We start from the raw sequence: 72,089 nt of genomic DNA on the forward strand, positions 1-72,089 counted from the left end.
TACACAAAATAAAAACAATGGAACCCATTAAAAAAAAATGTTTTAACTACTGAAAAGTCTTTATGACATTATTTGCTCAAGAGGAGAATGATGTGTTCCAACTATGCTCTCTGATCTGATGGGCACGAGACTCCAAACCCTGCCAAAACTGAACAAAGGTGCAAAAAAACCCGGAGTTAGCCTGCTAAAATTACTAATCAATAGCTTTACAGCTTAATAAACACAGTATAGAAAAATGTGCCTGGTGACATCCCCTGCAATGCCAGGTGAGATGTAACGACACATAAGGAAGTAGTTTGGCAGCTGGCACACAGGGCTGCGGAGGAGCAGGCTGTTACTTGCTCATTAGACAGGACATCTGTGCACAAATTAAATGAATAGACTCCATCAAATTCCTCAGGAACAACAAAGCCTGAGAGGGAGGGAAACTGATTTCATTTGAGATTCTAATCACAGGAGAAGCTGTTTGATTTCATTACTGCTTGAAGATGTGCCTTTTGTGCATGTTTTGGTCTGCTGTTTTTATTACTAGTCATAGTGGATGTTTTCTTCTTCCATTCATTCTAGTTCCATTGATCTGAAGTGCATATGTGTGACATTTAGAGTAAAAGTTTGTTGACCAAGCATTTTGGAATAAAGTGTCACCCAGTGGAGCATGTTGATACATTGAGCAGAGCCACGTTAATTTAGAGTCAAATATGACTCTAAATTGGCCAATGCACAGAAAAGCAGCCACTGGTGTGTAGCCATATCTCACATTACAGCATGAAGAGCTGTCACTGTCCTTTCAGTTTATTAGGCACACCAAGCTAAACCAAGTGCAGTCGAATCTATCCGTGCTTTAATAAATCCTCCTTCATGAAGGCGATAATGCTCTTTCAGAGAATTGTCGATTCTGGCCGATTATTCCGGAGGATGAGCTTGTGTAGTTTGTGGTTCTGTTGTTCTGCAATGCAATATACTGCTGACCATGAGGTTATGCTAAATAACAAATAAGTCTGATTATACAGTTTTACTACAGGGCTGCATTAGTTTGACCTAATCAGTGATCAACTAATTGCATATCAGAAGAAGAAAGGTGTTTGAACAGAGGCGAGTAAATGACTGGTGGTTTGTGTAATTTCCCTTTGGTGAGACCTGTAATCACTCGACAAACAGGCAGCGAGATCTGAGCCTCAGGTGCTGATGCAGACAGATGATACATCCTGTAAGAGCACCTGAGAAAGTTTGAAGAGGTCACATTAGGCAACAAGCTCAAAGAAAATAATTCCATCCAGTATAAGTATAGTCAGATTTCCTCAGGGCTGTTTCTGTTCTTTATATATTCAGCACACAGCTAATTCACTTCCATAAAATCTGTGTTGTGGTAAAAGGAGGAGATGAAATCATCTTCAACATTAAGTTAAAGGAATTCATAAAACTAAACGTGAATACATTTAGGTAAAATCTCTGCTAGTCATGAGATTTTTTGTTTTTTCCAGCAAACTATGAGAGTGGAAACTGAACTTCCAGCTGTGAAGCGTCTGTGTAGCTGATTTAAATATCTTTTAACTTCAAACATGAACACAGTTTCCTGCCATCATCCTCAAGTCTGTCACATAATCTGTCTTCCTAACAGTACCACAGGTTTATCCAAAGATGAACTTAATGCAACAATAAACAATCAATTTGACTGAATGTAAAAATGCATCAAATCTTCTGTTACTGTTTACTCTCCCTATTCCCAATGAAGGCGCTGTGATATTTAACTGGATTTCTTTATCATTATAAGGTATTGCAACTGAGTTGAGATACTGTACATTGAAAGCAGGTCACCTAAGACATGTAAGCATGTTAATATTTAAAGTTAGGGGAAGCTCTAGTGGTGTGATCCCATATTGCACATTGGGCATATTGGCCCTTTGTTTCAGTGTGTTCAATAAATACATATGTTCATATTGTTTGCAAACATGAGAAATCGGAGAGAAGAAAAATCTGTGCGTATGTATCTACCAAAGCCTAAAAAAGACCAAACTCCAACCCATTAGAGCTGCTTTAGTAATTGTATTCAGACCTTTTTTCCTCATGTTACATTTTGATTCTGTATTTGGAGCCATCTCTGTAACTTAACATTTCCATCAATAGTTATATTAAACAGCTCTTTTTGGAGTCCATGTTTCATCTCACTGTAAATTATATTTTAACTCATTCTGTTAGACTGCATTTGTGGCAACTTTACACCAGCTGAGAGCCAACGGGTCAAGTCTGGCAGTGCCCATATGAACACTCAAAGAGGTTTTATGTACTTGCTGGCCTTCAATAGATCGCTCAAAAGATCACACAAAAAAAACAATCCCTTTAAGTAGATCTCTTCAAACGTTCATAATTCATTCATAATGTATACATATTTAATCATCTGGCAGCAGCTTTTATCCAAGTTGACTTAAAAGAAAGTGACACTCTACAAAGGTAACTTAGAATTGAAACCAGCCCTGTGATTTGTAGACAACCAGTTTTACCTCTTCAGCTTTGAGTTGCCACTTCTCATTTATGTTTTAATGAATTCAACCTTCTGAGTGTTTTTGTGGCTACTTCAAGCATACAAAAACTGAACTGAGTCTTGTTTTCGTTTGTCAGTTTAATAATGCCTTAATAAATGGCTAGGCATTGCACAATTGATTAAAGTATTTTCAGCCGATGTTAAATTATAAATTGGCATAAGTGGTAATTCACTATTACATTTTACATGGTGAAGCCAGGCAAACAGTTTATAGCATATTTACATAACTATCTATCTAGTTGTTGATTTAAGAATAATGTGTTTTATTGATATTTGTGACATGAGATCAGATCACATTTCTTCACCAATTTATACAGAAAAAAAAGGAAAATGCAAACAATCCCATTACTTTTTCTTGTGACTATACAGGTGACACTAACATTAATAGTAAAACTAAGATTTATATGAAATCACAAATACATTCAAAAACAGACAACTAATACAAAGTCAAGCTTAAAATATTTTGTAAAAAGTAGTAAAAGTATAATTTGAGAGAGGGTTGATTAGGGTCTTATTTCATTGAATGAAGCTTGACATCCTTCTGCAGGCTATTCGTAAGGGCAGAAAAACAAAAGGCCTTTTCCCCCTTGACTCAGTCATCAAGTGATCATAATTAAGTAGCTAGAATCAATCTTTTGATTGAAATGTATGTCTATAGGAAAAGCCCATTCCCAGCACATTTTATGAAAACAATTGCCACTTTTTATCCCATGATATTTACAAACAAAATATAAATTTGCTCCCTGGTGAATCATAACTGACACTGTCGAAGTCAATGTGTGACATGTTAGTTTAACAAATGATGCTTCTCACCACAGGGAGACTCTGGGTTGGGGAGGTGCATACAAGGACAGACAGATACTGTAGTAGTGCCCTCTAAGGTGCCCTCACAGTACAGCAAATGAGATAAAGTGCCCCTGCTGTAGAGTGAAGGTGATGAAGTGCCTTTTAAGGTGCCTCACCAGTCGAGCAAACATGGATAAATTGCCCTCTAAGTTGACTCCCCCAAATGAAGAGGATGCTATCCCCACTTTTAAGCCATTCGTGTTCTCAGCACACCTGATCCTCAGACAGCTCAAGTCCACCGCTGCATCTCCTGGACTGCTGAACAATGTTCTACAACTTCTGACTGTTACATTTAAAATGTTATGTTTTCTCCTTTGCGCTACATGGTGTTGTAAATATGTGTTACACTTAAAGTGTAAAAGTGAATATCGTCCCATTAGTTGCACTCAGTCATACAATAATGTGAAACTGTGCTCTTGATAGTGTGCAGAAAAAGTGCAGCCTTCTGAATAATCATCATCAAAACTTTCACCACAGTTAACATCAGAAAATACTTGAAGAATAAACTCCTCTGTTGACACCATGACTCAGCATTTTGACTACGATAAAAAGCCTTATTATTATGATTGCACTGACATATTCACAGTCGACTGATAACCAAAGACTCTCAATGAATTGCTGGCTTTTGCAGCCAATCCATTGTGTGGTGCTGTTGTACAAGTCTTATAAACCAAAGCAACTGAGATACAGTTCAGACAGTAATATGTGCAAAAACGCATGGTTCACCGTCATCCTTCATAGCAGGACCTCTGGGACATTTGTTTCCTTATGCATGAGCTAGCTTTTGCCTGAGAAAGGACGACCTCTTTGGGCAGCATGTTATTGTTGTCTATCCGTCAGTGACTTCAGCTGCTTTTTGGGTGTCCTCCAGAGTCACGTCACGTGGCCAGGCTGAGCATCCTTCGCGGATCCAGCAGGCTGCGTGGCGCGTCTTCACTAGGTTACGGTTTGGACCAGCTCCACTGCTGCTGTCCGTAGTCGCAACATTACTTGCTTACAGTTTCTCTTCGGCTTGACTGCTCTCTGGAATCGCAGGTAAGTCGTGCGTAATGCGGTGATTCTTAATTAAAGACATTGTCAAAGCATTGAGTTGTAAGTGGGCAATTACGCACTGGCATCAAAAATGACGCCGAGGCGCAGTGTGGGTACATAGATGCGCTGCATGTGCCTGAGCAAAGTAAATGACACTCAGATGATGTATGCAAACATGGAAATCAGTGCAAAAGAGACTGGCGTTGCCTGTGGGTGCAGGGGAGGACTGGGAGGCACAGACGTCTTCATTGTACGCAGGTGGAGCTGTGCTGTACTGTGCAGGCGGTGGCTCTCAGACTGTTGTACGCTGACGGTCGTTGTTGTGCTGCAGTGTTGCGCTTCCCCATTAAAAAGTGCATCATTGCCTCGTCGCTTAGAGGGATCTGACTCTCTATGGGTCATCTCTGAGCCGTGCGAAACGCTCCCGTGATTCAAGTTCAAACTGATCACAGGAAGGTGGATAAGGTCACATAGTAATGACTCAGCAACCGTCGTCTGCTCGGGAGAGTAAACTAATGGTGCTTTACACGATCTCCAAAAAATGAGGCAGCTGACTGTTTCATTCTTGTGGGAACCAGATGAACAAAGGTAATCCGGCATTTTGCAGCTGCAGAGTTTTCAAATAAGGAATTTTAGAATTGAGTGCAAGTATTGATTGCTGCACCACTTATGGCCGAGCAGCTTTAAGCAGAGTGGGATTTCAAAGGCTGCGAAAATGACAGTCCTCCAGCAGGGCAGTCTATATAAACTGAAGAGTGAAGGGAAGCGATGGCATTTCACACTATTCATTACTTCACCTTGATCAAAGAATCAGTTACTGTAAAATGATGAATTTTTTCTACATAGCCTATGATACAAAGAACATACAGCAGTTTTACAGTAACTTCAGGTTACATGTTTCTGAGATTTCACTTTGTTTATGGGGCTCCCAGCACCAGAATGAAATAGAATTTCCATGAATTTGCAATTGAAAACAGAACCAAAGCAGCCCAGTTTGGAGTTAAATGGAGAGAGGTGGTAGAAGTACACAACTCAGTGTGCAAGTAAAGGTACAAGTCCTTGTCTGAGAAAAAATCCAATATATAAGTACGTAGAAGTACCACTTCAAGTTCTACACTGAAGTTAAAATGCTACAAATGTTCAAGTACTCTGTTAGAAAACAATGTAGCCTACTTTGATTTATTTTTTACACATCCTCGCAGCTTTTTTTGTAGTTTGGTATTGTATCATCCACAAGGGAAGAACTGAGGTTGGTAGTGATTTGTGTTCAGCTATAGCTGGATTTGTATGTATTGTTTTAAGTTATTCAACAAATATTCTAATGAACAAATTAGGAAAATAGAGATATAGAGAATAGAGATTTTTTAGACCATTTAGATAATTAAAACATGACGGTCAAAGATGTGAGAAACAAAAACAGCAGAAAATAGAAAATAGTGTCTAAAGCTGTCAAATAAATGTAGTAGAGTAAACATATATTCCTAATGTTTCCACAAAGAGAACCTAATCTTTACAGTACAAGGTTTTTAATTATTCATGTTTTTGAATCAATGTTGAGCAAAATGAAACTTGACAAATGAGCTCCTCACTGAAAAAATAATTACACTATTTCGGATAATGTGTTTATGTCTGGCTTTCATGTTCGGGTGAGATATACAGCAGCTATACTATTTTCCATTTGCTAAATAGCACCAAACACGAAGTAAAACTCTGGTAAACTTTGCTTCCTTGGTCATAAAGGTTTCATAGTACTACAACAAGGCATCAGAAAGTTATTACAGTTCAACCTGAGGGTAAAATGAATGGCTGCTGCCCTCTGATAAGATTAAGTTAAATTAAATTTTGAGGCAAAATATTACCTAATATATGATGTAACTGCAATAAAACAAATAAAGGTTTAAACTAGATATAAAAAAAAACATGGACTATGACTATTTATTTTATTACGATGTTAGAATGTGATGTTATGAGACAGAATAGGAATAGTTAGGATTTCTAAAACATAATATTTATATAATATTTTTAATATTTGTAAAGATGTGAGGCAACAAGGGTAGTTATTCAGTCAGGGGGCATGTGACTGGCTGTTAAAGTTAGTTTGCAAATTTTTTTACATTTTTCAAAATAAAATATATTTTTATTAGCCTATTATAATGTGGAATTCACTTAAAAAAACGTTTTTAGTAAGGCTCACAAAAGCAATGACTTCTGCTTGATTACTAAGTTTAGAAAAAATATTTATTGCTATGTAATAACTACAATTACCTGAAGGACTGTGCAGAGTGTAAAGAGTCTAAGCTACATCTCAGCAAAGCTACATCACAGCAGGGACAGGGAGGACTGGGCAGTGCAGGAAGAAGTATAAATCTAAAGGGGCTGGACAAAACAATTGCACGGGTACATATCACCATAGGAAGGGATGCTTTTTGTTAGGAGTAAACTGACCCTACAATATTTTATTTGCATTGTTTGCTCGGACAAAAGATAGGACTAAGATATTTTTTCGTAAGCGGTGTGATGAAAGAGGACTGGAGCTATTCCAGCAGTCGGAACTGGCAAAATCTACTAAATAGACGGGGCAGCAGCAGAAACCAACACCTGGTAACTCAGTACAGGTCAGACCAGGTTCAACAGAGCAGGAATCCAGTGTTTGAACACAATCTTAATCAATGCAGACAGACCGAGAAGTGACGTTGCAGGGTTTGGATAGGCAAACATGATGTCCAAAACAGGCAAATTCAGGTTTTCAGTTTCAGTGACAAACAGATGGCTGCAAAACTAAACAGTGTGGGAAAAGACAAACTGGCACTAAGTGACCTGTGGCTGAGGCTTCAATAGAGCGGAAACACAGATTAATTGGCAACAGGTGAGACTCATAACAAGGACAGACAGGTGAACGAAACCAACTGCTGAGGGGGGGTGGGGGTTGGGGGATTTGCATTAATCACTAATCAATGGTTATACAGAGATATTGGTTTACTGCCTCTACTTTGACTTATTTTGGAAAAGCACTGTCTGACTCAAAAACATCATAGTGTGGAAGTTATAAGATTTATAGGACTATGAGACACAGCCCACTTAGCAGCCCACTTGTTTCTAAATACAGATATTGTCCAAATAGCTCACTGCTGTTTGATTGGGCCTGGAGTGGAAGAGGTTTATCACAAATACCTTAGAATTCCCTCTGTTGGTGGTCATTGTTCAGACCTTCTCACCAACGCGAGTGTGTTGGCATAGGTGTTTTCACATGACAGCGATTGCTCGCACTGTGATCTTTTAGCTGTGCTGTGTTAGTTAGGCCTATTATTAGTGATCTAATTTAACAGGTTAGCTGTGGTCTGCACTAACTCATGATCTTACACTCTCCCTCCTCACTGTCAGTGAAGTTGTGTCCATGTTTGTCAGTATGTACTGTGAAACCCTGCAAGATGTCTCTGCACTGATGCCAAGACTAATTCATCTTCAGTATTTTATAAGAGTTTAGACTATTTGGATTTTTTTTAATGCAATAGTTTACAGATATCATTTATTAATCACCTGTATTTTCAAGCAATTTCTAATTATGCGCCTGAAAAAAAAAAACATAAAAATGTATATTTAAAGCAACACTGTCAGAAAAACAGTCTACTGAGCTGAAGAATAATAGTGATGTAACCTTTAATGCTGTTGCTACTCAACAGTATAAAAACTTACTTTAGTTGATTAAATTCCTACAGTGGTCTGGAGACCACAGTGCAAATATGAATTTGGCAAATGTAGTCTAATTTGTCAAGTGCCTCAACAAATCACAGTGTCATTAAGCACTAATGATCGACTATGATTACCTCAATTAAAGGGTGTACTTTAAATCACCAAGCTGCTGCAGACAAATGTCTCTGCTTCTGTATATCCAAACACACAGTTCAGTTCTAACTGACTACAACATAAGGAAACATAGAAATAAAACACAAGCGATTTAAGAAAGCACAGGCCCAGGCTTTACAAAAACCTCTGCAAATACAGAAAACTGAATCAAATACAAAATGCACTACAGCTAGAGAAATGCACTGCAGATTCAGAGAACGCAACACATGTAAAAACACGGTGCAAATAAATGTATTTGCAGCACTTTACTCTGCAGCACACTTTGTATTTGGTTGTCTTGTCTCTATTTGCATGTTTTTTCTTATGTAGCAGTGATTTGAGCACTCCACACACTGCAACCACACAACTATTTAAATCTTTCTATACTGGCCACATGATTAATGTTTTATTCAGGAAAACGATGATACTAATAACATAATAATAATAAAGATGGTTGTAGCCCCTAAAATAAATGCAACCAGCAAAACAATTTTTTTTTTATCTTTAAACACACAATGTGTAAGAGTTGAATATACCCCTTACTTTCAAACTATGAGCCACATATGTATTTACAAATTTAATTTAGTTTAACTATTGAGAATGGTTCACGCCTCCCTGACCACATGTCGAACTGTCGCTGGGCGCAGTGCCGTTCCCAAGCCCGGCAGAAATTAGGGAGAGTTGCCTCAGGAAGGACATCTGGAGCAAAAACTATGCCAAATCAACATGTGGACTAATGATCCGCTGTGGTGACCCTGAACTTACGGGTCAAAGAAGACATGCTAGTTTTTATTTTCAGAATACACAATTTTAAACTTACACACTGCATCTTTAAAGGTAAAATACTGCAAAACAGAACTAATTGTGTACAGATACTTTGTATTTAACTATAGCCTAATAATTACTTAATCATAGGTCAATCTGAACAAAGCTGCCACCTTTAGATTCTAGATGTTGGTAAAAACTTGAATGCAGCAACTTACAAGGTCAGCTTTTAAAGTAAATGTCACTCTGTAAAGCCATCTTTTTGGCTCTCGTGCGTTCCAGACTCAATGCATTCAAGCGTGAATATCACAATAATTAAAACCACATTCTTAAGCAATTAGTTATGTAATCACTGGGGTTATATTCAATGTTAATGTTCCCATGTTATTGCTTACTAAGTCTTTTTTAATCCATTTCACATGTTTATGATTTCATTATTCCTCCATCTGTGGTATCTTCAGTGTTAAATTATTTTTGGCACTTTGAATTTAAGGATCAGGTGTTGGATCAGGAGTTTGCCCGGCCGAGCATTTGGGTCAGTGTTTCTTTTCTGCACTGAAATATCTGGTTCATTAGCTTAGGGCGTCCTGTCCAGAATCACTCTCATCCTCATTTGTATTGTAGCCCCAGTCACGTCTGTCCCCCCCCACCACAACATTATTAAAGTTTACACAGCTTCATCCCTGGCAGTCACACAAATTTTGAGCCATTAAGAGCTCTCTGATTACACCGCTACTATAAAGGTGTGTCGAGCATTTGATATTACTGCACACATGAGGTAACTGATATTGAGCTGGGTCAGCTTTACACAAGGTGACCATACACTCTACTGAGTTCACAATCAGGACAATATCCTGGTCCTTCAGGTACATCAGAATGCAAAAAGGCACATGCAGGGGGCATATTTCCCCTAGCACGTTTAACAAATACTAATCATTTAAAGGAAGGAGTTGCTGTTTATTGACCTGTCAATGAAGGCAAAATTTCCCTTCTAGTAAAATACATAATAGTAAAGTGGTAAGAACTCATGGCTCACATTTTTGTTCTCACCTGCCAGCTGTCCTGTTTAGGGCCGTGTTTACATTGCAAAAAAAACGAAAACAAAGAGTTATCAACATTATATTTAATGCACATTCAGCATAAATGATTTTTCATCATCAGAAGTAACAAAAATGATCAAAAAGAGTAAAAAAAAATAAATGATTGTAAAACAATGAAATGGGCAAAGAATTTCCATGCCACTCTTGCATGCTTGATGAGTGGCACCAGGTGTGTTAAATTGGGCTTTAAATTTGAAAGTGGTAATCATTTTGTAAGAGCAATAAAAAAATTGAAAAAAATCGCAGACCAGACCTAACTATGAAGACCAATTGTGTAACTGTGGACACACTAAACCTCTTCTCACAGGGGAAAGACTAAGAATAAATGAAAGACGTGCTAGGAAACTTGCTTGAGAGCTACAAAAGTGTCCATCACTAACAACATGGGCCCTGACAAACTATGGCAGAAGTCTACATCTCCACATTCAAGTGTAGCAACATTCCTCAACAATTTTCTTACTTCTGATGATAAGGAAATATTGGTGCTAGCTGAACATTATTAGATTTAATTGCACTAAGTGAATCGATCTTAATCATTTGTCAGAAATTGATGACCCCTAAAGACAGTTGAAAACTAATATGTTTTACCATCTACACGCTAACAACTGCAGAGAATACGAGGAAGCACTGCAAATCCAGAAAACACATGCAAACAGGTAAAACACACAGCTTAATCACTTTGACAACACAGGTGCAGCATTGAGAAAAAAGCTATGACACAAGTGAAATCCGTGAGCAAATAATGTACATAGAAATGTCCATCAGTTTTTAGTGGCCCCTGGAGACATTGCTATGACCTTCGCTACAAAGGTTCCGAGGGAAACTAAAAAGTGACGGACACAACTGGAACACACTTGTTGCCATAGTTTCCAATAAATGTACTTGACCTAACTCTACCTCAGTGAGTTAGCAAATGATTAACATGTAAGTTTAAGTTTTTTTTTAATTAGTTTTTTTCACTATATTGCTGGGGACAACTCTTAACTTAGTGTTGGCGTTTAGAAAATTATTATGTAATTAATCTGATGAAATTTATGTCCGCAGAGTTGAGTTGCTTTTTACTTGCCTCAAGAAGCAAGTAGTACATTACTGTTGCCCTCTGTGCTCCTTGCAGCACATTTCACATTTTTTTAACAAGCTTGTGTTTTGTCTATTTGCATTGCTATGAGCTCTCAGGGCCACCATCCTAGTAAGGCTACATGACACATGACAAGATTTAGATACTGGTTCATTGCTCATCAAAACCTTCATAAAACGCCAATGTGTAACTACTCACTTTCTTCGATAAACATCTAACTGATAAACAAAAAGTGTTGTTTTTTTTTTTAGTCCATTATCACTTAACCACAAGCGATATAACTGACCGAACAGTTACAGACTGTTAAATTTACACTGACAAAGTACTGCCTGCACATCAGAGACTGGAGCAGCATATTCTGGTATTTCCTGTTCCCTGACTGGTTCGGAACAAAAGGACTGTAGAATCAACAGAATTTGGGAGAATTTAAGTCCACCAGACGTGCTGTGCTCTTTGGTTGCGGCTTTTTCTTGTGACTTGCAGTCTCGACTACACTGCCTTGAAAAATTGCAGACCAGGAAACCTTGGCATGCATACATGAATGAGAGGCACTTGTTTTGCACTACATTAAAACCAAAAATTATTATGAGGTTTCAAGGGTCTTTCTCTTGTGTACGTATGTGTCTCGGTGTGTGTACTATAGTGAGTCTCAAATTGGACTGATTGGCTGTGATTAGGCCTCTGCCATATTATACTGTCTGGTCGTGAGACTCTGTGCTGATGTTGTGGCCAAAAAAAGATATAATAGATTAGGATATAATATTGTGATTGGAAAAATGTTGAAGTTTAGCTGTAATATACATAACAGAAGCCTGTGAAAGTGACAGAATGGGTTCTTAGTCTTCTCCCTCACCATTCTGGTGAACTGGTGTTTCTAATGTAAGGCACCATGCTGCAGCATGCCCTCACATTTCACGTTCTGGCTTTTGTCCCAACATGCAGTGTGAGATGAGGGACATGCCCCTTTGTAAACTATGTCCAATCCATTCAATTGCCCATTGGTGGACAATTAAGTTCGTCCTCTCAGAGAAAATTAACAAAATGCAACTTGACAATCTGTGCCACAGCAAAGGATCTAAAAATGTGCGAACGTTACATTTCGGCCTTCATTTGATTACAATTTGCAAAATGAATCTAAACACTTCACTTTATCATTAAGTGTTATTGAGTATAGATAAATAGCAAAATAATAATTGCATCAATTTAAAAATAACCAACACCACATATGTGCAAAGGTGTTAATAACATTCCGCATTCTAGCTACATGTTAAATAATGTGTTGTGTTGAGGAGAAAATCCAGAAATGTGTTTTTTCCTAACAACCTTTATTGTGTTCTTTTATGTTGGATACCCAATCGTTACTAAAAGCCAGACTCAGTCGTAATGCCTAAAATATAAAAAAGAATAAAAAGAGCAGAGGTGATAAGGGTGTAACCATAACCTCCTTTCTCGGATTCATGCAGAGACTTTTAACCTCAATCGCCATGGCAACCAATAATAACACTACACAGTATGTGTCTCATAAGACATGAAATTGTTCATAAAAACAAATATGTGGATGCAGTTATAAAATGCTGTGATATAACACATACTTAATTTTAAAATGTACATACAGTAGAATATATTTGCATAAGTAACACATTAATTCACTGTGTAACTTGCCAAGATGTCATTTTGAAAATAATTTGAAACCTCAACACTGGTTTTATATTTATTTAATTTACTCCAACCTGTGAGTGAGTAGGTGGACATTTTTCAGCATATAGTGATATCCTTTACAGTGTTAGCAGCATGTGTGCTTAGTTACTGTCCAACAATGTACTTTTTTTTCCATATTAGACATATTAGGTAAATGTGTGTCTGCTGTTCATTCTCCTGCAGGTTATGTCACTGCAAAGGCTTCCTGGATCCCCACCTGTGAAAGAGAAGGGCTGATCTCTGTTCCCACAGGTTCCTGCTGCTTTGGACCTCGTCATTCCCCTTTCGCCTCTTCTCAATAGTCCCCAGTCCCAACCTCACTAGCCCTAATCATTTCCACCCCTGACTCATCCTGTTCTCCATCCTCCACCTGTAGGGCTTTTGTGCAGTCACCTCCCCAACACCAACTCTATACCTAGTACTTTCTGCCATTTTAGCCAGACACCGAGACTTCCCTACAGTCTCCTGGCATTCTGCTATCTTTGCCTCCTCGCTGCACACCAGGCCTCATGGCTACAGGAGGTCATGGCTCTGAGAGAGATGTGTTGAACAATATACAAGAGGTAAGAATTTATTGAAGTTTATTAGCATGATGTAATACATTAACATTCACCAAACAGTTCTACATCATATATAATTATGGTTTCGTTTCCCACCTGACCTGAGACAATAGGAAGGGTGCGAGTAAGGTTGGTTCATTAGAATATAACAATTATGATTCCTACAGCCCCTGGTATCCCTTAAATGGGTCACAACCTTTGGGTTCCCTTGTGGATGTGTGATGTGGGCTTTATCTTTCTGGGGATGGTTGAAAAGGCAGCACGACCAATGGAAGACGTCTGTTGAGGAAAGGAATTTCCACTTGAACACACAGTAGACTGCTCTTTTCACTGTGTGTGTGCGATTTAAGAAACCATCTCTGTTTATGTGGGAAATCATTCTTTTCTAATGTGCGGTTCAAGAGTAAAATGTTTCAAATCTTTTTAAAGTGAAGAGAAAGTTTAGTAGGTTTACTACTTGGCCCAGTGCTTTGTAAAATAAAGGAAACTTCTTTCAGATTGATTTGAACTGGCTCCATTTGACCTGAGAACCCTTGAAGGCAACTGAGGGCCTCGGAACTGAGGTAGAGTCCCCAGTAACACAGACAAACAGCTTTTTTTTCTTTTCTTTTTTTTTGGCTAATATATATTGCACAGAGAGACCCCAAAAAGAATGTTCATAACAGATTTAATAGGGGATTTGCTGCCTGCTGATTTGAGTATTTCACCAACTCGATACGGCATCAAAAGACCTACTAAAGGCTACCTGGCTCCATAATACTTCCCAGCACCTCCACTGGTAAAAGAGGCACTTAACACTAAGTTACATTTGTGTACTTTACACATAATTAGATAAATGTTTAGGCATATAATATCCATTCTCATTTTTTCATGAATATCAGAAACAGTATATACAATATATTCATTTCATTCATTCTCCCAGTTACAGTACGTACTGTCCATACCAATAATATAAGCTTTTAAATCTAACAGTTTGAAGTAGGACATCCAGCATTTAGCAGCATATTAACTTCAGCTTTACTCTTAACAGGATTAGCATTTAGATTAGTGATGGGTGAGTTCCGTGTTTAAATAACGTAGCTCTTAAAAAGTAAAGGCTGCCAGATGGTTGAGGCACTGAGAGCAAAATTAGCACTACAGTATACAGCTATAGAGTCATCATGTACTCACTTTAGAGGGTATACAACCAGTGCAAAAACACCAAAGCCAACTTTAAAAGGACTTGTCCAAAAAATGTAATCCCTTACTTATTAATGGTATTGAATAAATATAAATAATTATTGATAGTGATCAATATGAAAACAAAAGGTCCTACTTTTAATGGGCAGCTGTAGCTGATCTGGTAAGGCAGTCCACCAAAGACCCCAGGGTTCACCTCAGGTTTGCATCCTGGTCCCTTTTGGTTCTACGTTGAAGTGTCCTTGGTCAACTTCAACTGGAGCCTTGTGTGAGGTGCCCGTAAGCCAAAACAAGGTCACAGAATTACATAATAAAAATTATGACTTGACAAATTTGTATTGTGGAGAAGATTGATTGCTTTTTGATACAATATGGAACAGACCTACATCAAAATGAATCCTTGTACCTCTTAAAATCATCTAAAGAAGCTTCCACTCAATGTAGTAGGGTGGCAAACTTGTTTCAAGTTGGTGTGCAACCACTAACCAGCCAGACAGACACATGCAAGCACTAGTCAGTCTCATATTTCTTTCCCAGGTCACGCTGTAACTTAAAGTTAGTCAGCTTGGTTGCTGAAAAGACACGTTCACACAGTTTACTCAAGAAACACTTTTGTGTGATACCATCTGTTCTTATCATCATGTCTGTTTAATTAAGTGGATTGTGCAGCACTGCTAATACGATCTGATTTACCTAAACTCAGCTCCTAATTACTTAACTTTGAGTGAATGCACTAATAGATGAGAATACATTTAAATTTGTTGCTGTTGTTTTGCTGTTAATTAAACACTGGTGTGACCCCATCTTTATTCCTGCAAAGATTTGGAAAGACAGAATTCCTCGGATAAAGACACAATGATTATCTGGAATGAAAAAAGCAATGACATGTCTTTGAGACAAAATTGTTCCCTCCAAAGTCACACCAGGGCCCGTGGAAAATTCTCATGTCCTGTGTAGCAGAGCACTTTCTATGGTTATTCAAGTGAAACAGATTAGCCTGTGTTCTCCGGGAGAAACAGCTTTGCCAAATATGTAGGTGATGTGTCATTATGCGCAGTGGGGACTGCAAAATTAATCCACCGAATGCATAGCATATTGTGCTGGTTTGAACGAAATAACAGGGCAAATCCTTGACTATATAGATGGAGCCATCAATGTCCTTCCCTCAGTGACTGCATTCTGTACTTAAAGTACACACACGTACACTGCATTCAGAGACAGAACAGCTTCTTTGCACATTGCTGCTGAACAGTGCCCCTCCAAACAGAAACACAATCAATTTGTTTCAGGTAGTTTGGTTTCAGGGTATGATTTTATGGAAGACAAGAGGTGAACTAATGTTTGTTCTGGTTTTATTTATTGTGTGTTTTGATTAAATTAAGGTGTTCTTTGATTGACCTGCTGTGCAGTCATACAGTCTAGTTCTTGGGTTTTGACTGTAAACTACAACAGTTAATGGAGCAGGGTGACACATTGCCGCCCATGGTTCGACATTTTTCTATTGACCCATTAAAGGTAGTGCTAATGCACCAAGAGACAGGGGGCAATGTGTCCCCGCAGTGGTGAAGATCATTACTTCATTTAGCTGTGTGTTATCAGCTAGTTTGGGATTTAATGACTCATTCTGCACATTGTCTTCAGTTTATTATCGCCACTTTGGCTCCTATCATTGGTCTAAATCTGCTGATAAGCACCAATTAGTCGTTCACCAAACAGATGTGATGACGTTTGGTGAGCACTTTACTAATGAAAATGAAAGAAGAGAATATTCTACATGTTTCATTCTGAGTTTTCACTTGCTTGTGTTTATCATAATAACATGACTGCTACACAACAGATTTACAGTGTCATACTTTATTTTTACAGCTTGATGATGACAGTGCAACAGACAATATGTAATTGCACTTGATTGGATGTAATGATTGGACAAAATTTAAGGAAGTACAAAATAACCCAGTTTCTGTAATATGGCAAAATTTTAAAAGAACTGCTCACAAATATCAGCAGATAACTAATGGTGATATTTTTATTAGTTGGTTTGTTTGTCTGGGAAGGGTGCCAGCTCCTTTAATCAAAGAAACCAGCATGAAGGTAATGGGAAGCAGTTTTATTGCCCTGCTGCATTACAAAAGAGCAGATAGCAACAGAAAGCTGCTAAGGCAAACAAACTGATCCCACATTTTTTACTTCATTATAGCCCTTTTGACCATTGACACTGGCCCACTGACACACCAAGTGCACTGGCCCTAACATTGTATTCAGGTATCCCAGAACTTTCAGGCAAACTTGCAAACTCCTGGCTTTTTTTTTTACCTGGACTAAGACACTTAACATCCTATAACCCTCTATGATGGCTTGAATTCCATTATCACAATTCATCATCCTAACCACGTATCCTGTTAAGCATCATGGGGAAGTAGGAGTCGTTCCCAGCTGTCGTTGGGTGAGATGAGGGGTATACTGTCAACAGGTCTCCAGTCTATCACATCGAGACAGACAACCATTCACACTCACATTCAAACCTATGAGCAAATTAAAGTCACCACTTCACCAGGGTTCATGTCTTTGGACTGTAAGAGGAAACAAGATGTAAAGAAAGTCCAAACAGAAACACCACAGCTGGTACATAGATTTGAACCGGAGACCTTTGCAGTGCTAACCACCAGGGGCCGTGCCAGAGATACCACCTGCAGACTGATAAGGGGGTAAAGTACAACCTTCAGCACAAAGAGAACAGGCAAAATCTGAAGCTGAAGTAAATCACTCTCATTATGAATAGACTTTAGATGGATAGATGGTTAGATAAAAAATTTGTAATGTACATTCAAGGTGGTTTCATATATTTTGTCAAAAAAAGAATTTTGTAGCAGTTGCAACCAGGCAGACTATCCAAGCAAATGATGGGTTATCACCTCTCCTCAAGTGTTTAGTATTATTTGAAAAATATGCTGCATACGTTACATTGACATTTCCGACAGTGAACAAACACTTTAACACAATAATAGCCAACTAATTCACAGTTTATTATTTTCATACAGGTTTTTTAATTATTTTCCAAATGCGCTGTCCTATTTTGTATGTCCACCTCAGTAAATTAGTTCTTAATCTGCCCACACTAACCACTCCGAGTTGGTGCTGCCCTATCACCAATCACCAGTACACTAAGCACCTACCTGTCAAGCTAAAGAGCATGTTGTTGCAAGGAAACTTACTGTTTCCAGGAGTCAAACCTCTAAGGCTTAAAAGTTGCCAGCATTTCAGAATTTTAGCTACATCCTACATGTTTTATGTTGCACATACATATACGGTATAATGTGGTTGCAGACAAAGAAAAACTTAATTCAATTTAATTCTACTTTTATTATAGCAGCAATTTATGACAAAGTTCTCTGAAGGGACTTTACATAATAAGGTCAAGACTATACAAATCCGAAGAGAATGCAGTTGACCCCTGATTAGACAAATTAGTGTTTTTTTTAGCTGAGATGGACCAGGGAAGAAATACAAGATTTTTTAAGATTCGAAGAAGGTTCTGTGGTTCTTGAGGTCAGGAGGAGGGTAACATACAGCTTTTATCATATGCCTCCACTTGAAAATCAGTATGGTGTTTTATACAACGGTGTTCAACAGGCAAGATGTAAATACAAAATTAAAAAGATATCCTACAGTTTAGAGGACACCACAAATAAGAAGGTGCAGGTATGAATGAGAATGATTTGTCATGATGGATCTTATGCATTGTAGAGTGGAGGACAGTAATTACCTTTGGTCTGAGTTGCTCTGTAGATTTATATTTGTACTATATGTTCGTCTGGGCTTTATGCAACCCCTAGCGTTAATATTAGATCCTAAGAGCACGACAAAAACCCAAACCTAAAGTGTGTTTTCCTGCTCACTAGTTTGAGGGCTTTACCTCTTGACTAACATGACATAGACACTGTTTCATATAAGTCAGTATTTGATTAATATTTTAAGGCTCAGCATTCCATTAAATATGAAATATTAATGCTGTAATACAAAGTCAGGCAGTTCATGAGAAAAGGTTAGACACCGTGTTTCAGCATGGCTCAGACTTTATTAGAAGTGGCCAAAGTATCCACAGAGGGTTTGAATTTTCATGCATGTGTTTGATGCAGATAGTAATGTGCAGTGCTAATACACACAAAAGAAAACTGACTGGAATCAGATGAGTGCTCATTTGAACAGATTAGTATTAGTATGGATTGTAATCTCACTGCTGCTGACACATCTGGCTGAAAATGAATTATTTAAGTGCTTTGTGCTCTTTAGTGGGTTATTACAATATGTCAGTGGTTAAACCACTGACACTGATTCCTCACGAGTCAGTGTTTGTTTATATGTGATCGCTGTCAAAGAGGTAGTAGTAGACTTTGCATCTTTTACTTAGTACTTTGGCTACTAAATCAATGTTGAAGCCCATAGCTACAGCAAACCGACTTCCAAGCAGTTGTTTTACACAAAAAAGAAAAGTAAACGCTTATTAAATCATTATAATCTTATTGATAGAATAGAGCGGTTTCCATGGATCTTAAAAATAACTTTTGGGAGTACTGTGGTGTTTCTGACTACTAGGGGACTCTGTGTGAGCAGGTCACTGTTTTCTTTGTGTCTTATACTGTATTCTGCTGGGTGATGCACAAGATAACTCAGGCCAGTGCAAGTTCAAAAGCCCCTCTTTGAATTTTTGTTCTGTAGAGTTTGCATGTTTCCTCTCACAGTAGAATATGCTCAAGGTTCTGTGTACCTAAATATAGGGTTCAATGCGTAAAATGTCTGCGTCTTTGTCTGCATTAAAGAAACACATATATATACCATATATTTCTCATGTATTGCTAAAGCATATTACGCATTTTATCTACAGTATGCCATAATTATAAGCTGTAATATAAACCACTGTACTCCATTGTATGTGATGTTTTTCTCATTCATATAGTTCCTCCACTACTCTTGCCCTACTCCTGTGTCCCTACGCCCCAACTGACTTCAAAGCTGACATGAAAGAGTTTAGAGTCATTTGTAGCAGTAGAGCTTGAGCAAAGCAAAACCCGGTTTAAAGAAGCCATTTTACTGTAATATCTTCCACAGCTGAGAGCCTCGTTTCAGTACATCACGACACACTGATGAACAATGCTCACCAGAGCAATGAGAAGAGATGAGCATGAAATTCCCCTGATAATTGGTTTGGTTTGTAGCAACATAGACCACCTTGAATAATGAGCATAATTGAGCTGGCTGGCCAGCAAAAACAAAGCTTTTACTGCTCAATCTGAAATGCTCCCTTTTGAACCATGTCTGGCTTTAGATAGGTAGCTTAGATCATTAAACATACCCTGTCCCTTTATCCCACTGGTAATTAGGAAGTAATGGAGCCCTGGCACAGAGAAATCTGAGACCAAAGAGATATAGCCAGAGTGCTCACTGTGCCAGCACCAATCTAAACCCGGGGAGGTGGCCTGTCCCAGTGATTGGTCCTATCAGAGGCACCAGATGGCTCTGGCAGGACACTCCCTTCAGCCTCCACTGTCTCCAGGGGCCATCTACTGCATTAGTTCTTAGCTCCTTAGCACTTTGTTGTATTGATTTGATGTCCTTTCTACATGAGGTGGAGAATATACACCGTGTGCCTATTCTAGTGATACAGCATCATCTTAAAATACATATTTCACCGGTGTCTTAATTGTCATACAAAGCTAAATTGGCATTTAACTTCTGTATGGGTGGAAACATCTTTTGTTAGGAACAGATTTCCTTGCTATCCACATTTCACTGCTTTACATAGCTAGTTGCATCCTAGTGTGTTGAGACAGTCTCTCTGCACACATCATGAAGAATTGTTAATGGAATTCCCACACATTTATTTGTTCTATGTTCATCCTGGATTAGTATTTCAATTTCCTGTAGCATGAATCTAATTCCTGTGTAGCTACTATTTCTGATGCCAGAGCAGAGCTGTTTTGCAATAAAGTGTCTGATTGCATTAGTTACTTAAAAGCAATAATTAGAGGATCAGTTCATGTAATCATTAGGTTTCAAATTCATGTCACAGGTGTTTACTTTTTGCATGAAGAGATGCAATTGTGGCCGTTCGTTGATCATATCTTATCTCACCACTGTGTTTGCATCAGCTGTCACAGACTCTTTCTCCCTGTTTTCTGTCAAGCTCAAAAACTTCCACCTCTTTTGCATCAGGTGAAGGTGGAGGAGGAAGATGAGGGAGACTCTGTGGAAGAGCAGGAGGGTGAAGAGGAGGAAGAGAGCTGGGAGAGAGCGCTGTCTGTGGAGCGTTTCGGAGACATCATCGGTGACTCTGCTTCCATGGTTGGAGACAGAATGGGCCGACACTACACTGAGAAAGACTTTGAGTGTAAGCAAAGCTGCCAGCTACCGTGTTATATAATATATACCTACAATTACAAAACAACTATTACCAAAGGAAAATGCATCAATTACTATTAAATAGAATATTTCACTTTTCTGTTTCCAACATCAGGTGCTATTTTCTTTTGCAAATTAGTAAATGTAACTCTTACCCTCTCAGAGCTGCATAATCTTATCTTATACCTACTCGGTATGTTTTTATTATTCATACTGTGAGTACATGTTCATACGGGGAATTAAAAGATACTATACATGATTAAACACTTACATTTCTTGTAAATATGCACATAAAAAAACAATCCCATTACTGTCCCAATGTCCCTGGATGTACCTTTGACTTTATTATTGATGTTTTAAACACAGATCACAGACACACCTTTCATCATACACACCACCCGCTGTCCACCCACCTGCCCATGCCCCAGCGTTTACGCAAGAGGGTGCACAGCACAGAGAGAAGGTGCAAAAAGAAGCGGAAGAAAAAAAAGACCTCTCTCCCCCCCTCAAACGTTACACCCACGATCCATGAGGTAGACGAGGAGGAAGCGGATTCTGAGACTGATGGATTAGGGGTGACTGCCAAGTCGACAGATGTACGTGATATCAAACCACTGGTAAAAAAAAAGGACGGCAGAAAAGCCATAGAACCCCTAGTGTGAAGAAGTGACACAGACTGTTTGGTGCTTAACTACGTTAACTACGTATTGGTGCAGGAGTGCTTCGCTTACTGTTAGCACAGAAAAACACGTAGTAGTTTTGACAGCCCGGGTACAGTATAACTACATGTAAGCTTATTTCACTGCTCTCACTGATCTTCCTCTTCCTATCAGTTTAGCTTGGGGAGCCAAGAGGACTTGGAGGAACCTCTTCCACTCACAAGCTTCCACACAGAAACTGAAGATCATCTATCAAAGAAAGCTGCAGTCATTCTTACAAAGGAGGCTGCTCACAATGAGGGAGTTGCTGTTGTTAAAGAGAAAGAAGAGGTAGTTGGAGACGAGGAGGACTGCCACAGGTATGCTAACAGCTGCTGTCCGCTTAGTTTTGAACACACGATACATGCATCAGTTACAAGAGGATGACACACATTGTTATAGTTCTGTAATAGTATTAACTATGTGTAATGTGAAAGTAGTTTCTCATAGTAATGGTTCATTCATCTTTACAAAGCATTTAACACCGCTCTTAGTGATCAGTAGAGATACAGTAAATGCTAATGTTGCTATGTGTCTGCTGGATAACACTTCTCCATTCCGCAATATTCAGCTTTTCTTACAATAAGCTCTTCAGCTGTGGCCGTAGACATTATGGTTTTCTGTGTCTGTGAATCTGTCGGTCCCATTTTCTTGCATGCAATATGTTAAGAAATGGTTTGAGGAAATATCTTTAAAACAGGCACATACAGTGCAGCTTGGAGCCATCGATGAACTGATTAGATTTTGGTGTTCAAAAATAAAAAAGGTTAATGTCACTGTGAGGCATAAAACTATGAGGTGGATACTTTTGTTTGTCTTTATAAGGTGATATAAAAAAAAGTTAATTTACTGATTGTAACATTTGCAACATTTTAATGTACAATACACAGTGTTTAGGCAGCTGTAATTGAACATTTTTCCACTTAGGTCAACAGAACAAAGTGTGAACACACTGCTGAGGTATTGTTGTCTTATAAAGTTGATATGGCAACAATTTTAACAAACAATTGCCTATTGACACATTCAGCTGATACGGAGCAACATTAGCTTTTATCCGAAAACTTTTCTGACCAACTGATAAAAAGAAGTAAAATGTTTATTTTTCTCTCACAACTGCTGAGAAATACATTTGCATCTTTAGCTGTTATATGCTATAAGTTGTTCCCCTGTTAGTGCTGACAGTGTCTGTCTGGTGGCACACGATGGGTTTATTGGAGCATTTTTAGCTGGAAACAGCTGCCTGCTGTGGCAGGAAACACGGCCAATTAGAGCTAGGAGAGTGAAGTCAATTTCTGGGCCGTAAAACAATATGCTGGAAAATGCTAAACCTTTCTGTAGAACTGAGGGGAATTGCAGAGGTGAAGGCTACTTTCACATAGGTTCATCACTACAACTGTATAGCTTGAAAGTTTTTTTTTTTTTCAATTTATTTTTATTATCCTCGGCCTACTTCATCAGAGAGTGTTAACTTGTAATGTAGCTTGAAATAGAAGTACGTTGCTATGGTTACCTGCAGTTTAATAAATGCGTCATGGACTTGCAAAACAATGTTTAGTGTGCACTATTTTTCTTATTCACTGAGAACCTGTAAGAAATGAGTATTTTGCTGGTTGTGGTATACAAGTAGAAAACTGATGCAGTAAACAGTGTTAAAGGTGATTTAATTAATATTCCAAGGCTTATTTTGCTTTCTAAATTTGGAACGCAGCATGTGCAAATGTATGTTAAACACTTTTTAACACGAGAGGTGTTTCTATCAGCAGCTGGGGATGCAAGCAGCAAAATAACAGAATTGAACAGACACAAGCTCAAAGCTGTTTCTGCAATCACTGCATGAATATGATGTATCTTTTAGACATACACATGTCAGCCTTACATTAGCAACTCAAATGTTTTAATACAAACACAGGAAAAACATCAAATATCTGTCTAAAGTTCTTAAGGTATTTATAATCCACTAATGGCTCCAGCTGAATCCCAGAGACTAGACAAACCCATCTGGCCAGCAAACATGCATAACCATTAGAATATGAATTATTTGGTGGTGCTTTGAATTATGCATGCGGGTTTTTGCTGAGGGGTCAGGGGCTCCATCATGATTCAGGTATTTGTCTCTGTGAATGTGTGGACAGCTTGAAGTGCACTATGGCCGAGCCATGCAATACTGTGTTGCTGCATCTGAGTGATCACAGGCTGAGGATGACTCAGAGGCTCAGATCCATGCCTGTTGCTGTGTTGTGAATCCCTCTGCTGGTGAAGTAATGGCAGTGCAGTTAAGAAACACTGAGCATTTTAGACCCCAACATTTCAATTTATCTACTGTTATATATCAGCACGTTGTACTGCAAAACCGTCTGTTGTCAAATTATTTAGGGCTTATTTAAAATTCCTTTTTGCAATTAATTTTACTGATATCTATCTTTGTTCCCTGACAGCGTCCCCACTGGGTCTGATTCCTCAAATTCAACCATGACCCGCTGGTTCTGCAGAAAGCCTATTCACCATCGCCTACTGGGTGCCCAACGGAGCAACTATGACCTGCGTGACAGGATCTGCATTGGCAGTATGACCGCTTTGGAAATCATCGGTTACCAGCAGATTCCAACTGATGAGGCTGAGGCCCAGATGTTGGCCAGTGCTGATCTGGATGACATGAAAAGTAAGAATTATGTTCTTTATCACTGGGGTTTGGATAATCAATATTTAGTCTGACACTATGTTCATATTCATCTTCTGTTTGTGAGGCAGGAGCTAGTTTGCCTTAACTATTTAAATGTAAGTGACATATATCTTTTGCAGTTTAGAAGGAAACTATCGAAACTATTGATAAGAGCAATTTACATGCCAACCTCTGACACAGGAATGCAATGTGCCCATTCTTTGTAAGACCAGACGCCTGTTACTCAGGAGTCTGTCATTAAACAAGCACTGAATAATTAGGTATATTACCTCCTAACAGACCTTTTTGAGTCCTTCAATTTTAATGGATCAGGCTAAAAAACTCCTTTGTGCATGAGTCCATATTGCTGCTTAATTAACATCAGGGTGGGGCTACATGACAAATGAACCTGAGATATGTGTGTCAGTGTGGTTGTATTTCTTTTTGATTGTTAAGCGCTGTTTGCCTTATACAGCTTTTGATGGAGCAACCCTGTGATGGTGAACAGGGTTTAGTGAAATGTTTTGGTCAGAGAAAGAGACCAAAAGAAACAGAGGGAAGGGGACAGAACAATATGTAGATTTTAAATATTTGATGTGAGAAAACAATAGTGTGAAGAAAAGACATTTTCTGCACACTGTATAAACAGCTTGGTTGTCAGGCTGTTGTTGTTAACTTGATTGATGTGAAAGACAGAAAGACAGCTGCTGTGTTTAAATGTGGTTACAAGCCTATTTTAGTTCTAAAACAGTAGCACATGAAGATCACATTTACAGTAATACTTACAACAAATATATTTTAAATAGGTAAATAAATGTAAAAAAAAAGAACTTTTTGATCACATGGTGTTTGACTTGGGTATTGGTCCGTTTTATTTTCAGTATTTTTTTATTGACCAAATCCATAAATAGTATAAATACAATACAATACAATACACCTAGAACATGTTTGCCAGACAATAGAGTACACAGTAAGTAGCATAATAAACACAATCATAACCATCACAAGGGAGATTAAATAAAAGAAATGAAAAAGAATGAAAAAATGAAGAACAGAATTAAAATCTTAAAAAATATATAACTAACTATTTAGATTGGCGTTGTCAACAGCACAGAAGGAGGTAGGAGAGTGAATTATAAATCAAGTAGCTCTGCTTCAATAAGTAAGTTATGAAAGGTTACAAAATGCTTAAGAATGTTTTAGTGGATCACTTTTACACTGTATCTAATCTTTTCTAAATACATGTAATCGATGATTTCTTTAATCCAAAGGCTAGACTCTGGTAGCAATGCTTCTTTCCATTCAAGCAGAATCATCCACCTGGCAAGGAGGGAACAGAAGACAATCAGATTGGCCTGAGAATGAACAATTTTAAATTGAACGATGAAAAATTTTAAATTGAATTACTTTGTGTTTATATGTCCTCTTGTAAATCTTCCTCCCATTTACTTTGGAGCATCGTCAGTGTCGAATTGCATCCATTTACCATCTCATATATTATACTTATGCCTTTCTTTATATCTGGCTTACATTTATAAATGGCATCCAAAAAAGATGAAGAGGGTGATACAGGTAAAGAGTAAGGAGAAGCTGCAGGTACCTGTAGAAGTGACAGTTAGGGATGTTAAACTTTTGCACCAACTGTTCAAATGAACTGAAATAATTTTCCGTACTTACTTCCACTTTTCCTGATCCATGCCTGTCTTTTATTCAAGATAAAGGAAGAAATTTGGGTATTTAAATTGTTAAAGAAGGATTTAGTCAGAAAAACTGGGACACACTAGAATAAACACAGACATTTCTGAAGTATATTGATTTTGATTACATTTATCTTTCTACCCAAAGAGGCAACAATTCCCATCGTTCAAAATCAAAGTTTTCTACACAGTAGAAGTTGCTAATTTGCCTTGTAGGAGCAGCATAATTACTTGTAATCCATATTTCCAGATATTAAAATTTTGGGGGGACTAAACTTCAATGGAACTGATTTAGAGACTTTTTCTGTGTAATTTGTCATTGGCATTAATTTGCTTATTTGTAAGTTGACTTTGTAGTCAGATATCTCACCCAAGTCAAAATGCATAAAGTGAGACCTTATGTTCTGATCCCCCAAGATAGACCCCTTTAATATCAGATTTATGCCTTAGACCAATGGTAGTAGGGTAAATGGTGATAGATTATATTTGTCTGAATTGCAGCTAGTGAAAACGAGTACATTATTTTAATCCACGATATGAATGCAGGACCAAATCCAAACGTTTTAAATGTATAAAACAGAAAATCCCATTTTACCCTGTCAAATACTTTTTCAGCATCAAGGGAGACAATTACGTCTGGAATATCAGACAATGATGAATTATACAGAATATTTAAAAAGCTATTCTGGTGGTTAGCTCGGTGGTTCAGTGGTAGAGCATTGGGTCAGGATGTCAATTGTAGATTGATTTTAAAAAATAAAAAAGTATTGCTTAATCATAATAAGTTATCAGTACACTTCATGCCTGATCATTTTTTATTTCTGAAATTGTTTGGTTAGCTGTTCGCTGACACAGCTGATTAGATAGGAGTTTCCCTGTTTTTTCACTGAGATCAAATGTTAAGAAGCGTGACTTTCGGATTAAGCACTCGTCTTGCTTAGTTGTGATCAAGTTATATTCCATTTGTAGTAAGAGATGCTGTTTCAACCTCTCTGGAATAGGGCATATTATACATATTAAATCTAATGTTCATATTTCGTCTTCTAGGTTATTAAGTCTTTCAGTGATCTCCTTTTTTTGCTTTGCAGTATCTGAGATGGTTTGTCCTGTAAGGTATGCACTTAAAGGTTCCCAGACTAATGAGGGTGAGATCCCTGGTGTTTGATTGACACTTAGAAAGAACTCAGTCTCAGATTTCACAAATCTTACAAACTCCTGGTCCGTGAGGAGTAGTGAGTTGAACTTCCTGGGACGATATTTAGATCTTTTGTTAGGAACCGGAATATACAGTGTCACAGTGGAATGGTCGGATATAACAATAGCTTTATAGTCCGAGTCCATTACAAGGGGAGGGATTTTTTTGTCAAGCAGAAGTAGTCTATACGCGAGAAGCTACTATGGGCCGAGGAAAAGAATGAGTATGTCCGTGATTTAGAGTTACGAAAACGCCAAACGTCCAGAACTCCGTAGGTTTCCAGATTTCCTGATTTGGATATAGGTACTCCTTTTAATGAACTACAATCTTGGACAGTGGACAATGCGCAATTTAAGTCACCCACCAGGACAAGATCATGTGTTGCCATGTTTGGCATCTTAGACAAAAAAGTGATAAAGAAAACTCTCATCATCCCAGTTAGGTGGATAAACATTGGCCAATCTATCCACCATTGACCTCAATAAATAGTTGGTCGACTAAATTGTTAGGTGATATTTTAACGGATGAGTTTCTCTAACAGATGTAGAAAAAGTACTTTTTAAAAGTAGTTCAGCAGTAGCCCAACTAAATATGTCCTACTCCATTTTAGCTCTCTAGTTCTCTAAATAGTTTTATCTCATATACCCATACAAAGTAATATTTGGAAGATTTATTCACCTGAAGTATGACAAGAAGTGCTCTGTTTTTAAAGGCAATATATTTGGATTAACTAAATGTATAAGAAATAAGCGAAGTGTTTACCATGAAGCCTAATTTAATGCCATCGGTATTGGAACAGCATTTTTTTCATTAAATCAATTTTTGCAACGTTCACTCTTTTGCCATCACTGATTTTGCAGGTTTTGCTCGCTGCTGCCTATGGCTTCATTCCACCACAGGCAACCCACACATTTTGTCTGATGAAGCCAATCCCAAATCTTTACTGGCTCCCACCAACACAGCTAAAAATATTTTTCCAACAAAATGATACAAAGTATGGAGGACAGAGAAATTACTCTCCCCTCGCAATGTCTGGAAGTGATTAACACGTGCACTTTTAAGAATAAATTCGATTTTTATCATGTTTTCTTTTACCTTAATTGTCACATTCAGACTCTGGATAAATTAAAAACATTTCAGTTATTAAATAAAGTAGCTTAAATCCACCTCTCCTTGTCAAATAACACTGATAAATACAGAGTTCAGTGTTTAGACTGAACATAAAGGAAAAAAGTTACGGAAGGAGCAGAGGAGAGAGACTGGGAGGCAAAACTTTGCGTAACCACTTTGTATCCCAGCATCCAGGGGCATTAATAAGCAGAGGCGGCAGTCGATTCCCCTTCAGCAGCGACCCTGCCTCTGGCCTTTCCTGCTTTACCAGAGCAGTGTAATCATTAACTGTTTAGGATTAATCTAGAACAGGGCACCCAGACTCACTCCAAACAATTAGATTTGTAAATACCACTGTGATACCACTTCCACCCTATTTGCACCTTCCATTCAGGCTAATTTGTACATTATCTGTGTTTTTATTAAAAAAGTATTGTTTTTAGGTGTGAGGTCTTAAAGTGAATCAAGGCCACTGCCTTTAGCAGTAACTATGAACGAAGTCCTCATAGACAGTTTCAAACACAGTGATGGCAGAACAGTTCACACACAGCATTGGCATTGATTGTAACAGGTTTGAGAGCTCTGAAAAATGTGGATGTCTTTATAGGTCCAAATATAATCCTGAACCTCCTTTTACCATTTCATGGAAAATATTAGCTTATTTTGAATTTGATGGCAGCAGCACATCTCAAAAAAGTTGGAAGAGGGGCAATAAAAGGCTGTAAAAGTAATTGCCACAAATCAAAAACAAATGGAATAACATTTGACAACTAATTAGATTAATTGGCAACAAGTCAGTAACATGACTGAGTATAAAAGGAGCATTTCAAAGAGGCAAAGGCCTGCCTCTCAACTGTTCACAGTTGAGAGGCAGAGGTTGCAGAGGTCGCAGAGGTTCACCAATCTGCAACAAACTGCATCAAAAAATTGTCGAACAAATTGTGAAAACTTTGAAGATCCCACTATCTACAGTATATAATATAATCAAAAGATACTGCATCCATTACAACAGCATGGTTTTGCAGGAGAAGAGTCCGGGTGCTGAACTGGCCCACCTGCAGTCCAGACCTTTCAGCAATAGAAAACATTTGGTACATCATAAAACGTACATTTTGGCAACAATAGCTCAGGACTGTTGAGCAGCTACAATGCTGCATCAGACAAGAATGGGATAGCATTCCTCTCTTAAAACTTAAGCAACTGGTCTCCTCACTTCCCAGATGTTTGCAGACAGCTGTTAGAAGAAGAGTATGGGTTGATGACATTTGCAAATCATTGCATTCAGTTTTTTGTTTTGTTTTTTTGACATTTTACACATTGTCCCAACTTTTTTGAATTGGGGTCGTATGTGTTTTAGAAGTAATATTTTAAGGATGAAAAGATTTTCAGTTTTGAAAAATCTGAATTATCCCTTGCTGTCCCTGTTCCATTTGTGTAGTACAGGACTGTACTTCTCTATAGTTGTGACTATTCACTCATTGATATAATGGATTCACTGGCCCAAAACTGCTCCCCACCTCATTTAAAGCCCCTTATCCTAAAGAAGACCCAAATACACGTCTAACCTGAACCCTAAAACGAAGTTATGAGACCGAACCAAATGTCTAAACAATGCAGAATTGTCCTCATAACAACATTGAACAAACATGTAGTAAAGACTTGTACACACATGCATGCAATCAAATAAAACTAGTGAGCTATGCACTAATAAATCATGCATATGATTTTATGAGGGGTTTGGTTTAGTTGGTGCACCTGCTGTAAACCAGTCAGACCACAGGACCTCAAGGGACACATGGTTTCTATGGAGATGCAGGAAGAGGACTGGTGCAGCTCGCTCTGGTAATTAGCACCATGGTATCTCACTAAGCAGAGTGCTGGAGCTGATTTCTACAGTTTATTCTATTATTCTCTCTACGCGTCACTTTGGTTCAGTTCTCGGTTTACAATTCTGCATGTTTCTGTGTGACATATACTGGAGATTTGCTTTTTCAGTGTAAATTGTTTCAAGTAGAGACACCAACCTTTACCCTATAATGGTAAGGAACCATCACATGGCTGCAAAGTGATGGAGAAACTATGGAAACAAAAGCCATCAGCTCTTGTGCTGGTTTCCCAACAGCCACAAGGATCAATTTGCAGTGGACGTCACTAAAAAGGGTGGCACTACCACTCAGCTGACAAAGCAGACCATCCCTTATCAATATTTGATTTTTGGAGTTGGAGCTAAAGTGGGATGTTTATACCATCTACCCATATTTCTGATTGTGGATTCAGCAGGGCACTTCTGGTGGGGTTCAAATTCTACATTTTGTTTGGAAAAAAAGGGTTTTATAAGATTGAAGATTTTCCTTCTGTACTTGTGACTTATATTTTTGGACTAGACGGTTAAAATAAACGTTACAGTGTTCTAAAACTTGATTTTTTTGGGGGGGGTTTCTGGGTGCTACCGTGCTTAAGAGCTCAGTTTTGACATACATCTTTTTCACAGCCAATGCGAAGAGGCAAGCACGTGGAGACAGGCTTCTTAAAACAGTGAGCAAGGAAAAACAACGGCATTTAAGTGTTCAAGGAAGCCCTGGATGAGCAGTGTGTCCACTAGGAGACAGGGGGATAGAAGGAGGCACCGACCGCAGAGATGACAGACGTTGAGGGACAGGATAACCAGGGACATGGGACCTCTGATAAGAAGCTTGGCATGGACCACCATGGACCAGACCGTCGGCGCAGTGTGCAGAAAGGCTTTGGCACTCCAATGCAGCACCAACTTGAACACCACAGCTCTTTATCCATTGTGGATGGGTTTGAAGACTTTGAAGAATTTGTTTTAGATTTTGATGATTATGACTTGCTTGAGTCAATCCACACTCAGCTTGGGTCACCAGTGGAGCCTATCCGTAAGTTGTGGATGGTTGTCTTTTCTGTGTGGAGTCACCTTTTGATGAGTAGCGTTACATTTCTGCAGTTTCAATGAATGGCTTTAAATCAAGAACATTTGACAGTGTTAAAAATCAAGCTTTTGGTGGTTTGATGCCATCACCAGGGAAAGGATGAGTATTTTATTCTGTTTTTACACAGATGACCAATGGATGGGCATTCACTCGGTTCCACTGATCGTTTAGCCCACTGCTTAATTAATGGCAATATGAGGTTGATTCATACCCACAAACAAAGTAGTGTCCATGGTATTGAGCGAATTGACTGCTGCCGTGTCCTGCTTTCCAATTGATTCAGTGTCACCCATTTGGCTTCATGCTCCACCACAGCTAGAACGGAAAAACACATTTCATTGACTAACATTGTGTGGTTCTGCTATTTTTAACCTTATTTGGAGTTAGAAACATTTGCACTGTGCAATAGAAAACATATTGAGGTGATCTTCCTGCACTACCTAGCAGCACGGGTTGCTAAATCCTGTATTTATAAAAGCTACAACTAGGAATTGATCCTGATTTCCTTATTTAAAAGCTACAAACACACAGCTAATGTTTTAGTACAGTAAGCTTCACTGTTTCATGCTAATAATGCAAAGTAACTGATTGATACTATTATACAATACTATAATGAGTTGTACTAGTTTCTGCCAACTAATACAAATAATACAGGGCACATGAGAGTGTGTGTTTCTATTATATTTCAGTCATTTTAGGATCGGAAATGTTGATCGGAATATAGAAATTTCTTCACAGGTATTGAATGTTCCCAGGTTAATAATTGTCATGGTTTGGTGGCACTACAGAAAATGACAACATTTTATTGAACTGCCCTGAAAATTCTGGGATGTCTAATTCTGGGACGTCCCCTAACTTTTGCAGATTTGCAATCTTACTTACAAATATTACTTACAAATATTAGCCCATTATCATGCAAAACTAAGAAGGTGGCAACTGTTACAAATAAAGCCCAAAGTTGTATATATTATTATATATTTTTATATTAAGTTATTGTTTTATTAAGTATTTATTGAGAATATATATACATAAAGTATATAGCTCAAATTTCAGCTTGGCCTTGGTGCTGCCTCACAGAACTCTACACTGTCTACAAGGTGTTTAGCTGCATTGTTCTATCCTCTGTCTCATGCTCCTCTCACAGAATCAATGCACTTATTTGAATTACTCTTTTTAAAAGCAGCTCAGTGTTGTGAAAGGTTTTTTTCATCAGCAGATTGATAATTCTTCTGTTCCCACCATTGTCTTTTGGTGGTCTTCTGGGCCATTTGGCATTCTTAAGCTCAGCAGTTTGCTCACTCTCACAATAATTGGAAAGTTCTGCATTGCTCTGTCCTGAGCTTAAATGGGTATGTAGAGTATTTCACATTCTGAAGACAAAACCACCTGGGGGTTGTCAGCTGCCATGACTGCAAATGAAACTTGAAAAGTCTCTAAAATAGACATAGACAATATACATAGACCTATCAATTGAAAGATAGATATACTCTACATAGTTGTAATTTCTACATGCAAAGTGGTTCATTTTGTATCAGTCACTATTGATAAGTATTCAACGGTTTTTGGCTCGTCCCCTCTGGGTTCACCACAGCAGAATGTGTTCTGCACATTGATTTGGCACTAGTTTTTTACACCGGATGCCCTTCCTGCCACAACCCTCCCATTTTGTCCGGGCTCAGGACCAGCACAAAGGTGGCCGTTGATGGTTGTGTGGGGTCACGTCTGATGGGGTGGGATTTTATCTCATGACTTTCTGCGTCCCACCCGATGCTCTACCCATTGAGCCAATAGGCCCCCAGTATTGATAGCTATTATGATATGCTAATTCAAATTCTTATTCCTTTCCTTTCTTAAAAGTCCCTTTGGATTGGATTGTATTATACAGTATTTCCAATTCTTGTTTGTGCAACAACACCAGTCACCCCTGTTGCATTTTGGAAATTACACCAGTGTCTTCTTACCCTATTTATCTGCTTTTTAAAGCTGTTGTGGCTGCTTCATTTCTATTTTCTTCTTATGGAGCATTCGTCTCCATGACTCATGTGTTCTATCAAAACAATAACTTAACCAGCTTTGCTGAGTTTGCTGTAGATTGTCTGATGTTAAAAACTGCATTGCAAAAGGTCAGAATTGCATTTGTTCTTCTAGTATGATTTGGATTATCAATTCTCAAGTTTCTCGTTTTCTTATCATGAATATTATACCTCAGTAAGTGTACACAACGTTTATATTGCCCAGCCAAGTACAGAACCACAATGGTACTTATGGACCATCAACTATTTTCAAAGTAAGGAAACACAAACATATTATGCTCTTTGGACTCTTGTATATTGCAGTTACAGAATACATCAAATGATTTTCACTTGATGATAAAAGGAGTTGTTTTAATCAAATTGAAGCTTGATATGAAAAGATGGAACATTAATATGTTGCAAATCAGATTTTGCAGTTGGAGACCAAAACCACAAAGAATTACGAAATGAAATCAGATGAATATGAAATATGAATAAACATAAAATGCTCAGCAAGCAAATACGATGATGATATTTGATAGTAAACTCATTTTTAATAACTCCAGCCATTTATCTGATTTCTGGAATGAAGACTAGATGAGTATTTGGCTGATTACACGGGAATAGTTTAGCAGACCTCCTCAGATCATCGACTCAAGTGAACAATCAGAAGTGATCCTGAGGCTGCTCAAATCCCATCCAAGAGAAAAACTAAGAGGTTTGGCTTTTGCCTCACTACAAATAAATCAATGGAAGGTCACACTTTCACATTTGTGCACATCATCCCTTGAAACTGTTTGAAATTATTGATACTCAGAGATTCACTCGGTTTTGTCCATTCTCAAATACATTAAAGATTTTATACAAAGTCAGACACCAGCTAAAAAAGAGGAGAAGGGTCAAAATAAATCCTTTTCACTTCTAATTGCTTGCTCATCAATGCCCTGCCCAGTTTTAAGAAAAATCAGCTGGAGCAATTCAGACAAGTCAGTTTGTTCTCTTTGGAGTCTCTGCATAAAAAAATACAACCTACCTTTATCTTCCCCTTTTTCCCTGAGGAAGACACACTTACATACATTCGTTGCACTTTATGCACAAGGATACACACGTCCTCTCTCGACCTCCCAGTTGCTTACATCTGACTGCTTGTGCGAAACTATTAAAAAAGCCCCTGGCCAGTCTGACTGGTTGGCAGCAATTTCACGCTGAATGCTAATGCTAATTAACTTTTCCCTAGGTCTGACCTAAAATAAACCAAACTCTGTGCCATAACTTAAGCATGAGTTGTGGAGAATTTGCTTGTCAAAGTGTAGTAATGAAAAACCATGTTCTGCCATCAAAAAGGAGAAATGTCAGATAAGGCTCATCTGCATTTGCAACTTTGAGAAAGATAATTGTTAAATTAATACCAACAAAATTATTTATTGCATAAATCATGTGAGTCGACTTTTTGGATGTAGCAAAATCAGCATAAAATAATTTATCTTCATGGAAATTAAAGGAAATTAAATGTATTTTTTTTTAAAACTGATGTTCTGGGAAACATACATTACCACTAGCAAGCTACATGTTTACCTTTTGTTTCTGGCTTGAAACTAGAAAGGATGATTTTACATGATGTGTTCACTGTCCAAAATAGAGAATTTTTAGGAACTGTTTAGGAACTAGGACAACTTAGTAATATTGACCTTTTACTTTTGGACTTGTGGCTGTGCTTGTGGCTGTTTAGGTCACAGATTTGAGGACAACCCCGGGGTAAGACGTCATCTTGTTAAGAAGTCGTCAAGATGTCAGATGACGCGGACCAACAGTTCCACACCACTATCCAGCCTGAAGAAGAAGAAAAGAGCTGCAGTAAAGAAAACTCATGAGGTTGGCAACACACATCTCTTTTTTTCCCCCAATAACTTCTATATATTTTAATTTAAAGGCAACAAATAATCTCCACCCCCATTTCCAGATAACTTAGGGTGATGTGCACAAATGTAAATAAAAGTCTGTGATTGTGAATATTACTAAACCAGCATATAAAATGATAAAACTGATCATTGCGATTGCTTACAAAAAAACGTCCCTTCGTTAATTTTAAACTTGAGGTCAAGAACAGATTGGAAAAAAAAAAAATTGGAACAGGGTCATGTTCCCCACTGTTACATCACGTCTTCACTTACAGCTCTCTTAGGGGGTCAGATGATCAATTAGTTTTCAGTTTAGGTTTTGAGCTTAGCTTTAGTATTAAATTTTTTTTTTTTTCATTCTTCCTTTATGATTTTAGCTGCTCAACACTATGGGGCTTCCTTAAAATGTATTTTTCCTCATAATATTCCAACAGTTTTTAGTAGGTGACAGGTCTGGTCAGCCTGCCGGACTCTTAGCACCTGGACTCTTACTACTGACCCGTGTAATAAATAAATAATATGTTCTATGGATGGATATGTTGCGTCAAAACCTGTTTATATTTATTGTTCGGTGTTAATGGAGCCTTTACAGACGCACTCACCAAAGCATCTCAAATACTTTTTAACTGTGTGCTGATAACAAGTCAGGATGGTCCCTCCTTTTTTAGCAGGAAGGATGCAGCATCTCTAAAGACTTCATCTCCAAAAAAAGTTTACATTTTAACTTTTTAGATCATACAACAGTTTTCCGACTTAACTCACTCCATTCTAAATGATCTGAATGATATATTATCTTCGGAATATAAAAAGCAGAGAAAAGTTGGGCACATTGGACCATGTCAATGAGGCTAAAGGAGTCGGTGGTAAAAAAAGGACCCCTCACAATTCACCATCGCTGATCCAGTGTTAACATAGAAAGATTGAGCTGTAATCATAGCTTTAAAGCTCTTGGCGTGCAACCTAAGCACATTCGTCTTCATCAACTTTGTGGCTAGTCACCAGACTTGACTGAACTATAAAATGATTTCACCTCAGTTTGACTGTGGAAATGGCACAAAACACAAATTAAAGTTGTTTGGTTGTTCTGAGAACATTTCATCAAATATCATCTCTGTGTGGACTGTAACAGGATGTCCCTCCAAACTATTCGGTTACTCTTTGTTTAGTCCAAACCACTGCTATTAGTTGGCCCACACAAATGTGTGTGTCACTGGATTAACTGTCTTTGACTATTAGCATTAATTCTTTCTCTAAGTAAATGTAAAGTAACATCTTCAACAAATTTCATTCAGGGGAGATTTTAAGGAGAATGTCTACTTTGAATCTGGTGAAAGAAGCTCGATTGAGCTATTTTAGCAACTTGTTTGACGGTTGCATATGAAATTGTCTGTTTAAGTATCCACCCTCATTCATCTTCAGCTGTTCGTGGAGCTGAATGAGCTGATTGTGGAGAAGGACCATGAGATGCGTTGGAAAGAGCGGGCTCGCTGGATCAAGTTTGAAGAGGACGTGGAAGAGGAGACGGACCGCTGGGGCAAACCTCATGTGGCCTCACTCTCCTTCCGCAGCTTGCTGGAGCTTCGTCGCACCATCACCAATGGTAGAAAGCTTCAGCAGATGCTCACTGTACTTTCTTATGGGTCATTAGTTAACATGTGCAGATAAAATCAAATCCACACAGGATAAAGCAGGACAAGTGGGACAAATCTGACTCTTTTTCAATTGAAATAGAAATAAAAATCAAATCTTAAAAACAATTTCTCCTTATCAACTTACAGACTACTAGCCACTCTTACCTTTCTTCCTCAGGTGCCATCCTTCTGGACCTCGAGCAGAACTCTCTGCCTGGCATCGCTCATCTGGTGGTAGAGACGATGATTATCTCTGACCAGATCAGAGCCGAGGACAGACCCAGCGTTTTACGGGCTCTGCTTCTTAAACACAGGTCAGGATCCAATTTTGACACTAATGTCAATATTTAGAGCAATTTTAAAACAACGTTCTTAACATTTTATTCTGGCACTGCAAAAGTAAATCTAAAGACCAAAATCTATAGTAGTTTTTTACTAAATACTTTGAGTATAGGAACAGGTGGAAAGTATTTTGTGGCCTTCTTAGATGGTCAGAAATGAAAACACACGCTCTTTACAAACATTTTTACAGAAAATCATGACATCTTATAATAGAGCTCAGTAAAGGGCTTTTTTTTCAGTAGATGGAAATTTGTTTTTGAATTTAGAGGTCCCATAATTTACTCCATTTTAGCATTGAGATTAGTTCCCTGGGCTCCTAAGAAGAGTGTGTGACAAACTTGAAAATTAAAAATAGAGTGAATTAATTGGAAAGGTCATAAGAAAATCTCGTGAGCAAGAATACAGAGCCGAATTTTGTTTGATTTCTTGCTTAATATGATTAGCCAACGTCACAAAAGTGAAGTTACAAGTATTAATGTTGCGGTGGACAAAGCTCACCATGGGAAGACAGTTAATCCTGACCATGTTTGCAGCTTGCTGTGTGAGCAAGCCAGTCAATCCCCACATTGACACCACTTTGGTTCAACTACGGGATCCTTATCCATTTACTACAAGTCTCTTTTATAACCAAAGTGGAGATGCATTGTTTAATTCAAATTATAGTAATGAATTTTAAACTAAACTAAGTTCTAAAGTTTTGGTTGTGGTATTTTTTACCATGGCAACATCAACTATTTGGATGTAAGGTTGACTATCCTGTCACATTTGTTTCATAATACAGGCCCTGAAAACTGAATTATTCCAGATTCAGTTTTTTTTCTTTATCTAAGAATTACCACACCTATTACCGTCTGGGAGTGTAGATGCAGCTTTGTTGACATTGTAAGCATGGATTGTGAGTATGTCCACATGAGGAACCGAATCCTAACCTCCTTCTCCTCACTAATCATTATTCTGTAGTGGAAGTTGTTAGGAATCCGTAGCTTAGGAGACCTGAGCAAGGGAATTTCCAAAAGTGACATTTTACAAGACTTGGCTCAACCTCTTGTGCACTTTGCTATGGTTTACTTGCAACTTTCAAGACTGTACTATATCTGCACGGGGTCTTAAAACCTTCAGATTTTAATATAAAACATAAACAAGTAGTGGGTGTTTTAATCTGATTCTGATTACATAAGACTGGGGTTGAAAAGGAGAATGTTAGAGGCTTTGTGAAAACTTGTGAACGTTGTTAATACCAGATGTAAAAAATAAATAAAACAATTAGACATGTCTAATATATTTGGTTTGAGCTTTGAATATGAGATCTGAAAGGAAGGAAAACATCATGCTGTCTGGGTATCTTCATTCTAATCATTTTCTTCTTGTTAACATGGTCAAGCCCTGTTGGTGTGTTGTTGTTTCTGCATGAGCAGGTTCTTTCCGGCCAGCCCAGTCAGCCACTCCTAGTATCAGGGTCGATGGTGTTGTTGGAAACTATTGGGTGTGATGTTGTTAAACTGGTGCTAATGATTTAGGGCATTAGTGACCAGAACTGGACAGAAATCTTCTCAGCTGATCACCTTTTTTCTGTGTGTTCACAAAACACCAGTTACCCCAGTTAATCAGATTCTGGGCTCTGCTACATATACAGTCAAATGAATACCATGTGATGCCAACTCGTCATTCCCATTTATTGATTTGCACTTAAATTGACAGCTAAACTGATGTAACACACATGGTGTGCTCTTCACACAGAGCATTATAGATTGTTTTAGAGTTGCGTAATGGTGGGAAAAACCGCTAAAAACAACTAAATGTCAGCTGTCAGACGGAATAACCAGGGATGATGAGCAATGCCAACAACACCATGTATGTTGCCATCATGATTCATTTTACCATTATAAAGAGAGCTTTTTGTAGTTCCACATCTAATGATAAAAAAGCTAGAGTCATGTTCCCTCAATTTTGTTTAAAATTCCTTCAATTGAAGTAAACTGTCACAAACTGGCTCACGGACTTTGCCAAGGAGGAGTCCAAGGAAAGGTTATCATAAAGTATATCATACAATAGGTGGAATTTGTTAAAAGTAAAACCAACAAAAAGGAAAGAGCAAATCAAAGGTGAATTTCATCTTTGGAAATAAGGGACCAAATGGCATCACACGCTAGTATTCATGGCCAGGAAGCCCCAGGTGAATGGTGTCTGCCAATACTGCCCAATACGACAAGGAAGCCTTACACTGTAGTAGGAGGTGCATCACAGACTCAGCTTGTGACAAAATGTAAAGGAGCTGGTAGAGTGGAGGTATTTATTTATTTTTTTCTATAATCCATCAAGTTACAAATTCAAGGTTACACACACAAGGAAACATAATTGTAATGCCAGGTCTCATTCATAATGAATAACAGCTGTGTGACTTTTCCTCTGGTACCACCAGCAAGATTGACATGAAGGGGAACATGACTCATCAGATGAGTTGTACTAATGGATAATCCTCTGGCCTCTAGGTTTTTCGTCTAGTGTAGCCACCAGGTCAAAATTTAAAATTGTCCAATAGAACATTTTATAGCCAAATACATGCAAAACAAATGACGTTTACATCAGCCTCACCTTTCTCAGAAACCAGGTGGGATGCAAATGCAATACACTGAGAGGCAAAGTATGGTTTAAAACAGTCTATAGTTTACGGCATTAACAGGTAGATGGAGCCAATAAGAATCATTTGATATTACTAGCAGTGTGCTCACCAAAGTTTCTGTTTACCTTAAGCCCAATGTAAAAAAGAGGGATTTTGCACACACACTCATAAAGCAGCACAGCAGATGCGCAAAAAAAATAAGCTGGCCAGTGGACATTCTTCAAAGCAGGCCCATCATGCTTTCATTCCATCTTTTACAGCCTTTCCACATAAATTCCCAGCATGTCACTGGCTCCTTCCACAGGGGAAAATAACTCTGTATCATTAGAGTCATCACCAGTCTGAGATATCAGATTTATGATGTGGAAAGAAACACATGCAGCTACAGTTTAGCTCATCGCTTATTCACAGCTCTTTTAAGTTTGTCTGGAAACATCTCAAGCACAATTCACTTCATTGTCACACCTCGTTCTTTTGTCTCAGGGTGCTGCTGCTTCCAATTTGGATATTATTGATCCATGTAGGCCCTAATGAGTGAGATGATGTAATCAGTGGCAATGATGTAATGAAAATAAAACTGGCTGCTATGATATGAAATTATTGGGAGAGAATCGTGTTTACCCACATGTGCACATAAGTGCAGATAACAACCCAGCAGAGATAAGTCTCCGGCTAGTTTTAGTGACGTTCTAATGCAGCTATTAGGTTTGGAAAAGAGACAGTGTCCGCTCAGATTTCCTCATTACAGCCTTCTAATTAGCTTTTCAAGGCTTTTTTGATTTATACACAGCATTTCTCATGTATGAATTAAAGCTCTGTGTGACGAACAAAAGATGGATTAGGCGAGCAAAAATCCCAGCTGTGCAGGTCATTTCTAGAATCTAAATTATTCTGCAGTTTTCTTTTTTTTATCTTTTTTTTTTTTGTAAGTTTAAACTGGACTTCTATCAGTGAAAGCAATATCTTCCAGTTTCAGATATTTGAACACGGCAATATTTTAACTGTTCATTCTTGACCTGGAAAATAGCTGACAAAATAATGGCCTTCATGAAAACTGAGCAGATGTGAGCTAAACCTTTTTCATCCAAAACTATCAATAGATCAACATTGTCAATAATTCAGAAAAGAAAAACAAAGTAAATGGGCACCAAATTTGGTTCAAAAATTTTCATTAGCACCACTATGATGGATTTAATGTCTTAAATGGTTAAGCAACTATGGGCGGCAAATTTGGTGCAAACATGGATGGGATTACAGGTATAACTCTGGTGGCCCTGTCCTGTTAGCGCTGTTGCCTTGCATCTAGAAAGTCATGCATTGAAATCCGATCCATCTTCTTCCTGTGCTTGTGTGGGGTTTTGTCTGGGCCCTCCAGTTTTTGTCGAAAGACATCCATGTATTAACGGAATGGTTAATTGGTAAATTGCCCAAATTTAGGTGTAAATGTGAGTGTGGATGCTTGTCTTTCTCTATATGTAGACCCTGAGAAAGTCTTAGGAGCAGAGAAACTACAGATTATTTTGCTTCCTGAGACTAATACCCATCAACTTCATTCTTAACATAATCATCAGCTCAAAGCACATTGTTACAAATTTTCTAGCAAGGCTGAACTTTCTTATCATTTTTCTTCCCTCTCACAGCCACCCGAGTGATTTCAAACACCGTTTTCACCGCCACCACTCATCCAGCAGTCTTCACGGCAGCTTTAATCATAACCATGTCCCGGACACGAATTCATCAATAGTGGATGAAGAGCACGACGAACACCAGGATAACAAGGGACCACTGTATGACCCCAAACAAGACGTGTTTGTCACCCTGTTTGTAAGTTTCAGTGCCTTTTCTTTATTTTTACTCTTCACACTTCCCTTACACTTTGTGTAAGGGAAGTCTGAGAAGTCTGAGAAGCTGAGACATGACATATGGGTGATGATAGACTGGGACATGGCTGAAAAACTACACGCAGACAATATGATTTCCCTAAGCCCGAGTTAGTGATGAACTAGTTTTGACAAGAATCCACTTGGTTAATTGAACTCAGCTATCTAAATGGACAGAGATAAAAGCAATGCTAAGTTGTCTTTTGCAAGTGTATGGTTTGTGTAAAGTTCTAAGAATCATTGTGAGAATTGCATCAAACATACGTAGATTTCAGCATGATTACACTAAAGTCCCAATTTTAGGGTGGTGGCCCTGCTATTGTTCTTTGAAACACCCCTCCATGAGGTCAGAAATCATCGGGATAGTCCAACAAAGCAAGCCTCTGTGGGCCACATGTGTTGAATTATGCTCTTAGTCAGCTTACAGGTGCTTCTAGTTAAAGCTTCTTGATTCATTAACTGTGAAAACTTCATGTTCCTCATGGCTTTAAAAGTTGGCAAATTTCAAGCAGCCTGTTAAAAAAAAAATTCTCCTAAAACATTAGGAACTAGTTATGTGGTTTAAAGTGAATTGCATTAGAATATGTTTGTTCATACATACATTTTTGTGATCTTTGCACTTTTTTTTTTTTTTACAAGAAATCGCTCCACCCTCTGCCCCCAGAGAGCTATCCAGCTACAGCCAGATCGTTGAAACTGCTCACAAAAATTCCAAAAGATGCTGAAGCTGTCATCGTTTTAGTTGGTAAGCTTGGGGAAGTTTTGTGTGTAAATTGCAGGGATTTCTTCTTTGTTTTAACAGACAACTGCTAAGAGATAAATCTACTTGTTGTTCAGTAGCCTGGGCCTCCAAAATAAAGTAACTGAATTACACAAGAGTAACTTTAGTGTAACTTTGTTCGTGTTCTGTTGACCTTTTTTGTAAAGTCCTACTTCTGCAGCTCCTATGTTGTGGCCCTGTGTCTTGATTTGGCATTAACAGCAAATAACCAGTGATAAAATATTTTAAAGAGCAGCAGATTTCTTTTTTTCTGATATGGGAGAATAAACTCATGATGACTGTAACATTAAGCCAAAGTGCACCCATGGTGTAAAAGTAATTTTTTTTTTTTTTGTCAGGTTGTGTTGACTTCCTGGAGCAGCCAGCCATGGCCTTCGTTAGGCTGAGTGAGGCTGTACTTTTGGAGTCAGTGCTGGAGGTTCCTGTCCCTGTCCGCTTTATTTTTGTCCTGCTGGGTCCCATTCAGTCCAATGTGGACTATCATGAGATTGGACGGTCCTTCTCAACTCTTATGTCCGACAAGGTGCTGTAGATGTTCTTCACCCCCTAAAAATTGAATATGTTGCTATTTATTACAATTAAAATTAGTGGCTCCCAGCTGACCATAGGACTGGAGGTTTGCACCCAGCTCTCCGCGATCACATGTTGAAGTGTCCCTAGGCAAGACACTGAACTCCAAACCACCCATCCCCATCCCTAGCTGTGCAGTGCCAGTTCCAAGCCCCATAAAATTAGGAAGGATTGCATCGGGAAAGCTCACGGCAAAAGACAAAAAAAAAAAAAGTTAGTCATTTAGCAGACACTAGAGACAATTTTTATTTACCCATTGTTGTTAGCTGGCCAACACTCACCAGGAGCAGGGGTTCAGTGTCTTGCTCAAGGACACTTTGACATGTGACCAGAGGAGCCAGGGATTGAACCAAAAACTGTGAGATTAGTGGACAACCCCTCCACCTTCCTGCGCCACAGTCGCCCACATTTTGGGGGTTCAGTTTCTTGTCTAGGGTCAGTTCTACTTGTAGCCAGGAGGACCTGGTTCATGGACGACTGCTCCACCAACTGAACTACTGCCATACTTATTCAAAAGACAACTATATTGATAGTTTTGGTGTGTTGTAGATTTAGTTATCCTTATAAAGTAATACTCATTTATGTATTTTCACAAGTTTTCACTAAAGATTTCTTGGATTTTTGTTTAGAAAACGATTCCAATAATTAACAATGATGATAAAACTGCAGAGGATATTCTAATCATCCTCATCAAAGTAACTAAAAAAATGGCTAACTATATATTGTAACGCTGGGGGGGCGGTAGTGACAGGGTCAGTGGTTAAATCCCCAGTCCCGGCTATATGTCAGAGTGTCTCTGGGCGAGACACTGAAACCCCAACAGCCCTTTCCCATCCCCAGCTGCGCAGTACCGGTCCAAGCCTGGTAGAAATTGGGGAGCGTTGCATGAGGAAGTGCATCCAGCGTAAAAACTACCAAATCAACATGCAGACAATGATCCACTGTGGCAACCCTGAACTCACAGGATAAGCCAAAAGGACAATAGTAGATAAATAAATACATTTTTAGTTTCAGGAAGTTGTGGGCCAACTTTCATCTTGAATGACCTTTCTGCAGCATTCTAGCACTGACATCCTGCTGCGTTTTATTGTAGAGTTTCCACGAGGTGGCCTACTTTGCTGATGACAGACAGGACCTACTCAATGGTATCAATGAGTTCCTGGACTGTAGCATCGTCATTCCACCCTCAGATGTGGAGGGCAAAGACCTCCTGAAGACGGTGGCTGACTTCCAAAAGCAGATGCTGCAAAAGAGGAAGGAAAGAGAACTGAAGAGGCAGTATTCTTTATCTGGAATAACGCAGGACAACAAAGGTGCACAGCTGACCATTTACAGATCCTTTATTCCAAACCACGTCTTATTACAGTACCAGGTTTAAGGGACGCACTTGGGATTCTGCAAAACAACACACATTCTTCAATTATTTGGGAAGTGTTTGTCATAAGTCAATACATTGTTGTGAATTTCAATAGATTATAAAAACATAATTCAATTTACTTTGCACTTTTTCTAACATACTGTATATGGAAAGTCAATGCTTTCATAAATTAGCTTTTCACATTTCTATCCAAAATACGATGAGATTTAGTGAAACAGTAGAAATTAGTACATTTGTTTTGTACTATTTTCAGGTGTGGATTACACGCTTGGAGCTCCTTTGGGTATTCAGGGTAGCAAAGATGGTGCTTTGTGTCACAGAGGAATAGGTTATTACAGGCTTTAATTACACAGACAGAACAGGTTATGTGGTTTTTGTCCACTGCATAGAATTTGTTAAAAAATAAATAACCTGTAAGATACTGTATGCAATACTTTTTTTTTTTTTGTTCAGAATAAGGCACAACTTGCAATATTGTTGAAACTGTGCCTTTAATTTTTATTGTTGATGTGAATGTGAATGCTGTAGTATATTTATAGTATGGTAGTTTTTTTCATGTCAACTCCCCCAGAGGTAATTCAAGAAGAAGAGGAGGAGGGGGACCAGGAGGTGGACCCATTAAAGCGCTCAGGAATCCCATTCGGAGGTCTGATCCACGACATCCGTCGGCGCTACCCACACTATGTCAGCGACCTAAAAGATGCCCTGGACATGCAATGCATCGCTGCTGTCATCTTCATCTATTTCGCAGCACTGTCACCTACTATAACCTTTGGAGGCCTGCTGGGTAAACTGAACCTACGAGTAGTGTAAAGACTACATGATGTTAGATTTCCTTGTTCTGAAGTTGTTGTTCATGAGTTTTTGTGTACAGGAGAGAAAACAGAGGGCATGATGGGGGTGACTGAGCTCATTGTTTCGACTGCAGCTCTTGGAATTATATTCTCGCTGCTTGCTGGTCAGCCCCTCCTCATCATTGGCTTCTCAGGACCGTTACTGGTGTTTGAAGAAGCCTTCTACAAGGTACTGAATATCATTTGTGTATTTTCTATACAGTATCACCCCCCAACTATATCAAACACTGCAGTTTTCCAGTTTCACTTTCTGTGTTTTTTTACTCAGTTCTGTCAGACTCACAACTTTGAGTACCTAACTGGTCGGGTATGGATCGGGTTATGGCTCATTGTCATCGTAGTGGTGATCGTGGCAGCAGAAGGAAGCTTTCTCGTTCGCTACATTTCACCCTTTACTCAAGAGATTTTTGCTTTCCTTATTTCACTCATCTTTATCTATGAGACCTTCTCCAAGCTCATCAAGGTAATTACATCAGCTACCACACAGCACATATTTATAAAAGCTACTATAACCAAACCAAAGCAGGATAAAGATGAGATTCTTCCCTTTTTCCAGGTATTTCAGGAACATCCGCTAATGGCAATATACCCCAGTGACACGTCTCCGGCTCCTGGCTTTTACGGCATTGATGACCCCGTCTTCAACCAGCCCAACACTGCTCTTCTGTCCCTGGTTCTTATGATGGGCACTTTCTTTGTTGCGTTCTTTCTCAGGAAGTTCCGAAACAGTCGATTTTTAGGAGGCAAGGTATTCTCCAAAAACCTGTAACTTAAACTATGTGCACACAGTACAGTACAGTGACAGACAGGGTCAGTGTTTTTCACCAAGATGTATGTGAATCATTGAGTTTATCGGATAAATTTCATTCTCATTATTGCCGCTGGAATAGCCTCTGCATGCAACGCTAACAGTGGTCCAGAATCTCCACATGGTGCCTATAAAACTACTTACATTATAAGTCAACACAGCTACAAATGTGTATTGCTAATACATATTTTATCTAAAGCTCTTTTTTGTGTGCTTTTAGTTTCCTTTGGTGCCAATACAATGTTCTATTCCAGCAGTATCATGTGTACACTCTACAGACACAGCCACCTATCAAAATACGATGTTTTTTACGAAGCATTTTTATTCATGTTGAGTGTGTCAAATCTGTCAAAAACAATCCCTGAAGTATGAATAGCCAAGGCAGTTTGAGGTACAGTGGCCACTTAAATAATGGGAGTCACATTTTCCAGAAAAAAACATCCAACACTGGATGTTTCCCTTTTGATTAAACTTGACAATGAACTGTTTTTACTTGTTTCTGGTTTAGTTTGGCTTGTGGAGAGGGAAACGCTTTTATTTTTCTCTGTGATAAAATGTGTCACACATTTGCACTTGATGTTCATTCATGTTTTTTAATGTCTCCAGGCCAGACGAATCATTGGTGACTTTGGCATCCCCATCTCAATTTTAGTTTCAGTATTGGTGGATTACTCCATTACTGACACTTATACACAGGTAACTGTGCTGTCAGCCACTTCTGACACAGCTGAGCTGCATTGTATTACGGTAATAAATGATTGCAGTTTTTTAGTACTTACAGATTACTTGTGTCTTCTGTTAGAAACTTAATGTGCCGTCGGGATTTTCAGTCACGTCTCCCGAGAAGAGAGGTTGGTTCATCAGTCCCTTTGGTGACAAACACCCCTTTCCCACCTGGATGATGGGAGCATCTATCATCCCTGCCCTTCTTGTCTTCATCCTAATTTTCATGGAAACTCAGATCACCTCGTATGTACAGTATCATTACTTACACTGGTAATGCTCTCGTTGTTCCAGCTTTTAATCTCCTCCTCATTTGTTGCCCAATCTCTTAGACTGATAGTCAGTAAGAAGGAGCGTCGCCTGGTTAAGGGCTCAGGCTTCCACTTGGATCTACTGCTCATTGTGATCCTGGGTGCCATCTGCCCACTTTTTGGCCTGCCGTGGCTCACTGCGGCCACTGTGCGCTCCGTCACTCATGTCAACGCGCTCACGGTCATGAACAAGGCCACGGCACCAGGTGAAAAACCTATGATCCAGGAGGTGAAGGAGCAGAGACTGACCGGGCTTCTTGTGGCTGTGCTTGTTGGTAAGATTCAAGGGGGTGTGATTATAGACTGTAGCATCAAACTGCCAAAAATAGAGAAAAATATTTAAATGGAAAAGATAAGGGAAGCAAATTATGTTTTAGAAATTCAACAACCCTCAGATCATTAGGTTCTTGAATTGTGGTGCCCTGACTGCCAAAGTCCAGTCACTTTTAGTCTGAAGCTGGGACTGTGGGGCCCTTCCTGAAAACATGAGGCCACTCTGATGCATAGCTTTGCAGCAGTTCTGCAATTCACTGTAGTTAGGAACCAGCCAATAAAGTGTGATTTATAAAATAATAATAAAATGAAAAAAAAAGTGACTAAAACTAATTGCTTAGCGTAGCGTAGCAGCTGCACTTAATAGACTGTAGACTGAGCCTGGAAAAAACCCACCAGAAACAGTGGTCTATCTGTTTTTCATAGGGTTAACATGCATGTAGGCATTTCCAAAATCCAAAGGCATGTCATAAGAAAGCACATGCTTTTGGGGTAACAGTTAATAAAATACTGAGCCAATTACGTCCCAGAGTTTGGATTAATGACGCAAACTAAGTTTATCTCTTTCTTTCGTTTGGATAAGATAAATGAACACACTGTTTAAGTCGTGTTCACAATTTGCCAAGTTTCTATTCGATGCATATTTTCTTGTAAAACTAAAGCATATTGTTTTACTAATATGAAGTAATGTGCTGTTTATGTTTTCTGTCATTAATATGAATTATTGTAATGAATAAGATTTTAATTGTAATTAAATTATAATGCGGTATTTTATCCTCAGTCTTTGAGGTCAAAGTCATGCACTTACTGACTGGCTACAGTTGAAAACAAATCCCAATTACTTCTATTAGAAACTGGGAGCTGATTGATCAAATATCTGTAATGATAATATATATGAATAAGTAAATCAGCCACTGTCATCACTGTAAATTCTAAACTGTTCTGTGCTGGAGCAGCAAGCTTGACAAGCCAAGTAACAGTAACCAAGAGAAGTGGGGCTTATGGATGATGGAATGCTTCTTTAAATGAGTTGTTAATGTCAAGGGTCTTAAAAGGGTCTTTAAACGCACCATGTAAATACAATTCAAAATCAGTTGACGTTATTGTCCTGCTTTGTTGGCACAAAGCACTAAATTCACCTTCTATATACATGCAATCAGCATGATCACAAACAATATATTAAGTACCATAAATATGTTAATGGTAGAGCATTGGCAGCAGTTCAAATCCCAGAATAAAAGATAAAATGGAAGGGTTAAGGCAGGAAGGGCATCTGGTGTGAAAACGGAACACGTTCTTCTGATGCGACCCCTGAAGGGACAGGCCGAAAGCCGGTGGTCTTTATAAGAAATGTTATTATGCCTTTTTACATTTTTTATCTTTTAAAATGATAAAAAAGCTTCAAATTGCACAAACTCCGTTGCAATGTTACGTAGATGGAGGTTACAATAGATGCTCTTTTGCTAAACATTGATGGAGTAAGAATCTGGTTTCAAGAGCGTGACTGAAACAGTTTTAAACTCTAAATGCAGTTTCTGTCACTATTTGTTTTTCTCATTGAGTTCCCAGCACAATCTCTCTATCTTTCAGACGTATAGTTATATGCACAACCAGAATTAGTCATTGCTACTATTGAGCTTTTGTTTGGTGGAGATGCTAATTGGTTTAGGAGTCAGCATTGAATGCATTTCAAATAAATAGCACTGACTCTTTGTTCCCCTGTTTAAAGAACAATTCTCTCCACAGTTGCAAATTATTGTGCACAACATGTCGTACCACGTGAAAACCTTTGCCTTGAACCCACTCTCTCCGCCCTTCAGGTATGTCCTTAGTGATGACAGACGTGCTCCGCCTCATCCCTCTGGCTGTGCTCTTTGGCATATTCTTGTACATGGGGGTGACCTCTCTGACAGGCATCCAGCTATACGAGCGCATCACGCTCATGGTCACGCCTGCCAAGCATCACCCCGACCACATCTACGTCACCAAGGTAACACAAGCAATAAGAATGTTTACGTTCCCTCTTCTTCTGTTATTAGTGGTAAGATGGAGGAAACCAAACTCCAGCAGCGGGCGGCAACTTCAGCGAAGCCCCGGCAGTCAGAAACTAAATGGGGGTTCACCCTCAAGTCAAAGACAGACTCGTATAAAAACATTTAAATGCACTCTAACATTCTGGTTGTGGGCTTTGGTTTTTGGTCTGAGTAACCTAATTATTCAGATCCCTTTATACATGATCCATGTCATCATGGTTTCTGCAGCTACGCAGGCCTTTAAATCCACAACAAGCAGCAAATCTGTTCTTGCTGCATCCCTGGTGTCAGAATCTACCTTTAATTTCAGTCATAGAAGTATTGTTTTACTATGTGCTATCGATCTTAAATTCAAAATTCAAACATGGCAAAGTCCTTGGACGCTGTTTCTCAAAACAGGAAAAAATCAAACAAATGTTTCTTTAGCCAAGTATTAACAAAAATGGCCAAGAGACCTCCAAAACCTGATCATGATAAGGATACTAAGGTAGTATGAATGGAGGGGGGTCTATATAACAGTATAGACCATTGTTAAGGATTGACACCAAAGCATATCCATAGCTAATAGCATAATTAGATAAACATTTTTCGCTTATTCAATGAAAACAATGACATTTCACACAAATAATTGGAGACAGGTTTTACCACAAGATGGAGCCAAAAACATGTAAGATTTTCATTATGGAGAGGAAAGGTTTGGGATTGACTGTGTTTAATGTGAGCTCCCCCCTCTCTCTCTCTCACTCTCTCCCTCTCTCTCCCTCTGTGTGTACTTTTCTGCCCATACTGTGGTCTATGGTATTTACTTTTTTCACCCATTAACCACCATGTGTGTTGCTTCAGGTGAAGACATGGCGTATGAACATGTTCACCATCATCCAGCTGGCGTGCATCGTGGCTCTGTGGGTAGTGAAGTCTACTGTGGCCTCCTTGGCATTTCCCTTCGTCCTCATCATGACGGTGCCACTGCGACGCATCATCCTCTCCAGGGTCTTCGAGGAACGTGAGCTGCAGGCGGTGAGTGTCTGAATGAACTTATTCCACATAGCTTTATAGCAACTTTTTACATCAACGTTACCATTAGGTGGATGTTAGCAACTGGTGATTTTCTTCCCTGTCATCATGAACAGCTTTCTTAACCCAACATTTTGAAATGGTAGGCAAATATTTCTTTTAGCTATGGGTTTAAGCCAAAAAAGTTTAACTGTCCTACTGTAACTGGAATTCATGTTTTCTTGGTTAGATCTACTAAACCCCTACATGTCATCACTGTCAGATTTAAACCTTTTTATTTCCACTATTTGTGCTGCATTCATCCAGAGGTCTCATGAACTCATGGCACAGTAGAGCTGCTTCAACAAGCATAAAATGAAGTTAAACTTCAAAATAATCCAAATTGGACTTTGAACCATAGACTGTCAAATGCTTCACTCCTCGTAATTCATCAGTAAGTATTGGTGTATATCGCGTGAACACCTCTTTGGACCAGTAGTTTATTTTGATACATCATTGCATTTTATTTGCAGCCTAGTGCCGGTCATCTGCTTTTTACACAATAAGAAAAACCAATCAATCGAAAATCAACAACACAGAATCAACCGTTATCAGTTGAGAGGTAATCGGATAGTTTTGATGAGGTCATCATGCTTATATGAACAAGGCAATGGTAATTTAACAGTTTGGAAATAAATTGATTAGTTTTCCTTTTAGAATTAGATCAAAAGATTAAAACCACTGGTGTGTGTGTGCTAAATGTGAGGAGCAATTTGTTTTAACTTTTCACTTTTTTTTTTACTTTCAGATGGATTTAACAAATCTAACATGTTAAATATTGAGTTGAAAATAAAATGTATTTATTTCCTAGTATGTTACATTTTTATTTTATTATTAGCCAATGGAACGGTTGTTTGAATCTGCTTAATCACATATCAACTAATATAACCATTATAAAATCCCCCTGTGTTGACACTGAAATAGTGTTAAACTTGCAACTTACAAAATGTAACCAATCTTAAAAGAAACGATTAATGTTTTTTTTTTACAGCTGGACAGTGACAAAGATTCTCCCAACTTTGACGAAGACGGGCAAGATGAGTACAACGAGATCCACATGCTTGTATGAATTTTATAAACTAAACCTAAAAAGACTGCCTGTCCATCTTCTGGAACAGTCAGTGGAAGGCATTTTGGAAACCTGAGTGTCTGTTGGTAGCTGTGACAGGAACTCTAATTATTTTTGTAAAAAAAAAAAAATGTGACAGCTATAGCTGGATAGATACTTCTTGCCTTTGTTTAGTCCAGTTTTTTTTTTAAAGACCACATCGTATGTTGGGTCCCTGTGGTGGTGGTGTTGCGTTAACCTCCCTGAAGATGTTGTATTATCAGAGCCCAACAAATAGCTCTGAGCACCCTGCCTGAAAATCATGATGCCAATCTGTGATGTTAAACACTTTACTTACATGAACACATACGGTCTATCCCTCTATTTACTCTGCAGGTTTTGGGCATAAGTGCAATGATGATAGTGTCCTCTAAGACTACAGGAGGTGGATCCTTTAGGTTAATTTTAGCACTGAAAGTGGGCCAATTTCCTTCATTTAATTGAAAAGTGGATCAAAATTCATTAACAGGTAAGGGAATTGACCCTCAAATCTCAAAGCCCTGAATGAATCCACTGCCTGCTGTCATAGCTGCCTTTTCCCCTAGTTTTATACTACTGCCATTGCCTTTAGGTTGCAGTGATGTGCTTTTCAAAATGAGCACTTTGACTGACAACCAAGCTCCCTGGCACAAAGCCTCCTCTCTAAACGCGGTCTCCTTCTGAAGCCAAAGCCTCTTCAGGGGCTGTTACTGTACTTTGTTAGGTGTTTAATGCCCAACATACCCACCCACTGGCCTTATTATTGTGACCTCACATAGGCTATACAGTGCATTCAGAAAGTTTTCCCAACTTCCCAACATTTTGTTATGTTACAGCCTTATTTCAAAATGCAACAAATTCATTGTTTTCACATGTACATAACTATTCAACGCCTTTGCTTAATACTTTGTTGAAGCTCCTTTAGCACCAATTACAGCCTCAGGTCTTTTTGAGTATGATGCTATAAGCTTGGCACAACTATTTTTGGGCAGTTTCTCCCATTGTTCTTTGCAGTACCTGTCAAGCTCCATCAGGTTGGATAACATGGTCTCAACCTTATTTTTCTACTTTGTTGTTTTATTTATTTATTTGGTGACTTTGAGTATTTGCAGTGATGTGTAGACTCCAAATACCCTTAATGAGTTAGTGTACATTTAAAAAAAAGAACACTGTGTAGGTTGACACACATAAAACATAAATATAAAAGCCATTATTCATCGATTCTTACATGTTCTGTGCAAGGTTTTCATACTGTAATGCATTTTTACATATGTCAAAATTAACGTAACACACCTGACTGAAAAAGCAGAGGTACTTAGCAGACACACAAATACTAAAAATGGTCTGGAACAGTTGAGTGTTGACAGAATGTGTGAATAATGCCCTGTACAGTACCACAGAGAGCTTGATTGAGCTTTCACCTCCTGTATTGTAAGCACATTACAGCTTTTTAATTAGCATTCAGCCAAGACAATTTTCGGAAACCTCACATCTGCCACACAGGAAAATATTCAGCAAGAGCTCCTGTAGGCTACATCAAAATGATGTAATGTTTATTTAATTAGATTAAATTTAAATTGCTCAGTAACATGTAAGTACAGATGCAGCTGTGTGGAAAGTTTGCATCCCCTTAAATAGATTATTTTAACATTTTTCTTATTTTACTCTTGAGTATTTTTGTTACTTCTGATCATTTGCACTAGCTAAATGTATATCGGATATTATTTTGACGAAAAAAAGTCTTTGTTTTACTCTTTTTACTCTTTCCACTGAAGGCGATGAGGTTTTGCACTGTTTTGAAGTTCTGAAAGCTGGTGGGCAAATGCACTTGGACTCGGTCACATGAATGATCCACTGTATCCACTCACAGTATCTCTGCTACGCCCAAACACCTGCAGAACTCTCATCAGTGACACCAATGCAAGGACAATATAGATTAAAACGAGTTTGGAAGAGATTTTAAACCACCACTGAGTGAAATATGCCATAAATGACATTTAACTGCTCCTGCACACTTTCACCATTTCTGAAGAAATTATGTGCAGAACTCTTTACTTGTCTGATACCTTCCGTTTTTGTTCATGTTTCCCTCTGCACTATACAGTGTCTGCCATAAAGAGACATAGGTAGGACTCAGTGTGTGGCAGCTGATGAGGTTTCTGTTAATAGCTACTAAATGTACTTGGAAAGAACTCATCGTGAGTTGTTGGATTCGCCATTTTGCACTTATACAATCTACAGTACAAAAAATTCCCCAAGTGCTTAAAAGTGAAGCACAGTTTGTGGTGTTCTAATGGCACATTAAACATCAATACATTTGAGGGTCAGCAGTGTATTACAATTTATGTATATTAACGACAAGAATTTGTATATCCCGTTTCATATACATTATGAGCCATACAAGAATTCAGTCTCAGGGGAAAGTGACCTTCGATCTGTAAATACTGCTTCCCAGCCTTTAGTTTGTTGTCTCTTTTGTGTACATAAAGCGGTCAAGGCAATCCAACACCTGCAATGTAAAAATATAGAAGGCAAGCAGTGCAGGTTTTTGTGTTGTGCAATGAAGAAAATAAGGTCAAGAGAAGTGAAAAATGTGTCATGCAGTGTTTACTGTTTAGGTGTCTACTTGAAGCTACACACTATGATGTGAAGCAGACATCTGCTGGAGACTGACACTAATACGTTACCAAATGTGATGTACTGCACATTAACCCTCTAGAGCTGTTTCTTTTAAAATGGCACTGTTGTTAATGTCATATTTTTAGGCCAAGTGTTTATGTTGAGGTTTTCAAAGATCTAAATGGTAAACTGAGTGCAAAGACATTGATAGGATTTATTATATTCGCCCCCACTGTGTTCATGACATTACTGAATGTAAATGTTGGGCTGCCTGTGTTTTAGACAACTTATTTTGGTTGTCAGGTTTGTTCACTGATGATAAAGATATTGGGTGACCACAGACTTTAGAAAACACAATATTTAAAAGTGCTGAGGTTTAATAACCCAGAAAAACAACAATTTTATATTATAAGTTTTTTTCTTCAAGCTGTGAAGCTACACACTGTCTGGTTTTTATTCATTTAAAACTATTTTCACAACCCTGTCCTGAAAGATGTGTCGTATAACATGAATTCAAATTTAGTGAAATTTAACTAAACTTTGATAAAAACTAAAAAATATGGGGCACATGTGAAGGACAGGACCTGTTTGTCCTCAGCAGTATCTATTGTAAAGCCCTGTAGGTGAGCAAAAGTTTCCTTTGCTTTCTGTCTTCAAAGTTCCACTCCATGTGTTTTTGTTTCCCATCATTATTCCTTTCATTCCAAATGAAAGCACAGCAGTCCCTTTGAAATGACAAGGAATATCTGTGGGTTATAAGATTTTAAAACATGCAGATTACCCAAAAAAAGTTGGTAAGAGTTTTACATTCTCAGTGTCTCAAAGACCGACTAAGTTTTTTATTTTGTATGTGTTTTATTATAAATCTGCTTAAAATTCTGTCCACCAGATGCCATCTTGATTATAGGCTTAATTAAAATGACAATTTATTGTGTGCTACAGTATATTTTCAGTTTTTAATGAATCTCTACAGATTCATAATTTCTCGCCCATATGCAACTCAGTCAGTAGTTAAATTAGACACAGCAACCTTTTAAAATACAAGTTTGAATATTCTCCAGACTTTTATTTTCTAAATTAGCCCATTTAGAAAATAGATGGGTCAAGCCCCGGACCAGAAGAGTTGGTGCAAGGCATTTAAATGCGATGCACTTGTGTATTTGCTCTGTGAGTTGACCCTCCATGGGGACAGACTCATGAGGGTTGGTTGTTGACAGAGCCTGTTTAACACATCCATGTGCACTAGTTATGATAAGAACTGGTGTGTCTGAGCAGGCCATGGCTAAAACACAACTGCTCAGTCTGTACTTAGCAAAACATCTTTTCAGTATTTACAAAAAAGAAAACGTTATTGTGATAGATAATAAAATGTGTGGTGCCATCACATGGTCCTGACTGGAGGCTCAAAGTTGAAACAAGCAGGATGAGAAGAAATGTTCTGCTGTCACATTTTATTACCTTATATTACTTTAACAGACAACAGTCTTGACTCTAAGACTCTGTTCTTTTTTGACCTCTTTTAATTTAGCATCATTTGTTTAAGTAAAGACATCTGGCAGTGGATTAGTGTGTAAGGTCCATCCATTATATGACTATCAAATATGTATGTAACGAGACCTAGCTTATCTATTATAAAGGAAGGGCACTCATGTTAATATTCTGTCAAAATAAAAAAAAAATATATGGATAGTGAATAGAGCCTCTTGGATATTATAGGAATGACATATTTTTCTTCGTTGAACTGCATAATAAAAGGTTTGTTGCTTAGTCGACTCGGTTTGTTGAAGCATATTTTTGGTGATCTTGCATTTTGTACAAAAAATATTATGCTTATAAATATTTTTGTGACGTACTTACGATGGATGACATTAATACCACTCATATTTATGATTTTCATAAAATATCAGTATTTATCACAAAACACTGTTATAGCTTCAATAAACATTTTCCTTTTTTCCCTGGAGCACAGACAGCAACTCTTCAACTGACTTGCAGCAATAAGCCTTGGACATAATCGTTCAACTTCTCAATGCGTTAGCAATAGAGTACAATAAGGATGAGTCCCAAGAACTCGTTAGCATTTTTGCATTTCTGGTTTCCTTTTCTCAAAGTCTGTCTTTTATTTATTTCACTGTTTCTTTGTTTGTTTTGGTTAAATGCTATAAATAAGTTAACAACAGGTTGGGAGTTTTTCAGGTTTTGTTCTCGAACATAAAATGTATCAATAAATATCCCAGTTGTGTGTTATTTTGGGGTTTTTCTTTAGCTTGCAAAAGGCAAATGTTAATAAGTGGCTTAATGAGATTACAGTGATTCTTAGGATCATAAACATCATCCGGACAGAGACAGACTCCTTTATTCACTAATCCATCTTTAGTCTAGTTAGATTACATTTTTAACTTGCAGTCATTAACTATCGGCTCATTATAGGAAGAAAGGCTTTTGTAGAAGAGGTGAGAGTGGTAAATCAAATTTCAAACTCCAAGTTTAATAGTGGTGACATTGAAGTGATGTGACTGTGAAGTAGTTTGTTTATAGACTAACAATAGCTTTTTACTTCTGGTGATTTGTATTCAAAGTGTTAATTTATTTGTTTTTATTTGTGCAGGTTATCTTGCTGAAGCATCAAAAAACATTTCATGGAGCCGTCCACAATAATCCAAATGCCAACAGAAAATTTCCATTGGCTTTTTGTCAAGGGAACCAGAAAGATGCTAACTTTTGGGTTTACCTCAAAAAAAAAAAAAAAAAAAAAAAAAAGACAGATGTAGAAAAAAAACTCATTCCTTAGGCACTTTATTAATATCTAGTTCCACATCCAAGAGAAACAGGGCAACATGGTAAGACCAGTGAGAACTACACAGAACCTCACACAATATGTCATTGTGTGAGGTTCTGTGTAGTCCAATTATTCAGAACAATTGTGCATTTCTCTGATACTGTATTGATTCTAATGGTGACTCTCAGTGAGGTCAACAGATATCAACATATATTATAGAATGTCATATTTGTGTTTCGCTAAAGGTGAAAAAGGAGAACATTGTTTAATGGAGCTAAACATGTTTTGATGACAAATAGTTGGTCTTCATAAGGTCTACACAATTATTTAATGCAACCTATACTAATCTGATGATAAATTAAGAAATACAGTATGTTTGCCTATGAGACAAAGACTGATATTTGCATTATGTGGATACTTGAATAGCAGGTCGATCTTTCTGTTGCTGTAAAGAGTTTTTCAAACAAATGTAAATGTCTAATGTATTTTTTGTCTGGAATAAATATTTATTATGTGTTTCAAATAGAAAACTCAAATTTTTTGTTGTTGCTGTTGACATTGGTCTAGAACAGTGCACTAAATCAGTTTTAAAGCTTTAAAGCAGTTTTTTTGCAAGTTTTGCAGCGAAACCCCAGTGGCTGCAGAGCCCAATTAATTCATGTTCCAGGGTGCCAGGCCAAACCAACACGAAGCCTACTGCAAATGGACAGAAAAAAAGACTGGATTAAAATATTTATACAGAACACGTCAGTGTTTAGAGAAGAAATCTCTCATTTAAAGTATCAGCTGTACTTTCAAGTACTCGTCGTGTTTACTACTATGCTGTGGTGTCAGTCAGCGACAGCTCTGGTGTCCCACAGCTCAGTGCTACTAACATTAGCAGCTAGTGGTTAGCAGTTAGCAACAGCACCTCAGTGCTAAAACTTTATTTAAAAAGCACTTTAAAAAACAGCAAAAAAGTGCTTAACAATTTAAAATGGTAAAGCCAAAATAAATACATACAAAGTAATAAGGGATAAAAAGAAAAGAAATACAGTAAAATAGTACTGTCACCTACTTAAACCAGGTCAAAAGCCAGGGAGAAAAAGTGAGTTTTCAGCTTTGATTTAAAAATAGACAGTGAGGAGGCCTGTCTAACTTGCAAAGGCCTGCAACAGCAAATGCTCTGTCTCCCCTGAGCTTCCGCCGTGTCCTCGGCAAGTCCAGGAGCAGTTGGTCAGCTGACCTGAGTGACCTGGAGGGGGGGTGCACATATAGCAACTCAGAGAGGTAGAGCAAGACCATTTAAGGACTTAAAAACAAATAAAAGAATTTTAAAATGAACTCTAAGCCAGTACAGTGATGCTAAAACCAGAGGTGATGTGCTGTCTCTTCCGTGTTCCAGTTAACAAACGTGCAGCGGCATTTTGTACCAGCTGAAGACGGGACAGGGACAAGTGAGAGACACCAAAATACGGAGAATTACAGTAATCCAGCCGAGTTGTGACATTGGACAGAGGAGAGTGTATTGGCTATACTTTTAAGTACTCGTTGTGTTTACTACTATGCTGTGCTGTCAGTCAGCGACACCTCTCGTGTCCCACAGCTCAGTGCTACTAACATTAGCGGCTAGCGGTTGGCAGTTAAGAGTTTCAGCAACACCAGGCAGTGACCCTAAAGCTAGTGCTAATACAAAGTATTGACATTTGATAAGGTCGGTGGTGGCACACGTGGAAAATCTAGAGTAAGCCAACAAACACACCTGGCACCAGATGACAATAACTTGCTCTGGAATTTGACTTCAGGCAAAACAGTTATGCTGAAACTAAAATTAATCAAGGAAATCTAATGATATGCTGCCAAGTTTCTGTAAGGCAATTCTAAATAGAAGAAAATATTACCCTTGATGAAAACTCTTGTAACTTTGTAAGTGTTACATTATCATACAGGATTCTACTCAGATTCTATCCAGTGTCATCTATAACTCTTGGATCATTCTTGGATGATAAACATCCTTATCCCATAGGGAATAATTTAATACCTGTTTTTAGGTAACTGCAGCTTGCATGTTAAACTGGCTTAACAAGACAAGCTATTAGTGGCCACATTATAAACTAAAACTATACATACAGTAATAAACACCAAGCTAGTTAATGTTTCTCCTGCAGAGAGGCAGAATTATCTACAGCGTATAGTGCCCCCCCCCCCCAAACTTGAGCTCATATAACAATCTTATTTGATAACAAATGTAAATCCACAGTGTTGTTATGCCTTGGTACAGGTTCCACAGAAGGAGAATTCCAAAAGAAAGTGGTGGGTTTAACAGCACTATGTACATGTGTTATACCTGTTCTACATCAGAAAAAAGATAATATAATGTAGACATTATGAAATGTACAACATAACATGAAAACAGGCCCTTGATGCCCAGAGTTCAACACTCTTGGTCTAAATCAAATGAAATGTAACCAAAATTGATGTAAATGGTGGCACTTGACCTATATGGAAAAGGAAATTGTCCATGTACTGTATTTATAGTTGTTGCTTCATGTTTACTGATTATTGCTACATGTTTAGGATGGTCAAATCACACCTTTGGACTGTCCTAAAGTAAATATATAGGAAGTAGAGCAGATTTATGTTTTCAGTTTTAATTCAAAATCAGTTTGAGTGGTGTGATGCATATTCACTAATGTTTTCTTTTCAGTGGAATTGATGCTTCAGAGATCTGCGGTGAAGCTAAGCTATAGTCCACGATTGCTGAAACATACAGAGGACCATGTACTGTACCTAGTTCCAGTAGGTCAGTTAAAAAAAGCAATATTGTTGTATTGTATGTTGTCATATTTCAATTTATCATGTTTTTTAAAGCTGAGATGCACTGATCCAACCAAACAAGCAGTTAGAACCAACAACAATAAATATTAATCAAATACATAAGACAAAAAATATTTTCTGCTTTAAGGTGTTAACTAGGATTGTGTGTGATATTGACCACTGTCATGACCTGGCTCAACAGCCATGACAAAAGAGAGGAGTACGTAGTGTAAAGGCCAAAATATGAAATTTATTATATCAGAACCAAGGCTAAACAACCAGAAATAACTTCATCAGTGTATGTGCATGGATGAGTGAACATAAACTAACAGAACAAAACTACAACACAAGCAAAGGTTGAGCCACAGCGAGCAGACCAGCCAGCAAGCCAGCAAGGTCCCTGTCTCCAAGGGAGGCCAAGGTTTTATAGGAAGTAGGACACTGGTCCCAGGTGTCCCCAATCACTGTAATTGGCTCCACCTCCAGCTACCTGCAACAGAACAAACAACAAGTTGACAGGCCAGAGGGCCTGCACAATATGGGCAAAGGTTCAAAGGTCACTGATTAGGAGGAGCAGACAAAAATATAAAAGGACATCCACATCTGCTGCCACAGACCGTATTTGAAATCCAAACTTATTTTATGCCATGAATATCAGATGAGTGGCCTTCATGTCATTCCTTCTCAACTATTAAATAGTATTATTTACAAGCCATTGTTCCGTCATTCATACATGTGATGCACCTGTTTAAATTAAATTTCACCCAGTAACATTTTGATGCCCATGAATGCATTTATTATCAGTTAAAAGTATAAAACAAGTTCACAGATGTTCTATTCAATTAGGGTTTCACCATATCACATGATTTTTTTTTTTATAATAAGGATAAATTGATTGTGATTGTCAAATATATAATTAAATTAGAAAATGACCACCTATTTTGTTGGATTTATTCACATACAATGATCTCAGAATTGTACACAAGTACAATTTCCGTTGTACTGTGGAATTTCTTTATTGCGAGATCTTAACCCTGGAAGACCTTACCAGATCAGATTACATGGACTCCAGTTAACACTGTTCAAAAGAAGATAATATTCTTGTCTTATGTATTTGATACATTTTATTGTTTTTTTATATTGCAGGGGAATGTTGTAGTAGTTAGGTTTCTATCAGTGCATCTCCGCTTTAAACAAACTCGATAAGCTAAAAAATTACTTATACAATTGGTTTGTTGTTTTGAGGAACTCTGAGGTACGTGGTCTTCTGTATACTTCCGAAACATAAGTTATGGATTTCTAACCACTTCACAATAGAGTTTGTTGTGTCCAATAAATAAATAAATAAATAAAGCACTACACAAGTTCACCTACACCGCTTTACAGATTTACTTTCCCAAATAACTACCAGCCTATCTTGTTAACACGCAAGCTATTTAGGTATTAAATTATTTCCCATGGGATAAGGATGTTTATCATCCAAGAATGATCCAAGAGATGACACTGGATAAAATCTGAGTAGAATCCTGATTAACTGTATGATAATGTTACACTTACAAAGTTACAAAACTTTTCATAAGGGGTAATATTTTCTTCTATTTAGAATTGCCTTACAGAAACTTGGCAGCATATCAGTTTTCCTTGATTAATTTTAGTTTCTGCATAACTATTATGCCTGAAGTCAAATTCCAGAGCAAGTTATTGTAATCTGGCACCAGGTGTGTGTCAGTTTACTCTAGATATTCCAAATGTGCCACCACCGACCTTATCAAATGTCAATACTTTGTATTAGTACTAGCTTTAGGGTCACTGCCTGGTGTTGCTGAAACTCTTAACTGCCAACCGCTAGCCGCTAATGTTAGTAGCACTGAGCTGTGGGACACAAGAGGTGTCGCTGACTGACAGCACAGCATAGTAGTAAACACAACGAGTACTTAAAAGTATAGCCAATACACTCAATGAGGGATTTCTTCTCTAAACACTGATGTGTTCTGTGTGAACTCAGCTGTAAATATTTTAAATCTTGCTCTGTTTCTGTCTGTTGTCTTGCAAAAAAATTCTCAAAACTGTGGTTGAAAATGTATTTTTTGCTTGCAAGTACAATAGCAACGTTTTTTGATTGCATAATATTGAATAAGGCTTACCCTCATTCAATCACCATACAAACAATAAAAACAAACATTAAATCTTCTCTACTCAAGAGACAGTTGCCACAAAAACACAAAATTTGTCAGTTTACATTTATTAAGAACTTACAGCTCAGCACAGTGGAGAAAATCACAAATGGTTATACAAATGGTAAATAAATACACATGTACCTCTTCCATACAGAAGAATCACACATTAGGATTGGTACAACATTGGTCTAAAAGTAACAGTAAGAGGAGGCAAATTGCACCATAGCACAGATTCCTGCTTAGTAGAGCCAGATATTGATCTGACTGCGATGTCCATGATGATTGTATGTAAATTCTTTTTTCATGTTTTCATTTTCTTTTTTGTCGATTCTGTTAAACACGGGTTACATCTGGGCAAGCAGCTCAAGCCCGTTTAAAGAGCACAAAACACAAATGAAGTCAAACACAACACAACAAAACTGAAATTAGTAATTGCATTAGCCACCGTTAGTAACTGTTTGTGGATAGTCCAAGCCCGGTAGAAATTGGGGAGGGTTGCGTCAGGAAGGGCATCCGGTGTAAAAACTGTGCCAAATCAACATGCGGACAATGATCCGCTGTGGCGACCCCGAACTCACGGGATAAAGTCGAAAGGAGAGTAGTAGTATAGCACTTTTGAAAACAATTACAAACAGTTAAAACATATATAAAAATGTACATGATAAAACTTTTGATCTTTACAGTCAAAAAAGTAAGCGAACAAATAAGAAAAAATACATCAGATCTTCATAAAAACATGGAAATATAAACATGCAAATGCATGGTTACCGTTTATGACAGAGTGGGAACACAAGATAGTTAATGCCCATAAATTCTGGGCATCCACGTGGTAATATTAATACACAGAAAGGGAATAAGGAATGCAGCAATAATGACAGGCACTATTAACATAATACAAGTGAAAAGTGGGGGGTCGTGAACATGTCCACAGTGTGAAAAGTATGTCTGATGGACCCCCAAAAAGACCTTGTCTACAAGAAATCCTTGCCCTTTACACCAAGATGCACTCACCCAGTCATCCACACAGTACTTCAGTTTGATATAGAAGCTGCGGAGGAAAAGAGAAATGCAGAGGACAATGACAAAAAAAATAAATAAAAATCATGTTTTGTAGAGTTAAGGGTGGATGATTTTAGAATGAATATTGAAGTGTACAGTAAATGGGTTTTAGGGGGTTGTGTTACTGCTACACGAGCAATGTACCTCCCATTATTCTGCACTTACAGCTAACTGCATTTTCAGGCAATTTGGAATTACAAAGCGAAAGGCTAGAAAAAACAAAAACGTCAAAATGATCGTGAACAGTGCAGCTTTACATTTTGGCAACGCCAGTCAAGGCAACTCAAATATTTAAAGTGGTGAGATAATGCACAGTAAAAGCCATCAAAAACATCTAATGTGGGTGACTCCAAGCTTTTTATGGATGGAAGAATCACCCACTGATATTTAGAAGGCAGCTTACATTTCACTGGTAAGTTTTCATTTGTCATGTCTTTTGGATGGGGAAACGACCATAGCCATCACTAAAGGAGAATAAATCTCACAAGAAGTTGTCACTGTGAGATTTTAGTGTGGAAACCATCCGCAGAGATTCAATTGAGCCTGACAGCTGGAAGCCTGACCAACAAGCTGAGCTCCTTGTGACGATGGACGCTCCGTCCTGACAGACATCTGAGCTCTATGAGATCTTACCCCCAAACCATGTACGCAGTGAAGTGTGTATTATTTCAACCATAATTAACATCTACTGCAGTCTACTGTAGATAGAGTGGTAAGAACGAAAGTCTCCACAAACAACTGCTGTCTGGGAAAATGAGCAGAAGCAACATTCGAGCACGTTGTCACGCATTTACATGTATATGCTATTCATGCACAATTTTATGTACTGTAAGTATTCTACCGTATTTTGGACTTTTCAACTCAACTGCAACTAATCTGATCTTAAATCAGATAAATCTCTATTTAGGGATGTAAATAAATAAATAAAATACAATTTACCGTCTTACAGTAGGCCATGGGCAACTGTCCTGATAGCCACTTGTCTCCATGCTCCTGTTGAAGTCTGACAGGCAGTTGTAAACGTTTCTGTCAAACATGTGCTGGTCACATGATGGAACAACCTTTTTTGCAGCCGTTCCTGGAGAAAACCACACTCAGTGTAAGACAGTGTGTTTGCAATGTAAAAGAGATTTGACTTGTCTTTATTATCTAGTGTAGTTCCACTGTTGTTCTTCTCTTGGGGGTGGGGGGGGGGGGGGGGGGGGGATGCTCAGAGACTAAATATGTCTTCCCGACTAAACAAGACATTGAACAAAGTCATTTACACTTCAAACCCACATGACAAACTGTCCTTTCAGGTGTGTAATGAAGTATGTACAATATCCATGTCAACATTACCTGCCCAGATTAAGATAAGTGGCAGCAAGAGTGCAGTCAACACCATCTGTCAACAACAATAAAAAATAGTGTTTTACAGCTTAATAAGTGAATAGCACAAATAGTGAATAGTGAATAGTGTATACTGTTATACACATTACAGTCTACTTCACTCAAATGTAAACTTTTTCATAAAGCAAGTGTTTGCACATTAATCTATACTGTATAACCAATGAGGGGAAAGAAAATCTACTTTTCAGGTTCTCAAATGTCTGCAGAGGACCTCTGAAGCTAGGTTAAAGTGAGTGTAGGCTTCCTGGTAAATTCCCTGAAGCTCTATCCTGCTGGTTCCAGACTTCTTCCATTTTCCAATTATCAAAGCCACTGTGCTCCTGGGAACACTCAGACCTTGGGAAATGGCTTTATGCACTTGTTTTGTTCTGTGCCTCAACAGAAAATGTTAATCGTGTACGACTACAGAACGTTCCTTAACCTTCCTGGCTTGGTTTTTGTCCTGACAGGGAGCTCGAATTTTGCAGCTCGACTCCAGTCAAGTACATATTATTGCTTTATTTTAACATAGTCTTAAAATAATTTAACAACACTAACAGTAAAATGTGCAAAAGGTTAAGCAGCCTGAATACTTTCTGAAGTGACTGCATCGTAAATCTACAATAAATTAGTCAGAAATATGATCTCAATCTACTTTTTTAATGCAGTATACACACTCTACAATGTGTGTGTACAAAAATAAAGATAAGGTAGATTGATCCATGCATTTGTCAAGCCAATAATTATGTTCCTCAAGTTAATTATCCAAAATGTTTGTTGTTCGAGTTCAAAATCTGTCATGTCCAGGCTTAGGCAGACACTCTGCAACTGGAAAATTCATTTCCTCTGCTGCTGCTCTGCTTAGTGATAATGTGTAAGGCAGTACTTTGGTTAAATGCATAATCAAATCCCAAAAGACAAATCATGATTTCTATACTAAAAATCTTTTGCTGTAGAAGTAATACACAGAGAAAAAAATATGTGTACAATCCTCCTTCCTTCCCTCACACTAGATCCTTTTCTAAAAATTGCCCTTACATCTACCAAGCTCAGTTTCTTTTCCAGCTGCTTTTTAGTTTAAAAGTCCAGCCTCAAAATTTGCCCACAAAGAAAAAACAAGCAAGAGAAAAAACATGAGGTCTGTATGAAACAGACGTGACAGGCGCCTGCTTCCTGAACATTCCCACAAATTAATGAATTCATCTCGTGGGATGTACTGTACAGACTGAAAACAGATGTTAGCAGGCAATGCACCAGAGGAGGATTTTTTTTTTCACTTTAATATACACACATGTAATTGTATGCACGTATGAATTAATTTCTATTATATTGTTTACTTTTACACAAGCATTTGTAATCAAAATTAGTTGTAATACATCAATTATGTAAAAAGGGTTATTGAATCTTATGTTCCAAACGGATCAGCAAAGAGAAAATTTTACATACCTCCGTCTTTATGTTTTCCCTTACAGGTCCTTGGTAATATGCCTTTGAAGAGAACCTGAGCTGGAGATGATTGAAATCGTTTTTGTACCAGCCAACTCAGATGCACTGCGTGATCACAAAAAGCTTTTGTGGTTATCTGGTCCACTTTCTTATCGGTCAGAGCTAATTAGATTGTGCAACTGCAATGCTGACAGCCTGCTTCCTTTCCCAGACTGAGCCTGGAAGTTCCCATGTTACCAAAAGACATTCTCCATACGCAAACCCCCAGAGAGGGACGTGAACTAGACCTCAATGTTAACAAGCCACCAATATATTTAGCCATCGGTGTTTATTTTTTTTAAAATAAACACTGTAGCTCGGCTCTAGCTCAGTTGGTAAGGCAGTCGTCCACGGACCACAGGGGCAGGGGTTTGATCCCTGGTCCCAGCTATATGTCGAAGTGTCTCTGGGCAACATACTGAACCCCTAACACCCCAATGATCCGCTGTGGCGACCCTGAACTCACAGGATAAGATGGATTTATAGTCTGTGTTTTGCTCTGTTGTTCCGTGTTTAGCTGCCTTTTTATATCCCCCTCTTAGGGTTGATTTTTGTTAACCCGTGTGTCACACCTCAGCCCGTTCGTGTCTTAGTTCCCCAACACAATACCCTTGAGGTCACACCATCTTCCACACCAGCTTCAGTTTCTGAACCAGTCCCTAAGCGTATCCCCGACAGGTACTCTGTCTCTGTTCCTTATTCTGTCTCTGGACCGGCTGGCGCCTGGTCTGGTTCCGGTCCTGTTCCTGTTCTGGTCTCCGGGTCGGCTGTCAGCCCTGCTCCTGATCACGACTCTGAACCTGCTCCAGCACCTGCCTCCGCGTTGGTCGACGCCTTGCCTGGCCCCGACTCTTATCCTGCTCCAGCACCTGCCTCTGACCAATGTCTGCCTGGCTCCTATTCCTGTTCCTGTCTCGCCTTATCCTGTTCCTGCCTCTGGGTCGGCCGATGTCTGATCCTTTCCTCAGACCCCAGCCTCCTCCCCGGCCCCTATAGGGCTTCAGCTATCGTCGCCGGCCTCCAGCCTGGCCTGCTGCTAGACCCCCAGCCCAGCTCCCAGAGGGCTTCAGCCGTCCTCTCCGGCCTTCAGTCGCACCTCTCGAGGTGCCCAATATTCACCATTGCACTGTATCTGGAGCCTGCTCCCTTCACCGATGACCAGCTAGATCCCCTACCTTTGACCAGCGGCTCCAAACATGGACTTACCCATAGTGGCTGTCTACAGAAAGGCTCAGAGCAGACTCTACTTCCTGAGGAAGCTCAGGTCCCTTAATGTGTGCAACCAGATGTTACAGATGTTTTACCAGTCTGTTGTGGCCAGTGCAATAATTTTTCCTATTACTTGCATATTAGCTGTATCAGAGCCAGTGACACTAATAAACTGAATAAACTGATTAGGAAAGCTGGCTCTGTCCTGGGAACCTCTGTGGAAGCTCTGGAGTTGGTAGTGGAGAGGGGGATGCTGCACAAACTATTGAACATCATGGAGAACAGCTCACATCCTGTGCATGAGCTGCCGGTTAAACAGCAAAGCAGCTTCAGGAGAAGGCTTCTTCAAATCCAGAGACACAGAATTACCATTCTGTGTCTCTGGATTTGAGGAGGTCATTTCTGCCAACAGCCATTATTCTGTACTGACACCAAAGTGTACTTGTACAATCAATATCAGAAGCTTCCACAGATCTGCTACTGAGCCTAATGAAAACACAACAGATAATTAAATCCTGCACGTTAGAAAGTACAAATGTTCCTTGTGAAGAATAATAATAAAGCTGTAATAAAAAAGTTTTAGAAATGTATTTTTGAAGAGCAAAAACATTTCTTTTGGTGCATTAACAGTGAGTTAACAGTAAAAATGTAGCATTTAAAACGTTTTTAATTGGGTTGTTTTTTCAAACTCTTCATTTTTCTGCCACCCACCTGATGTCTTCTTTTCAAGTGTGCAACCCCCCACCCCCACCCCCCACCCCCCCAGAAACACACACATACACACACACACACTGCTGAAAACCGTTTGTCCTGAGGCCTTTACATAGTAACGATGTAAGTATAGCTATGGATAAGTAAGTGCTGACTGATCTATGCTGCTGAGGGTTAAGATTAAAGTTTAGTGCTGCGCTTGGTTAATGATAAAAAACAATGATGTTAATATTCTATATGAAACTACATACCTGATCTTTATCAAGGATTACATTAAGTCGTACATTTCTGTTAAAATAACAGAACCATTTATTATAGAAATCCTGCTATTTTATTAAAAAACATCCCAGCAGCTGTTTATCAGACTCACCTCAGATACAGGCGTCCTTTTCACTTCTCTCCTTTAAATTAATGACGTGGACGGAGGAAAATGACTGACTGTGGAAAATGTGACCACTTTTCAGTGGCATTCCATTTGTCTCGACCAAATTATTTTTTGAAAGATGGATCTTTCAGGAGACCAGTTAAAGTGTCTCTCAGCACTGCATCAGGTTGTTCCGCTTCAGTGTAAAATTAAATGTTCCAACATTGTTCAGCTATTGCCCATTGGTTTGGAGTTGCTAAGAGACATGTACACATAATACAATCATGATGCATTTGTGAGCGGAGCAATGTTGACGAGCTGTCATAAAAAAACATTTCCATTTCTCCAAATTGATTGCATAATAGTGCAAACGGCAGAGAAAACGGTAGATAGATACTGTCTGGTAAGTGCTTCATGTCTGTGAAAGACACTGTCCAAACAAACTTGCTGTTTGGACAGTGTCTTTCATATTATGGATAGTAATGGAAATGATTCTCTCAGTTAGTAACATGAGTAGAAACAGGACATTATACATTGTAAACTTGAAATTTGCCTAAGAAAGGTTGACAAACAGTGTCTGTAAAACATATTCAACCCCTTTTGGAGGTTGTCACCATTTACTTCTTTGCAATTTTATTACAGAGCTCTACAAAGTATTCAAAGCATTTTCAAAAATACAACTGAAAATAAGTGATTTCATAAGAACACCCACAAATAAACACTTCAATTAAGTCATTGAACTCATCAGTGGTGTAACTAACGGGCTTTAAAGATAAAGTTTGAAAAACACAGGTTTGTAGAGCTGTGCGATGAAAACAAAAACGAATAATGTGTGATCCTCACTAAACATGGACGGGCAAAATATCGATGGACAATTATTTTAATATTCATCAAATAATTCATCAAATAATACATTTAGAAGTAAAACTTCTTTGGAGTGTTTTTACGTTAGCCTCTAAGGCCATAGCTGCTGCACAGTCTCCCAAAGAGCAAATGCTGTACCTGACAGCAAAGGGAAAGAGAAATTATTAATAACTCCCCCAAAACATGCTATGATTGGTTTAAATCTAACACTTCACATCATCATAGACATCCCATGCACAACGTAAAATATGGGGGCGGCAATCGTGCTGTGGAGATGCTTCCATTTCTTCTCCATATTTTTCAACCACATTACACAGCCTGAAAATTCAGTGAGTCCATAGTTGACAGTTGTTCAGCAACAAAAGTCTTTCCTTACTATGCACCTGCATGTGTTTGTGGGTGAGGAGCAAACAAATCCCTTTTAATTTAAATTTTTTTGTCCAAAGTGGAGTTCAGGCCACAAAAAACAAAAATGTCTTATCCGTGCCAAAGTGTTTGTGCCAAAGTAATCTCATGCATTACCAACTGCCACAAAGCCGTTTCGACTGTACTGCTGAAGGGTGCAGAGAAAAGAAGTTTTGAAAATGTGCACATGCTGTAGTGGTTTAAATAAAAAGAAACACTTGTCAGTCTTGTCAAATTTCATCAAAATTCCTAAGTTAACCCAAAACGTTATATGAATCTCACACTGGTCTTTACTGTTATGGCAGTAAACACGTTCTGAGACTTCAAAAACCAAGTGGCCAAATTAAGCAAAATGAGGATGAATGGCCCAACAAGACATTACTTCATGCACCCAGAAGAACTAAGTTAAAGTGCCTTTTAGTGTGACATCACAGTGGAGCTGCACAGCAGAGCTGGAAAAACCTCGCATGCATCCTAAGGGCAGTCAAAGATGAGAAAAAATTGTCCTCGTTTAATGGGCACGTTTTTTGTGCAGCTCAGCAACACACACTTCATCATGCAACAGTGTGTTGGTCTCTCATTACATCATCACTAGGTAATCATCACTCATGCTTTTGTGCTCCTCATTAGTATTGGCAGTAAAATCTTACAATACAAAAGTTTTCAGTTTCAATTAATGAAAGTAAAGGATTAACATCATTTTAATTATGTGTAATTTTGTGTTTTCAATTTTTAAGGCCTTTAGAGATTTAGTGTGTACCTATACAAAAAGAAAGGGACTAAACTATGCCCGGTTTGACCAATGGGCCAGGGAGTATATGGCCATGTTTCTCATTTACCAGCTGCAACAGTGAAAAGATAGCTGCTGTATATAAACGATCTGACTGATTTGATAAGAAACTTTTATAAAAACAATACTGTAAAACAATCATGTCATAATGTGCAGGAAGAAAAAAGACAGATTTTAAATGTTGATTTAGAATTAATCCAGTTCAGATTGCTATTTTTGGTTTATTTTTAGTTTATATCTGTAGATTAACTAGTCGACCACCTTTTTGGGGGGAGTATTTGAAGAATTTAGGTTTTGTAAAGTTACCGAGTGGTTCTCCTGCTGATTTCCATTCATTGTTTATGTGTCGATTTTATTGTAACCAATGTTTGTCTTCATTTTTTTTCAAAATGGCCTGATCAGCCAGTATATATGCTTCTTTTTTTCTTTAAATATTTTGGATTGCTCACTTTATTATTTATCTATTTGTGTATTTATCTTTGCATAGTTCATATTTCTTTACTATAGCTCTGTTTAGAACTTAGTTTTTTTTTTTGTAATTTCTTATTTCTTTATTTTGAGGCAAATAAAACCCCCTTTAAAAATAAATCTCCCTGTTGATATTCTTCCTTCCCAATTACAGCTTCAATATGCAACTAGTGCCATGAGACTCAAATCTGCTCCTCTCTAATTTTTCCTGCTGTGCTAAACACTACAACTGTAAATAACTAAATGAATGTGGGCCATGAACATTTAATTCCCCTTCTATAAAGCAAAAAGAAATACTTTTACTTCTTCCTCCATTATTCTTTATTTCTCTGTTACTCCTCAATATTGTACTTGTTGCCTAAACGTTGAGTGCAGCAGATTCTCCAGAATGACCTCATAGTAAGCTCCACCTGTCTCTGCATTTACAAGTGTAGTCAGTAAGAATCATTGTGCTCTGATCCAAAGTGTTTTTACGCCACTCTAGACCTGCTGCTAGGGAAGTTGGTCCTGTCAATCTGTTCTGGAGACTCCCTTCCACAAATTTTCGGGTTGCTCATTTCGGGAACATTGCATCACCATCTCAGCACCACTGTATCCTGTTAACACAGACTGACAATCAATCCACCACTTAGTTGTTCGACACAGGACTTAAAACAAATACACCCTTCATGCTGAAGGTAACAGGCAGACTGTAAACACTGCAGGCGCCACTGTCATGAGGAGAGAGTTCAGTAGAAAGATATGACATCTTAATCGAAAACAGTAGCCTGTCAAATGGAAAACCACGCAGTAATAAGATCTGAGCTTGTGTGTCACATTAAATTTTGTTTTGTCTATCAGTCTTGTTGCTGCTTTAAAGTTCAGGTTGAACAGATCCTAACCTGTTTTCACACCACATCTGTTTGTTAACTCACAGCTACTTTAGTTGACAAAGTGCAAGTTCGGATGATACTTATTATGATACTGAACTGAGTGGAATGAGAGAGAGGATCAGATAAAATGACTTCATCCGTCTGGAAGCTTCCATATGACACATTGCATCCTGTATGGAGCATGCTGCCTCTTACATTATTACACACTATTTTTTACCCTAAACAGTCGAAATGCTGCATTAAAAGAGTAACAAAGACAGTGCTTCCTGTTGATTTTATTGCCTGGACATAGTGAACTGTAGGTGAAGAATCTGCAATCTTACTTCCAAATTATATGACAACATTAGAACTTGGGCCCAAGTGGTTTCCCTGTGACCGGATTCACTGGCATTTGAGGTGTTAAAATCTTAATACCCATCTTTAACTTTCATGAAGAATGCTCATTGGGACACTCCCTGCTCACAATGACCCTAAACCAACTGGGAACCTGCCTTTTGCATTTTGGACCTAAAGTTTGGAATTT

The 72,089-nt window shown here is 38.4% G+C and overlaps 1 protein-coding gene across 7 annotated transcripts; it reads left to right on the forward strand.

Moving 5' to 3' along the window:
- Positions 1 to 3,168: 3,168 nt before the first annotated feature.
- slc4a3 (solute carrier family 4 member 3) lies at positions 3,169 to 57,528 on the forward strand. Of its 7 annotated transcripts, none has more exons than XM_067516492.1 (23): positions 3,172 to 4,420; positions 13,085 to 13,464; positions 20,851 to 21,025; positions 21,403 to 21,653; positions 21,870 to 22,054; positions 24,170 to 24,393; positions 35,088 to 35,230; positions 36,676 to 36,856; positions 37,066 to 37,201; positions 41,490 to 41,673; positions 42,369 to 42,474; positions 42,849 to 43,033; positions 44,174 to 44,393; positions 45,006 to 45,245; positions 45,333 to 45,481; positions 45,581 to 45,775; positions 45,869 to 46,060; positions 46,727 to 46,816; positions 46,923 to 47,089; positions 47,176 to 47,429; positions 49,248 to 49,417; positions 50,304 to 50,477; positions 51,505 to 57,528. In XM_067516492.1, the coding sequence occupies exons 2-23, from the start codon at positions 13,411 to 13,413 to the stop codon at positions 51,580 to 51,582; spliced, it is 3,753 nt and encodes a 1,250-aa protein (XP_067372593.1). In that variant the 5' UTR covers positions 3,172 to 4,420; positions 13,085 to 13,410; the 3' UTR covers positions 51,583 to 57,528. The 7 variants fall into 7 exon arrangements, with proteins under 7 accessions (XP_067372588.1, XP_067372592.1, XP_067372590.1 ...); XM_067516493.1 differs by having other exon boundaries at positions 3,173 to 4,420; positions 45,030 to 45,245; XM_067516487.1 differs by having other exon boundaries at positions 3,169 to 4,420; positions 45,581 to 46,060.
- The last annotated feature ends 14,561 nt before the right edge of the window (positions 57,529 to 72,089 follow it).

Source organism: Channa argus, chromosome 9, assembly GCF_033026475.1.
Source record: "Channa argus isolate prfri chromosome 9, Channa argus male v1.0, whole genome shotgun sequence".
In the NCBI taxonomy this organism is placed as follows: Eukaryota; Metazoa; Chordata; class Actinopteri; order Anabantiformes; family Channidae; genus Channa; species Channa argus.

What these genes read in the sequence shown, in the direction of transcription:
- slc4a3 (XM_067516487.1), top strand. Translation starts at nt 13,411, where the DNA reads ATGGCTACAGGAGGTCATGGCTCTGAGAGAGATGTGTTGAACAATATA. An exon ending in ACGTGTTTGTCACCCTGTTT is followed by an intron (nt 41,674 to 42,368) that starts GTAAGTTTCAGT and finishes TTTTTTTACAAG; the next exon opens with AAATCGCTCCACCCTCTGCC. An exon ending in CAACTCTTATGTCCGACAAG is followed by an intron (nt 43,034 to 44,173) that starts GTGCTGTAGATG and finishes GTTTTATTGTAG; the next exon opens with AGTTTCCACGAGGTGGCCTA.